This window comes from Hyaena hyaena, unplaced genomic scaffold (genome assembly GCF_003009895.1).
Source record: "Hyaena hyaena isolate Hyena2069 unplaced genomic scaffold, ASM300989v1 scaffold_230, whole genome shotgun sequence".
Taxonomy (NCBI): Eukaryota; Metazoa; Chordata; class Mammalia; order Carnivora; family Hyaenidae; genus Hyaena; species Hyaena hyaena.
Window position 1 is genome coordinate 1,442,811 of NW_024080863.1, and position 69,534 is coordinate 1,512,344.

At 49.7% G+C, this 69,534-nt stretch overlaps 3 protein-coding genes across 10 annotated transcripts in view; all 3 read right to left on the reverse strand.

Moving 5' to 3' along the window:
- Positions 1–897: 897 nt before the first annotated feature.
- PDLIM2 (PDZ and LIM domain 2) lies at positions 898–14,533 on the reverse strand. 4 transcript variants are annotated; one of them, XM_039243775.1, is made up of 10 exons: positions 14,393–14,533; positions 12,860–12,954; positions 11,994–12,145; positions 9,261–9,330; positions 9,006–9,154; positions 8,773–8,851; positions 5,191–5,279; positions 4,790–4,974; positions 3,242–3,359; positions 898–1,474 (listed from the first exon to the last, which is right to left on the reverse strand). In XM_039243775.1, exons 2-10 carry the CDS (start codon positions 12,950–12,952, stop codon positions 1,297–1,299), a joined length of 1,113 nt encoding a protein of 370 aa, XP_039099706.1. In that variant the 5' UTR covers positions 12,953–12,954; positions 14,393–14,533; the 3' UTR covers positions 898–1,296. The 4 variants fall into 4 exon arrangements, with proteins under 4 accessions (XP_039099706.1, XP_039099703.1, XP_039099705.1 ...); XM_039243772.1 differs by having other exon boundaries at positions 14,408–14,491; XM_039243774.1 differs by having other exon boundaries at positions 4,790–4,935; positions 14,393–14,476.
- A 3,323-nt stretch (positions 14,534–17,856) lies between these two features.
- Positions 17,857–43,059, reverse strand: SORBS3 (sorbin and SH3 domain containing 3). Of its 4 annotated transcripts, none has more exons than XM_039243752.1 (21): positions 42,199–43,059; positions 37,210–37,366; positions 36,839–36,911; positions 34,967–35,160; positions 34,021–34,084; positions 31,343–31,381; positions 30,824–30,917; positions 29,065–29,155; positions 28,724–28,810; positions 28,572–28,625; positions 27,707–27,793; positions 27,108–27,154; positions 26,566–26,705; positions 26,301–26,353; positions 26,128–26,174; positions 25,834–25,948; positions 24,306–24,431; positions 22,882–23,187; positions 21,996–22,096; positions 21,327–21,433; positions 17,857–18,702 (listed from the first exon to the last, which is right to left on the reverse strand). In XM_039243752.1, exons 1-21 carry the CDS (start codon positions 42,441–42,443, stop codon positions 18,641–18,643), a joined length of 2,289 nt encoding a protein of 762 aa, XP_039099683.1. In that variant the 5' UTR covers positions 42,444–43,059; the 3' UTR covers positions 17,857–18,640. The 4 variants fall into 4 exon arrangements, with proteins under 4 accessions (XP_039099683.1, XP_039099682.1, XP_039099684.1 ...); XM_039243751.1 differs by having other exon boundaries at positions 36,839–36,956; XM_039243753.1 differs by lacking the exon at positions 42,199–43,059 and adding an exon at positions 40,147–41,193 and having other exon boundaries at positions 36,839–36,956.
- A 7,105-nt stretch (positions 43,060–50,164) lies between these two features.
- The window catches only part of PPP3CC (protein phosphatase 3 catalytic subunit gamma), a 99,378-nt gene continuing 80,008 nt past the window's right edge, over positions 50,165–69,534 (reverse strand). Inside the window, exons 11-14 of one of the 2 annotated variants that reach the window (XM_039243813.1) lie at positions 59,226–59,307; positions 58,514–58,611; positions 52,876–52,905; positions 50,165–51,783 (exon numbers count right to left, since the gene is read on the reverse strand). In XM_039243813.1, coding sequence (XP_039099744.1) covers positions 51,563–51,783; positions 52,876–52,905; positions 58,514–58,611; positions 59,226–59,307 — 431 coding nt within the window. In that variant the 3' untranslated portion in view covers positions 50,165–51,562. The remainder of the gene's footprint in view (positions 51,784–52,875; positions 52,906–58,513; positions 58,612–59,225; positions 59,308–69,534) is intronic. The other variant, XM_039243814.1, reaches the window with a different exon arrangement.

Here is a 69,534-nt window from a genome sequence, read left to right on the forward strand (position 1 = left end):
CAGAGTCTCCCAAGGAAGGGGGCACACAGACCATGCCTGGCTTGGATGTGAGGCCCTTGGTGGGGGGGTCCTTCAAGGTGGGGCTCCTCTGGTTTATGCTTCTAGGCAAGGCTAACCTACAGCCCAATTCAAGGTTATTGCTGGTGATTATCTTTCTCAAGTGGGTGCAGACAGCCTTGGTGGGTGCAGAAGGTACTCTGCATGTTGCCCCCTCTCCTGCCCACCTGACTCATCTGGCCAGGTCAGCTAGCCTGGCAGCATTCACCCCAAGTAGAGCGAGGGGCACGGAGTGCCAGCCCAGCCACTGCGGTTGGACCCTAAGATTGTCACTGAGCCCGGCCTAGACAGCATGGACATCCGGGCCTGCCTCCTCTTTGTTCCTCGCCCTCTTCATTCCTCCTTTTCTCCAGGCTCCCGGTGAGAAACTCATTCCTCTAAAGTACCAGGGATTATCCCAGTAAAACTGGCATCTTTATAAAAGGGTCCAGCAGGGGTGCCTGGCTGGCTCAGCTGCTTAAGCATCTGACTCTTGGTTTCAGCTCAGGTCATGATCTCATGGTTCATGGGATCGAGTCCCGTGTCAGGCTTTGCACTAGCAGTGCAGAGCCTGTTTGGGACTCTCTGACTCTCACTCTCTGTCTCTCTCTCTGTGCCCTTTCTACTCACACAGTCTCTGTCTCTCTCAAAATAAATAAATTTAAAATAAATGAATGAATGAGTGAATGTATGAATGAACAAAGCAAGCCTTTTCAGTAGAGGGCGTCATGTGGTGAAGCACCTGGTAAGGTTTAGGGTGGTGAGGAATAAAAGGGAAAAATTATGTCAATAGACTCTTTACCCAGTGGTAGAGAAGTTCATCCCCAGGGGCGGAGGCAGGGAAGAAGAGGAAAGAGCTACTTTGTTTCGACCATGTATATATATTTATAGAGCTCATTGCTGAAAACTTTACAGAGTGAATACCTTTAACCTCTGACCTATCCCTCTCTTTCTACATATTTATCTCTGTATCCCACCCTGCTTAACCCCTGTTGCACAATGATATGAAATGCAGGGCCCACCTCACACTTTGGTGCACAACCTCTCCTACAAGGGGAAGTGAGTGTCTAGCAGAGGCCTGGGATGGGGAGGCTGTCCTCATCCACAGCCCATCACAGGTCCCAGGCTCCAGCCTCACCCAGCCTGGAGGAAGGGACCCCACTACCCACCGCCACCCTTACATGCCAACTTGCAATTGGCATGGCCCTGGCACAGAGGTGCCCACGCAGTCGAGGGCAGGTTGAGAGCCTAGCCGGGTACTCAGGCATGGGAGCTGAGGGTGGGGGGTGAGGAGTAGCGCTGACGGGCATGCTTCTCGCAGTATAGCTCGTCTCCGACCCAGAAGTGCCCACGCATCTTCAGGTTCAGCCCACAGTCCGCACAGGTGTAGCAGCCTGGGTGGCGGTACCGCCCCTCCTGGATGCGCACAGCCTGGTTCCTGCGGGGGCAATGGAGAGGGGAGAGCCATTAGCCTGGGGGATTGCAGGGCGAGAGCATGATGCTGCCATTCTCATTCCCAGGGAGCCTAGTTCCCCACCAGTTCCTGGCCCAGAGTCAGGACCTGGAAAGATCCCCAAATCTCAGACACTGGACTCCCCAAGCCTTCCTTCAGCAATCTCGCTTCAATAACCCCCAACCACCACCTCCAGGACTTTTTTTTTTTTTTAAGTTTATTTTTGAGAGAGTGAGAGAGAGAGACAGAGCATGAGCATGTGAAGGGCAGAGAGAAAGGGAGACACAGAATCCGAAGCAGGCTCCAGGCTCTGAGCGAGCTGTCAGCACAGAGCCTAACGTGGGGTTTGAACCCACAAACCGTGAAACCATGACTGGAGCCGAAGTCAGAGGCTCAACTGACTGAGCCACCCAAGGGCCCCCAGGACTTCTAATTTAAAAAAAAAATCAGGGTGCCTAGGTGGCTCAGCCAGTTAGGCGTCCGACTTCGGCTCAGGTCATGATCTCACAGTTCATGGGTTTGAGCCCCGCATCAGGCTCTGTGCTGACAGCTCAGAGCTTGGAGCCTCCTTCGGATTCTGTGTCTCCCTTTCTCTCCGCCCCTCCCCCACTTGCTCTCTCTCTCTCTCTCTCTCTCAAAAATAAATAAATGTTAAAAAAATTTTTTTTTAATCTTTGTTTAAAAAAAAGTCATTTCTCCTTTACACAAAGACAAATACACTCCGTCCTGAATTTTCTGGGTCCTCTGTGGTCCTCTAGGTGTGGTCCCAGACACCAGGACCCCAGCATTGCTTCACCTGGGGAAGAGCTGGAAATACAAATTCTGGGGCCAGAGACCTCCTAAAGAGGAAACTCTGGGGTGCAGGCCAGCAGTCCCTCTAACAAGTCGTCAGGGGCTGTGCAGCTGCTCTTTGAGAACCACCATATACAAGGCTTTCCTTGTGTCTGCACAGCAGGCATGGATAGTATCCCATTCTGGAGCTGAAACAGTAAAGCCCACAGAGGCTACAGGATTTACCTAATGTGAGTCATCTGACCGTCAACATTGCATGTAAGAAATTTATGGCGGGGTGAGGGGGGAGTGGACTTTCAGCAGTTTTCCAGAGAATGTGGCTTCATTATAATGCCACCCAGTGAGACAAGTGAACCTACCTCTGGAAAATTCATCCCTTTCCTAAGGGGCTGAGGAAGGGGTAAGAGCAAAATTTTCCAGGAGGAGGCACTGCATCTAGAGGCAGATCTCCAGAGGTTTTGAGATTATTGCAGAGGAATCAGAAGCAGCATTTCTTACTCCTCCCAGGAGGGAAGAAGAAATCAGGGAGAAGGAGACACAGTAGGAAGAAGCTAGCAAGGCATTTTAAGAAGGCTGAAAACAGGGGCACCTGGATGGCTCAGTCAGTTAAGCGTCTGACTTCAGCTCAGGTCATGATCACATGGTTTGTGGGTTCAAGACCTGTATCGGGCTCTGTGCTGACGGCTAGCTCAGAGCCTGGAGCCTGCTTCAGATTCTGTATCTCCCTCTCCCTCTGACCCTCCCCTGCTCAAGCGCTCTCTCTCAGAAATAAATTAAAAACATAAAAAAAAGAAGGCTGAAAATCACCAGTATAACCCATCACAAAACTCCTGGGGAAACACCCCCCTCCAGGGTCCCTGACTGGTGGTTCTTTGCAGACGCCTCCGGAGGGCCCATGCCCTGCCCCACCCCGCGCCACCCTGCCAGGCTGTGCCTGCCTCCCAGGCTGCCAGCACTCACACAATGCTGGTGCTGCACTTCTCACACGTGTGGAGCTTGGGGGGAGTGGCCAGGGCCCTGGAAGTGGGCTGGGAGGCCTGGGGGCTCAGCGAGCTGGGCAGGAAGGCCGGAGTGCCACCTGGGAGGGGTGGAGACAGAGAGACACATCAGAGCTCACCCACGACCGCAGCACCCAGGCTGTATTTATACACGCACACTTACTTCTCCAGCACAGCTCAGCGGAGACTCCTAAAGCGGCTCCTATGCAGACCTCTGAAGTGACACTGAGTGTGAAGGTGGGGGGATCAGGGAGCAAGGGACTGATCGCCGCAGTGCCTTGGCTGAGGCTCAGTTAGCCCAAGCTAGGGCAACCTGAGGAATGTCTATGTGGCATCTACCCCGTCCCACTAAGCAGGCATGATATTAATTAAAAGATAGTAATAATAGATAATGACAGCGCCACAATACCTTTATAAGGTTTTCAAAGGGTTTTTATGGGCACTGTTGCATGTAAGCCTTGGAACACCACTAAGATGAAGCGCAGATGTTACTGGGGGGGTATGGTCCCTGTTTGCAGCAAGGGCTCCAGGACTCCAGCGGGGAAGTCACTGACCGTCTGTACTCCCCTCACCCCTGCAGACTCTCCCAGGGCCTGCCAAGGCCTCAGGGTCATGATGGACAAGGTCTGCTCCAAATCTTTTCACCCTGACCCCAGTGAACACCCCCGGAGCTAAATGTCAGAGTTGGAGCCAGCCACCAGATACTGTACTGGTGAGGCTGCTAATCCCGTAGTCCCGAAAGTCCCACCCTCTGCCTCCCGGAAGCCACTGCCCAGGCCAGGCTTCCTCATCTCTCCTCTGGACTAGGCCAGTGCCCCCCCAACACACACACACAGGACAACGGCAGCACTGACCTCACCTCAGGAGCTGGGTGGGCCTCTCTGTCTGCCCTCAGCCTCCATACTCCGCATACACTGACCCATCAGACAGGCACAGTAAATGTCTGTCAAATGAACAACTGAATGGCTGGCACGAGCCCATATCTTTTACTCGCTTCAGCATCTGATGCACTGCCTGGCATTATTTCACCAGCCCTCTTGGGTTAGGGCACTCCTCAGCCCGGCACATAAGGCCAGGACTTAACCTCTGAGACCAGCCTCCATTTGGCAAGGTCCCGCTGTTCTCTCACTCCCACCCCAAAGCCCTCCAGCTGCCAGCCACGGCATGCCACAGCACTCCCTGCCACCCTCTTAAGGCCACTTGTTAACATCTTGATCTTTCTTCAAGGGTTAAGTCAAATGCATCTTCCTCCACAAAGCCCACCCTGGAGACCCAGCCCCCACAGGCCCCACCACCCACCTTTTTCATTCCCCTCTGATCCCAGCCAGCACCTCTGGGTGCACCCCTACAACCCCCACCAGGTTGAAAGCTCCTTTAGTGCAGGGACTCCCCTTGGTGCCTGTTCCATGATGAGCACTTAGGAAATACGTGTTCAATATCTCTTGTGGTCAGGGTCCAGCGGTATCCTGCAGGAATCCCCTTCCTGCACCCAAGCCCCCCAGGGGCTCACCTCTTTCTTCGGCCTCCAGGGCCTCCTGCAAGAGCCGAAAGGAGCTGGACTGCCGGGGGGCCACCCGCCCCTCACGATTTTCCTGCAGCATCTTGTAGACTTCTGAGTCCTCTTCCAGAAGGCAGCTTCTCCCCTCGGAGTCCACACTGCAGAGACAGGAGCGGCAGGGAGTGAGGATCCTTTCCCTGGTATGAGAACCAGCAAGAAGGCAAGGAAAGAGTGTCCGGGGGAAGGAACTCTGAGGAAATTCAGAGGATTCAGAGGAAAGCCAAATGGGCTTAAAGTGGCCAGGGACCTCCCCCCCAACACATACATCCCTCTCTGGAAAACCAGTCTGTCTCCTGCCCCTCCCAGGCGCTCCAGGATTCCACCCCACCCTCCCGAGCCGAGCCGGCCAGTACCTGAGTCTGGGACTGGAGGAGCGGGGACCCGGGGAAGGGGGCAGCACCAGCACAGCCGAGTCACCAGCCGTGGCGCGGGTGAGGCTGGCCTGTGGGACAGAGAGGCACCAGGGGAGGAGTCAGTGGCTGGAGCCTTTTGGCCAGCACACCCGTCAGGGCTGCCAAGCCCAGCCCGGCTGTTCCCCAGGCCGGACACCAGAGGGCTCCCGGTTCTTGCTGACCAGCAGGCCCTCAGCGAGGGCCCAACACCCCAACCCACCCTCAGGGCTCGAGGGACTGCTTCTGCTCATTCCCAGAAGGAGAGAGGGGCCAGCACCCAACTATGGCGATGTGACGTTTCTGCAAGGATATTAGGCAAGGGGAGAACAAGCAGAGAGGAAGGAAGCAGAAGCTTTTGCAGTAAGAAGGAAACACAAAGGGAAGGAGTGAAGGGCCCAAGCCCCCTCTCGGAGTCAGGGATGGGGTCGCACAAGGGACCTCTCTCCTACACACACTTCCTCTCCTAAGAGGGCCCGGGGTCTGGGCTGACCAGCCTCTCCTGGCTGCCCTGGGAGGTCTGACTCTGCCGCAGGGAGCCTTAGGGGGCCAGGCTCGTTCTGGACCCGCACCCCAGTAGCAGCGCCCCCTGCCCAGGTGTGCGCTATCCATCTTGGGCTCTTTCCACTTGCTGAATACCTGGAAATCTTGCCTTCAACCTCACTGTTGCTCTGCTTTCTGGCCTGCACCTCTGCTCCCTCCCCTTCTACCTTTCCCTCTGTCCCTTGCCATCCCCCACGGAAAGGGGAGCCTCAGAGACAACCAGACAGGCCACCGGGCACTAGCTGAGGGCACATTTCCCTGGAAAGCCAACTTCCTTCCATTTTAAAATTCAAAATCAAGGACAAGTTATGGGGTCAACTGATACAACTGCATGGATTTTAAAGCTAAAAACAGAAACCTCGGAGTTTTGAGAAGAAAGCCCTAGGCCCTCACTCCCCCCACCCCCTTCCACCAGTCTACATTCCTCTTACACGTGGTGGCATGCGGTTACCTGACAGAGGGTAAAATAGTTTCCTCAGGAAGGACAGTCAGCACCAGTTACTTAAGAACGACATCCCATCCCACTGTCCTCAGCCAGCATGTGCTCTGCAGTGGGGGGGGAGGCAGCTCGCTGGGAGAAATCTGCCCAGGCTTCCTCTGTAAGCCAAATTCTCATGCCAGCCAGAGTGACGGGTGCTGTCTTCACATCTGCTCGTCAAGGCGTGTACCCACCCAGAGGTGACAACTTCCAGTTTCCAGAAGGGTACCATGAAGGCTGGTGGTGTCCTGTGCCTTGGGCTCAGTGCAGCCTCAGCCAGCTCGAAAGCCAGCAGCAAGGTCACGGCCACACCATACACATCATCCATAGTCATCTCTAACTCCCTTCCTCCCTTCAGACGGCTCTGCCCTGGTGGAGAGGAGCCCAACTCCCTTACTGGGTGGGAGCAGCTCCATCTCTTTCCTCCCTCCCTCCAGGGACACCTGCCTGCACAAAAGGAACCTTTCATCTCCAAGTCCAGAAAAGCTGCTCATCTGCCCATCCAGAGCTCATCTGTGGCCAACACCTCTCAAAATGTGTTCTGGTGAACACAGGGATGTTAATAAGTGAGTGGCAGGTTGGGAGAGGGGTTGCCAGGAGAAATTCTATAGTTAAACAAGTTGAGACAATTAATAAAATTAAATCTGTTTCTCATGGGACTTCTTAGAGTCTTTAAGGTGCTACAAGTACACAGTGACTCCCAAGAGGGAGGTACGGGACCCTGGGGTTCCCATGCCATCTGGCCACAGCCTCATTGATAGACCAGAATGCAAACTTCACTGGGGTAGGAATATCTTCACTGGGTTATCCACCAATGCATCCCCAGAGCCTGGAAAGGGTGCCTGACACAAATCAACTGCTCAATAAAAATTTGTTGAAGGAATGGCCTCGGAGCCAAACAAGGGAATCTGGCACATGGGGACTGAGGCCCCGAGAAAGAGAGGCTTATCCGAGGTTAGATGGTAGAGGTAGCACTAACCCAAGTCTCCCTGCCACCGGCCCCAGGGCTCCCGTTTATGCCACATGGGTGGTCCTCAAATCTTTGCAGGCATCAGATCCCTGAAGGCTCCTTAAAACACAGACTGGTCCCCTGTCCACACCCTCGGACCCCTGCATCTGAGTCAGTAAGTCCAGGCTGATGCCTGGGAATCTGCATTTCTAACAGGTTCCAAGGTACTGCTGCTGTACCACCAGCATCTCCCCCCTTGCCCAAGTTTGGGACACCACAAGGAGGAAGGCCAAGATGGACGGGCCCTTTCCAGCCATGCCCTGGGCCAAGCACATTCCCAACTGGTCTCAGCCCAAAGATCTCCCAGAGAAGCCCCCCCTCCCCCATCCCCGCCCAGGGCCCAAACACGCCAGGTCTTGCTTACACACTGCTTTCCCGTCTCCCTGGCTTATCATTCTCTAATCTAAACCCTACCCAGTCCTACCTCTGACGTCCAGCAAAATTCCTGACAAAGCCTTCTCAGGCCACCCAGCCCACATTCGTCTCTCCCCTCCCAGAATGCCTCCCGCTTTTATAATTAAGACCACACTGTTTGGTGCTTAATTGTTCCAAAACTGCTTTACATGTTTGTCTTATCTCCCCAACTACATTTTAAATTCTTTAAAGATGGGGATCTTACTGAACGCATTTCTATGCCCACATTGCCTGGCAGGCCACCTGGTGGGTCCATAGCAGGCCATTGGGGTGCCCCTAGTGTGCAGCCCCCTGTGGAGCCCACTCCTTCCTTCTCCAGAGCCCCCAGTTTCTAATGCCCTCCCCCAGCCATCTCCAAAGGCTCTGCTTTCTGGAATGCAGAATCAACCGGAGGTAGGATTCCAGCAGCTGGGCCTCATCTCTTTCACCCCAAAGGCTGGACATGCCCCCCACCAACTCTGCCCCCAGCAGCTGTGGCCCAGGACTGTTGGCCGACTCACTCCCTCACTTCCTCACCACCCCTGCCCTTAGAGAGGAGAAATACCAAGGGGGGGAGGGGGGAGGGAGGCTGTCACTAGTTCACAGTGGGACCTGGGGGGGGACACCCAGGGTAGAAGGGCAGGGAGAGGGGCAGACAGAGAGTAAGCCAAGTACAACTTGAGGCAGAACCACAGTCCCGCTGGTGGTTCTCGGGGCTGAGTCAGACAAGGAGGAAGGGGGATGGGGTGATGGGAGTTGGGGGCAGGCATGGGGCTTGGAATGGGGAGGAATGTGTTCAAGAGATGCAGCCAGAGCCAAAGGGAACCATCCCAACAACAGCAGCAAAACTATTTCAGCCCTGGCCCAAGAGAAACAGTCAGGAAGGGAGGAAGCGAGCAGGAGGGGGAGGCAGCAAGTGGGAGGACAAGAGGTAGAAGGCCACCTGGGACTGGCAGGGCAGGACCCGGGCGCAGGAAGTGTGGCCCACCACCAGACACAGTGGCCTCCTGGCTCAGGAGAGGGGCATGCTTGTTGCTAGGAGATGAGGCGCTGGTTGCCCAGGTGGGACCAGCCATCTGCAGCCGGATGGGTGGATCTCTCCGCCCCCACCGGGCATCCTCACCGGTCGGCTTCCGGGGTGGCCCCCGTAGGAAAAGCGGTCAGCAGCAGCCGGTCCCGGAGAGTGTGCCAGGCTCTGGAAACTGAAATGGGGGAAATGGACCGTGTGTGCACCGGGCGTCCCACCCACCCTGCCTCAGGGAGACGGAGGGTGCCCTCAGCTCCCCTTAACCCAGCTACTCAGGCTGGAAGGCCTCGCCCGCACCGTGTGGCCACATGCCCGCCCCCTGGGCTCACCTGCGGCTGACAACAGCCTCTCCAGTGAGGGCCTGCTGGCTGGTGGGGGACAGGGTGAAGGGGCTGCCCGGCTGGGGGCTGGAGAAGACTGGGCTGGAGCAGGAAGACGGCAGGGAGGACTGGCTGTCAGTGTGTGTCCTCATGGGGCCCTGTGGAGAGAAGGACTGAGAAGCGGGCACCCGACCCCTAGGCCTTGCCCCTCAGGTCCCCCCCACTCCAGGGTGCTGGAGTTCCCAGCAGAAGGCACCACCCTACCTGGAAGCGAGTCGCCAGCCCTTCCACAGAGCTTTCCCCATTGGTCTGCAGGGGGGAAGCAGCCCGAGACCTGAGGAGAGGGCCGGGGGGAGGCAAGTCACAGGGGTCCTGGCCCCCCACTACAGGGCTAAGCACTGTAGACTGCAGTTGTTCCCACAAGATTCTAAAGACTAGTAAAATGTTCAAAACATTTGGACACCAGGCTGTCAACTTTCAACTTTGCCAAATTCAAAACAAACAACCATTGTTAACAACTACCAACATTTCTCAAAGGAATGGACAGTTTAGCATCAGTATGTAGAATTTCAGCAAAAAGTTCAATAAATTCAATTTTATTAAAAACTCCTCCTATTACCCCTTCTCTTTCTCTTTCTTTTCTTTTTTTAAAAATTTATTTATTTATTTTGAGAGGGAGGGTGCAGGCAGGGGAGGGGCAGAGAGAGAGAAAGGAAGAGAGAATCCCAAGCAGGCGCCATAGGCACTGTCAGCGGGGTTCAAACACATGAACTGTGAGACCATGACCTGAGCCATAATCAAGAGTTCAGACATTTACTGACTGAGCCACCCCGGTGCCCCCCCCTTTTTTTAAAGTAATCTCTATGCCCAACGTGGGGCTCAAACTCACACCCCCGAGATGAAGAGTCATATGCTCCACTGACTGAGCCAGTCAGGTGCCCCTCTTTTTACTTCTTTTCCTTTCTTTCTTTTTTTTTTTTTTTTTTTGGCATTTCATCCAGACTTTGTCATTGGTCATCATCAGCTTGTAGATCAATTTTGGGAGAGATTGCTCATTTCAGATGAATAATTCTTTATCTTTCACCCATGGAGAAACTTAAGCCTAGAGAGGGCAAGGGACTTTCCTAAAGCCCAGCAATGGCTGGGCCAGCTGCCCCCTCTCCTCTGCCCAGCCGGAGACTGTCCAACACCAGCTTTGCGGCTGATGGTGGGAATACCTTGGAGAGGATCATTCCTGGTCCCTTCTTCTTCTTCATTTTTTTTAAATTAATTAATTTATTCTTGAGAGAGAGAGAGAGAGAGACAGAGAGAGAGAGAGAGAGGATGTGTGCTGCATGAGAGAGGACAGAGAGAGAGAGAACAAAAGAGAGAGAATCCCAAGCAGACTCCAAATCGTCAGTGCAGAGCCTGATGCAGGGCTTGAACTCATGAACTGTGAGATCATGATCTGAGCCAAAATCAAGAGTCAGATACCTAACTGACTGAGGCACCCAGATGCCCCATGGTCCCTTCTGAACACTTCTCCATCAAATGAAGGGTGGAGCAGCCCCCTTCCTGCACGACCTGGAGAGCCAGGGCAACAAGCAGGCCTAGCCGTTCACCAAGCACCAAGGCCGCCAGCAAGAGAAGAACCCCGGGAGACCCTCTCCAAAGCCCTTCCCACCAGTGCCTTGAACAGGAGGACACTGGAGGGCTGGGATGCGCTGAGGGTGGAGAAAGAGCCTGCCGTGTCCCACCCCCACTATACGGTTCCTGGTTATCTGGCCACTTCTAGAGAGGTCAACAAGAGCCTCAGTCACCACACACCACACCAGCCTCAGCCTCCCCAGGGAGGGGGGTGTGGGATCAAAGTGAAGGGAGCTCGGGCCTTGGCTCCAGTCCAGAGCACCGCTTCCTGCCACAGAGCTCTAGGTGCTCAAGAGGCCTGCTGAGGTGGGGGATACTAGAAGGGCTTAGGAGCAGGCCAGGCAAGGGAAAGAAGATGCACAGAGTCTTGACCCGGCCAACATGGAGCTGGAGGCTCTGAGGGACTCAGCCAGGCCCACTCCCTGATGGGCCTGGGTCCCTCTAAGAGGGACCTGAGAGGAAGTGGTGGTGTCGGCAGTTCCCTGCCCCTCCCCAACCCCTCTCTGCAGTCTCTTGTAGATTTTGGTCCCCTTCCAGTTGCCATGAGGTACTGCTCTCCACCCTCCTTGTCTGGGTCCCAGTCCTGCAAACACTCATGAGTCTGAGTGGCCTGAGGGAGTCACTGAAGGTGCCGGGGCATTGTGGGAGCCAGCTTCTACAGCACTGCGGGACAGTAGAGGTGAGGAGAGGGCATGGAGCCAGGGCCCAGAGAGAGTGGGAGAGGGAGGGCAGCAGAGAGGCAAGAGGTATCTGACTCAACTTCAAGGCCCGCCCTGAGGGTTCTCCTGGCTGGGGGATCTCCCAGCATTCCTGCCCTGTGACTCACTGTGATGCCCCACCCCAGGGAGCCACCTGTTCCCCCCACCCCCCAACCCAGGCCTCTGGGCTGAAAACCCAAGCCTGGGAATCTGCCTTCACCAGCACAGCCTGGAGAAGCAATGGGGAGGGACAGAAGGATTCTGTGGGGAGTGAGCCCCCAAACCCCTCAACCTACACCCCAGGATCTGAGCAAAGACTGCCCCCTCTTGGAGGCAGGGGCCCAGGAGACCCAGCCTAAGGCACACCTTTCCCCTCTTCAACCCACTTCATGCCCACACCCTGTACTCTGCACACTTGGGAACCAGTCAAACCCGGGCATCCAGGTGGCTGATACCAGTCTGCCCTGCCCACGGCTGCATGCCCAGCCAGGTACAGGGACACCCCTCAGCCCACCCTGCCGTAGGTCCAGAGCCCAGACCTTCCACAGATGAGCCGGAAGGGCCCAGGAAGGCCAGGCTGGGGCTGAGAGCAGGGGGTGAGGGCAGCCGCTGTGTAGCAGGCTGGCAGAGGGGAGGCGAATGCTGGCAGGTCCAGCAGAGGTGGAGGGCCTACCGGTCTAGCTGCAGCCGCAGGGGTGAGGGGCTCTGGCGGATCTTGCTCTGGGCCTCAGCATGAAGCATACCCTCGGCACTCTCCCCGTTGATGGCCACGATAATGTCTCCAGGCCGGAGGTCAGCAGCCTCAGCCTTGCTTCTCTCAGTTACCTGAAGGGGATGAGGAGCGAGTGGCCTGAGCCCCCCCCCCCCCACCCCGGGACAGTGATGACTTTCACATAGGGATGGAGGAGAGGGGATGTCTCTCTGTCCTGCCCAAGAAACACAAAAGCAGGTCTGAACCAGGCTGGCCTGTGTCCCCCTTTGTCTCTGCACAGCAGTGCCTGCCCAGCTCAGCAGCTAATCCCCTCCAAAAGCTGTAGTGGAACCCCACCCCCCAGCCCAGCTCTGACACTCTAACAGGGGCCTCCAGAAGAAATGGCGGAGTTTCAGGGACTGTGCTTGGACATACTTTTGGATAGAGAGCCCTGCCCGTGCACATCACGCCATGCAGGTGGCTGCCTGCACACGGGCCTTTGGCATGAATGCTCCCTGGCCTGGGCCTGGGTCAAGAGGAAACTGCTAAGCACTCAGGGCTCCTGTGCCCGTAACCTCCCCAGATGGCTGCCAGCAGGTATGGGGTAGGTGACCAAGGAGAAAAGAGCAGACCCTGGGCTTGGCTCCCTTTCACTCCCTAGAAGTCTGTTCCTAAAGAGGTCACCACATCCCCAGGGCAACAGGGCCCCGGTCCTCCCCAGGCTAACACTCCCAGAAGCAGGACCTATGGCTCCAGAATTAAGAAAGTAAGGTGCCTGTGGGGAACAGGTAGACAGGGTAGAGCCTAACTTTGGGGGTACCTCCTTAGCTCCTCGAATTAGCCCTTACCTTCGTCACCATGATAGGCGTGTGGAAATCCCTGCCCCCAGTGATCCGGAAGCCCCAGGGCCCTGGCCCCACCACATCCACTGTTAGTGCCATATCTGAGGAAGAAGGGATGGAGACACTGTAAGGTGGCAGGGGAGGCAAAAGGGAGGGGATGACAGGTCCAGGGAGCAGCCAGTCAGGGGCTGGGGGGTGGGGAGTGAAGAGGAGGGTAGAGGAAGTGACTAACTCCCTCCCTCATCCCCCAGTTTCACTTCCTCCCACCCTGGGAAGCTGTGACTCTGAGTTCCCCCTTCTCTGCCACCATCTTCAGCAAAGTGACTCCCCAAAGGCAGGCTGCGAGGGTGCCTCCCAGGGGCTTGCTGAAGAAGGGGCGGCAGGAGCGGCAGGGGCTGGCAGGTGGTAGATTGTCATCTTGTCATCGTTTCCTGCCTCTGCCCCTCCCCCACCAGCAAGGTTAAGTCCCACCAGTGCTAGCTTCCTGTCCCCAAAACTAACTGCACAAGGTACTTCCTCCCCACTCTGGGGGAGGGCAGCACTCGGGGAACCAGAGTGACAGCAAACAAGGAGGTGATGCCACCACAGACTGTTCCAGTAGGTGGCTGGATGGGGACTGGCTCAAGGTCTTCAGAGGGGCCTCCTGGCTGCCCGTCTGGCCCCTGGCAATGTGGTCCAGGTAGGCAAGACTGGGCTTCCCACCTCCTCCAGGGGCCTGCTGCCCTCAACAGCCCCGGCCAGAAGGATGGACTCATCTGCCACGTTGGGCACACCCACCCCCTGGCAATGGCCAGCAAGCTGAGCTGACTGATGCCACCTCCTAGCTGGGGCCACAGGCCTCCCATCTACTGCCCACTCCGCTAGGCAAGGGAGTGTCCTTGCAGACCCAGCCCTTGTAGGATTTCCTGAGCCTCTAGTTATGGAGCCAGGAGCCAACCCAGGCAGGAAGCTGCAATGCCAGCCTGGGCCACCACCCTGCCCAACACCCACCCTGGGGCTGCCCCTGGGGAGGCCCAGAGACTGCAAGTGCTGTCAGTCAACATCAAGAACATTAGGGCCCCTTCCAGTGTTTAGGAACCTGGGGAGAGGAGGCCGAAGCAAGAGGGGCTGTCCGCCCTCTCCCCGGCCGTTGGCTTCCCCTTTTGCCCAGGACTAGCCCCTGACCCTGCCTAGGTCCCCAGGTTGGCGCTGGCGGTTCATAGACGCTTTGGATTCTCAGACCTTTGAGCCTGCCTGTGGACTCCGCGCCCGGGGCCCCGCGGAGGTGCCCAGCCGTCAGCTCGGCTCTCCCAGTTCTGGCACCTTCTACGCTCCGAGGCAAAGTACCACGCGCGGGGGGCCGCAGGAGGAGCGCCCGGGACCAGGAAAGCCCAGCACGCGGGGCGCAGCAGTGTCTAGGAGAGGTCCGGGGAGAGAAGCCGTGGGCGGAGGAAAGAGCCGGGCGCAGAAAACTGCGCAGAGGGGACGCGGCCGCGCAGAGCTGCGGAGCTTCCCGAAGCTCGTCGGCCGTGCGGAAGGTGCGCAGGTGGGCGCGCTCACCTGGCTCCCGCTCACCTGGCTCCCTCTCACTCGTCGGGCTGGGCGGCCGGGCCCGGTAGGGAAGGGAAGGAGGGAAGGTGCGGAGACACCGCCGCTCCCGCCGCCGCCGCTGCCGCCGTCTGCCCGACTCTGGGGAGAGCCCGCCCGGGGCTCCAGGACCTGCCTCCGCCCATGTGATCCCGGGGCCGCCCCTGCCGCCGCCCCTGGCCGGGGAGGCCGCCTCCTCCGCGCAGCCCAGCCCCGGCGCTGCCACCTGGCCCGCGCCCTGCTGGGGGTGGGCGCGGTTGGGGGGGAGGGTCTCTCCTTAGAGCCCCCTGCAGACTGCGGTCTTCCTCTCCGCGGTGCCCCCTGAGGGCGCCCGGGAGGCGTTCCGGTGACGGGTCGCGAGTCCCACTTCGCCAACAGCTGAGACTGGCGCCCCCCTGAAGCTTCCCCAGGATGGCCGCGCCCACCCGCCTTCGAAGGGGCCCTCGAGCACCCCCACACCCGGGGCCCGGGCGGGGGAGGGCCGACTGGGTCTGTCTGCGGTCCGCTTGGCTCCTCCGCCCACTCCCGGCTCCGACACTGGCGCAGATGCATCCCCGACACCCACGGATCCCCAGCCGGGGCCGCCGCTCCGACCTCCTGAACTCCGTTCCCCAACGGCCGGCGGGCTCGCCAGTCGGTGACCGCGGACTGCTGGGGTTTTCGGGCTGCCAAGAGTTTCCCTGCTTGAGATGCCCCGCAAGCCCGCTCCGCTCAGGGAGACGTTCCAGGCCAGAGAGATGGAGAGACTCCCGGCTGGCGCGCGCTGGGCACTCTCCTGGGCTGATGCTCTTTCCATTTGTAGCTGCCCTCCCCTCACCCTCTCTGCTGCCCTGCCTGGGGTGGGCCAGCCCCAACAGTCACCACTGGCCTTCGCTAGCCCTCTGCCAACCGCCTGGAACCCAGGCCCTAGGGATCCGGAGAGGACAGCCAAAGAAAGGCCCCAGGAACCAGCTCAGTACCATCTGGCAAATGGTTCCCCAGAGCCATACCTGGCAGACCTCAGGGCCCACCAGAGCTGGCTCTGGCATCTCCCATTGGCCTCCAGTCTGCACTCTCTTTGTCAGGCTGGTCTGTTTGCAGGGAAGCACACCTGTGGGCACAGCTGTAACTTGCCTGCCTCAGGTGTGAGTCATTCCCTCCAAGTTCCCTCTGCAAGGAGTGCCCTCACCACCCTTCTCACCAACCTATGCCCTGTGTCCCATCCTCCCACTACACTCACAGACCCAGAGACTCTAGCCCTCCCTCCCACAGCCTTTGTTCTCAATGCCTGTAAGCGCTCTCCTACCAATCAGTCCAGGGCCTCCTGGAATGATCACTTTGCCTGGCATGTCTGCTCTACCTCCCCAGCTAGACTGGAAGCCCTTCAGGGAGCAGGCAGCTGCAGGACAGGCAAGCACAGCCGTGGGGGCACACAGACCTAGCCTCAAATGCCAGATCTGCCTCTTATTGTGGGGCTTGGGGTAATTTCCTCAGGTTCCCCACAGGTAAAAAGAGCACAATGCATAGCCTCGTGCTGTGTAGACTACCCCCTCATATAAAGCTGCTGGCTTGCAGGTTCCTCTTAGGGCAGGGTGGGGGGACTGGTTCACTGCTCCATTCCCAGAGCCTAGCACAGTGCCTGGCACACAGTAGGCATTCCGTAGATATTAAGTGAATATTGTTTGAAGTGACTGAATGGGTTAATTTCCCTTCCTTCACCCCCAATTTGTGTCAGGGCCTGTTTTGTACCTCTTTGTGCTCCTGACTTTGCCCTAGTCTCTAGAAACATCTACAGGTTAATCTACAGGATTTCTGCTCTGTGGGCCGTGCATTTACAAAACTCATGACAAAGAGTCGTCTGACCCAGGGACAGGATCCTGTGGAACAGAAGGGAGTACTGTCCTGCTCTAAGCAACTCGGTGGCCCTGGGCAAGTCATGCAGCTCACCTCTCTAATGGCATGAGCATCCCCAGTGGCCTACAGCCCTCTCTGACTCTGACTCCGCAGGTCCCCCTCACCCCTCAGGCCTGTGATCCTCCCTTCACCTCCTGCCTCACCCCAGGTCAAGGCACAGAAGTGGTCATTGTACAGGCAGGGCTGTCATGGCAGGCAGCCCAAGGGCGTAGGGTTGGCCTGCTGCGGAGGTTTCAGGGATCCATCAGAGGGTGTGGATTTGGTTTCTGCCCCAGGGAAAGGAAGTCACAACCCTGATGTCTTTGATGAGGGCATCAGGGAATGTGGAGAAGCTGGGGCAGGGGATGAGGACCAGGCCAGTGGGTTCCTGGAGAAGAGTCATTTCCACGAGAGGGTCTGGACCTGCCAACTTAGAAGCAGATCGTGGTGAGGACTGGGGTGGACAGAACAGATGGTGTGTATGTAGGTCTTGTTCTTCCAGCTGCTGTTTAACCAGCATTGGGGCCCAGGCCACTCCCAGGCTATGGCCCTGTCATTCACAGGTGTCCCCCACCCCTGTCCTGACAGAGCCGAGGCACCACCACCTCTTCCCACCCACAGGCCTGGAAGACAGGATTGCCAGGAAGTATATAAAGGAGGCCTGACCTGGGGAGGGCCCCGGGGAAGTCCTTGACTTTGTGCATAACCTTTCTCCTCTGGGACAAGGGCTGCCTGGGCACTGGTACACTTTGTACAGAGAGGTGGCAAGAATCATTGGATCTGACTTCACATTTTATAATGATATGGCCCAGACAACTTAATTTCTCAGCCTCAGTCTCTTGTCCCATAAAATGGAATCATATACTTGTCACCGAGACGCTTATGTCAGAGCATACACGTGTAGCACCGCATGCCCTGCTCAACTCCCAGCAGCTGCCAAGGGCTGTACTTCCCTTTCTTGGCAGAGCAGCCAGGCCCAGACTGTGCCACTGCTGTCGCCCTGCAGGATCCACCGGGCCCCAGGACTCTGAAACCTTGGGCGAGAACAACTGCTCTGGCTAAGCTGTGCCCCACCACTCCCAGCTTCCCACAATCGATTGCTCAAAAGCCCGAGCTCAAAGAAAGTAAACAAACATGTGAGAGCTTCGGTGTGGAAATGAAGCACACAGAAGGAAAACATTAGGAGGAGAACAGCTAGAAATGTCATCTAGCCCAGCAACCCCATGGCCACTCTGGAATCAAAACAGCCTGCACACAAGGCCACATTCAGCTCCCATCTCTGGTTTCTCCCCACACTCAGGCCTCGCCCTGGGCCCTGTGACGTGAGTTCTCTCTCAGCGCTGGTCTGCTCGTCAGACCTCCATCTGATCCTGGGGGCTGCCCCATTCTGCCTGAGGCCTGGGGGCTGAGATCTTTAGAGATAATGATGGTACTTTTCCAGCCTCCCCTTGCACACACACACTCAGCATCCCACCTGGTTCCCAGCACAGCCGACTGCAGAAAGAATTCCCACAACCCCAAGCAGAGGAGCCCTCTCCCGCCCAGAAGGAAAAGGACTGGCAAGGTCCCTGGTATCCAGATTTATTTTACATCCTCTTCCAGGGGGGACTTGGGGGCTGGAGGAGCTGGGGAGGCAGGCGGACAGCACACATCAGTTCTCCAGGAAAACACTTGGAGTAGGCCAGTCGTCGGAGGCCCAGCCCTTCCTGGGCACTGCAGCCGCAGGATGGCACGCACAGCCCAGGCCCAGGGCTTGGCGGCCTTTGGGAAGAGGGTGCCTTCGGGCAAGACCTCTCACCAGGCCTTGGGCACTGAGGAGGTGCTGGGTCCCTCTCCCACCTCACTCCCAAGCCCAGCTGGAAGCAGGAAGGCAAAGGGGGCGGCAGGCAAGCCGGGCTGAAAGAGGAGGACTGTCCTCCAGGCAGAGGCGGCCTTTGGTCTCTGTTAGGTTAGGAAGCTGGTCCTTGTTAGAGGAACCCCATGGGGGTGAAGCCGGGAGCTGGTCCCTGTTAGAGGAAACGCCATAGCAGGGCGGGGTGGGGGGGCTCTGGGGTCTGGTCTCAATAAGGCCTGGAAACAGTCTCCACTTCAAAGCAGACCTCTATATTTGGGGAGTGGGGTAGGGGAGGAAATAAAAAGGCTGTTGGAGGAATGTTTGTGAGTTGTGGGTGGGAAGCAGTCCAGGGGGCTTCGAGGGGGCTCCAAAGAATGGCTGCTGGGGTTGTCTGCGGATGCCAGCAGCTCAGGTCCTGGGGAAGGAGGATGGGGGTGGGGGTCCTCTCTCCCTCCTGTAAGTGCCACTGCTCCCCACCCCATCCTGGCTCGCCTCTGAGTTGCCACGGAGACCACTCACACCGGAGCTACATAATTTCCAGGGAATGTCCCAAATTTCTGGGTCCTCCGGGAGACACCTGAAAGAGAAAAAGAGAAAAGGCATTTCCCCCCAGACTTCTTTATTTGCTAGGAACGTAGGGGTGCGGGACCTCCTCCCTACTGGCAGTGCCGGGAGCTGCAGGTGGAGTCCCTGTCCCAGGGATGAAGGATGTGCTTTCCTCATTTCTGCCCCCTAGTGGGCAGCTGGGCAAAACTACACTTCCTAAATTCAATGACTGAATTTGAGTACTCTGTAGTGTATAACTTTGCACACAGCATTGAATTACCCAAAATTCCTCAGGAAAGTAAGGAAGCAGGAGGATGAATTCAGAGCTTAAATATGAGATTTAGCAGACCTTAAATCTGGAGGAAACTCACTGCTCTCACCTTCAATTTATTTTTAGAGAAAATTTCTTTTTAATTTTCTTAATGTTTATTTTTTGAGAGAGAGTTAGAGTGCAAACATGGGAAGAACAGAGAGAGAGGGAAACATAGAATCCGAAGCAGGCTCCAGGCTCTGAGCTGTCAGCACAGAGCCTGACATGGGGCTCAAACCCACAGACCATGAGATCATGACCTGAGCCAAAGTCAGATACTTAGCTGACTGAGCCACCAAGGTGCCCCTAAAAACAACTTTTTTAATATGTATTTATTTTTGAGAGAGAGAGTGAGAGAGACAGAGAGTGAGCAGGGGAGGGGCAGAGAGAGAGGGAGACACAGAATCCAAAGCAGGCGCCAGGCTCTGAGCTGTCAGCACAGAGCCCGACATGGGACTCAAACTCACAAACCTTGAGATCATGACCTGAGCCGAAGTCGGATGCTTAACTGACTGAGCCACCCATGTGCCCCACCACCTTCAATTTATTTTTTAAAAATGTTTACTTATTTTGGGAGAGACAGAATCCCAACCAGCCTTCACACCCAGTGCAAAGCCTGATGCAGGCCTCCATCTCACCACCATCATGACCTGACTCAACATCAAAAGTTAGACACTTAACCAACTGAGCCACCCAGACATCCTTCACCTTCAACTTAGAGATGTAACAGGCAGGCAAGGCCTAAAGAGGAGGCTGAGTGAATTCCCCAAAAGTACTTAGCCATAGAGATGGGAATAAAATCCAGGACTTGGGTCTGCTACAACCCCAAAGAAACCCACGATCTGGGGTGGAAAAGGAGGAATGCTAGAAGACGTAGGAATATATAATGAAAGTAAAGTCCTGAACCTTCTTCCTGTCAGGCTGGTATCCTGACTGACTCCCTTAAGAGCAGCCTATGCTCACCCTGTCCCCAGGCCTTGCTGAGACTGTTCCCCGACCTGGGATGCCTCCCCCAATTCTTCCCTTGTCCTTCAAGGCCTAGCTCCCCCACTTCCTCCAGGAATCCCTCCCTGTCCAAAATGATAACCACTAGTCACATGTAGCTACTGAGCACTTGAACTGTGGTAGTGTTACTAAGACACTGAACTTTCTAAGTCTTCCCTCTAAAAGTACTTGTGGCTTATACCATAAAAGTCGTGCTTTTTCTTCTTGTCTCTATTTGCAAAACTTTATTAGTAGTAAAAAAAAAAAAAAATTCAAAAGCAGGAGCACCAGGATGGCTCAGTCAGTTGAGCATCTGACTCTTGATTTCAGCTCAGGTCATGATCTCACAGTTTGTGAGTTGGAGCATCGGGCTCTGTGCTGTCAGTGTGAAGCCTGCTTGGGCTTCTCTCTCTCCCACTCTCTCTGCCCCTCTCCTTCACTCTCTGTCTGTCTCAAAATAAACAAATAAACTAACTAAATAAGTAAATCAATCAAAAGTGTACAGAGTAAAATGACAATGTGCCCCCAAGCCCACCCCTCCGAGACAGGCACCATGAACACGTTAGGGCTCTGTAATCGCTCATGTGTCTGAAACTTGGTCAGCAGTGAGGTGCTAGGATTCAGATGAGAAACGGTGGGTTTCCAGGTCAAGAGACTGCCCCTGGGGCCACCCTTGCCCAAGCAGCCTTGCCACCCTTTAGGCTCTGCAGCCTGCTGCGGGAGGGGCTCGGCTGCTCACCACTCACTGGGGACGGCCCCTTCCTCTGAAGCTGAAGCCTACATGGCCCTGCCCACTCTGAGGAAACAGGCTGCGTGAAGCCTGCTGAGTTGGTCACCTTGGACCAGGCCAAGGCCTACTTGAGGCTTCCTGCGTTAGCCCTTTGCCTGAGCTGCCCTAGGACCAGCCCTAAGGACCAGGATCTTTCTCTACTCCCTCTTGTGGGCAGGGGAACCAGCTGCTAACTGAGGGTGCGGGTGCATATACATGGGTGTGAGACTTGGTCCTTTCCATCAGAGACAGGTGTGTGGTGGGAAGGACCAGGGCTGTGAGAGTCAGGAATGCTGCTGCCTTGAGTCCATACTGGCTTCATCAATGACCCTGGGCTCATCAGTTGGACTGCAGATCTTTCCTGAATAGACACTGGCAGGCAGCCACAGCCCACCAAATCTCCCCAGGGACCCCAAGATACCCCCTCTGACCTGTCCCCCAGGTTAACCCCCCAGGACCCTGAGATATTCCCCAGCTATCCTGCCAGGGACTCAAAGATACCCCCCTTCCGGTCTGCCCCTCAGCCCATCCCCCTGGGACCCAGAAACACCCTTCCAGCCTGCCCCCCAGCCCACCCACCAGGCCCACATACCCACAAACCAGCCATCATCACACTGCTGCATGACGTCCACCCGATCCCCCTCCCGCAGCTCCAGCTCATCTTCATTCTGGGGCCGGTACTGGTACATCGCCCGATACCTGTGGGCGACAGACAGCACCATGGCAACTGCTAGAGCCTGGCCCCTGCCTCAGATCAGGCTCGGAGAGTCTAACCCAAGTGTTGCCGTGTCCTCTGAATTTTCCAGATGATCCCACTGGCCCTTGGCCCAGCTCCTAGAATGGCAACTCTGTCTGGCTTCAGTGCATCCTTCCCCAGGCCTGCTCCCTGCGTTCCAAGCCCTCCCCACCCCAGCCCCTCCTCCTCTGAGCTCTGAGCACCTTCAGGTCTGTTCTAACAGTTCCCACACTTTACACATACATGCAGACCTCAGGGCTGGAAACACAGTGAGGAGATGGAGGCCAAAGGGCAGAGTATGGGAGGCTTCCTTTAAGGCCATACAGCTGACAGGGACAAGTCCGGACCAGCACAGACAAGTGGCCCCCCAGCAAATCATCCATCAGTGCCCAAGGCAGGAGTTTACCAAATCCATCTTAGTGAAGAAAGGGCAAGCTATGGGGTGGGGGGGAGGGGCATCACTGTGCTTAGCACTGCCTGCCAAGCAACACTCCACCTGACCAAGCACCCCTAGATTGTACTCACGGGGTCCAGTGTATCTGAGTGGTGTTGGGGGAGGTCCCCAGGTCCAGGGAACGACTGGAGCCTCCAGGATGGGACAGAGCTGGCCCAGGGGTGCCGAGACCCTGGAAAGGCAGGCACACACAAGCATGAGGAAGGGGAAGTGCAGGGGCCCTACCACTTTACTGCTGCCCCCGGCTCCTCCTCCATACCCCCATGGCAGAGAAGCCTGTCTGAGCATCGCACTTCACAGGGGCCAGGAAGCTGACGCCAGCTAGGGTAGGTGGCCGATTCTAAATGTCAGCACAAAGCACGGGAGGCGCCCAGGGCTCACATCAGTTCGCTGAGTGAATGCGTGAGCGCCGGAGTGAGTGCACTTGTTTGTGGGCTTGTCAGCATGACGACCAATGGTATCTTTTACCCATCAGCTACTATAAACTTTTAGTTCAAACCCACCCGAGGACCCTCTCCAGGGGGAATTATTATCCCCATTCCACAGTGGAGAGAACCTAATTCCAGAGAGGGTATGTCATCTGCCTCAGGTCACACAACAAGTGAATAGCAGACCTCTGACCCCCCCATGACCCTGTCCCAGACACTGATATAGGCAAATCACAAGAGTGGAGTCTATTGGGTCAGGAGGTCTGGGCTGGCTTTGGGGGTCACACCTAAGGCTGGCTGGCTGGCTGCCCCAGGGCCCCCTGGGCTGCAGCTCAAAAGTCAGAACCAACTTGAGAGATCTGAGGCCCATGAGGCCAGGGCGGCTCTGCAGTGCAAGGTTCTGCCCAGCTATCCCACTGACCTGTCCTGGGGCAGAGTAGGAAGGAATCCAAAGGATTCCATCAAAGGAATGGAGGAAATTGTGTGGGGAGCAGGGACTGGCTCTCTAAGCTGAGGCAGGACACCTCACCTGGTTCTGGGCTCTGGGCTCCTGGGTGGGGACGGAGAAGCCAGTGCGGCGCGGGGATGTCCGGCTCCCGCAGTCAGGATCAACTGGGCTGTGTGGCGTTAGTGGGGAGCTGGAGTGCCGGGCCAGACGGGCGGTGGTCAGGCGTGGAGATGCAGGGAGCTGGGGGCCATCGTCGCAGATCCGGACCCGGGGATCACGGCACACCTGCACATAGCTGGCAGGGAAGATGCCCTGGCGTCCTGTGCCGGAGATGCGCCCCTCATACCAGTTCTCGTTCACCTTGCGGATCAGGCAGATGCGCTCCCCCTGGGGGTGCAGGAAGGCATCAGCGTCTGTAAGGCCCTCCTGGGTACCTGCCCCTGGCGGTGCCCATGAGGGCTGTCTCATTTAAACCTAATGCCCTGCACGGAGGGATCAAGTTCAGAGCAGGTCAGCAGGTTATGCAATCACATAACTAAAAGATGGTGAAGTCAGGAGTCAAGCCCAGGCTGCCCGGGCTCTTCCCACAGCAAGCCACACTGGGCGTGGATTGAGTCCTGCCTCTTTGGGGAGCCTACGTGAAATGTACCCCTCTGCCTCCATGGCGCCCTCTCCCCAGAGTTCCAGTCACCAGGGAGCCCAGTGGCTCTGCCAATTTCAAGTTGTGTGGCCTTGGACAAGTTACTTTGCCTCTCGGAGCCTGGTTTCCTCACTGGTTAAGTGGAGATAACAATCATGTTGCTGTGAGGAGCATGGGAGGTCAGTGGCAGGCTCATAAGAAGCAACAAACTCAATAACAAACTCCCGGGGACAGCCAGTGCATCCTCAAGCCCACATGCTGACTGACGTTAGGTAGGGCCACCCTGGGGAGGATGGTCCCCAGCCGTCTCCTGCCCCCCACCTCTCTTCACCCAGCCACCTCCTCCCCCCTCTCTCCCAGGAGCCAGCACTTCTGGAGGACTTCACTAGGGGCATTCATGGTCTCTGCCCCTAAAATCAACCAAAGTGAGGCCAGCTCCCTGCTTTCTAGGACTTTCTCAAACTTCCTCGATTATGATCTACAGTAAAAAATAACTTTCTAATAACAACCCAGTACGCACACACGCACATGGGTACGTAGGTAAGTGCCTAAAAGTTTGATAAAATACCCTTTCTACATGCAAGGCACTACAACATTTCTATTCCGTTCTTCTAAAAATGCTGATGATGATCCGCACAGCCTACCAACCTACAACAGAAAAAAGCACAACTACTCTAGAAGTTTCAAAGTTTTGAAAAACTGGGCTAAATTAAAGGAAACATATGCAAAGAGATTAGAAAAAAATTTAAATACCGGGTGAAGATGTGTACACTCAACTCCTTAAAAACATGTTTTTTACTGCACATATTTACCCATGTCTTCACCAGCCCCTGTCACCCTCCCCCCCCTTCCTGCCTGGCCGCACCTTGCGGAAGGACAGCTCCACCTCCAGATCCCCCTTGAAAGTGTACTGGGCCACTGCTTCTCCATACTCCAGCACCTGGTAGGTGGGGGGCTTGATGGGCTTAGGGATCTCATCTGCAGGCAGAACCTACCGGAAGAAAGGTCATGAGACTCAGCCTAGACATCAACTAGGCACAGACCTGAAATTCCCAGGAGGGTGAGGGAACAAAGAGAAGATGGTATGGGTGATGTGCCCCAGAAGCCAGCGACGATACAGACACCAGACTCAAGTCTGAGGGTAGCCAGAGTGGGCACAGCCAAAGGGTGGTTAATCCCAGAAGGCTACTGGAGGAAGAATTTCCCCTAATGGTATGTGGAGTAGGCAGTGGCAGAACAAAGATGGAAGCCAGTCCTAAGTGACAGTTTAAATTGGAGCACAGAAGTAAATGAAGAGTTCCAAAAGGCAGTGAATGTCTTGTAACCTGGTCTAAATGTGAGGATCTAACACCACTGCTGAGAACCAAGTATTCCTCTTCTTCTCCCTTCTACCCTCCCAGGTGCCCAGAATCCCCATGTTCCCTTTGATTCACCCTACTCATAAAAATACCAAGAAGCCAATAAACTATTTCATACTAAGATGTAAATGACTAATAACATGGAATACTGTGTATACTTTATGGAGTTTCAGAATCAGAGAGACTGTTCTGAAAGTAAGGGAGGCCTACTGATACTTATCAAATCAAGAGCCTGAATTAAACAATAACCCAATCCATGGGTCAAAGAGGAAGTCACAAAGGAAATGAGAAAATAGTTTGAGTTGAATGAAAAGAAAAACAACAACAAAATATCAAAACCTGTGGGGCATAGTTAAAGCAGTGCTTACAGGGAAATTTATATCATTAAATGCTTAAGGAAAATAAGGTTTTATATATTTTGTTAGGGAAACTCTACCCCGCAATGTGAGACTCGAACTCACAACCTCAAGATAACGTGTCACATGCTCTACGCACTGAGCCAGCCAGGCACCTCTGGATCCTGTACTTAGCCACTTGTCTCTGAACCTTACAAGGACGTCTGTCAAATGGAGATGACTGATCTATTCTCAGGTTAATGAGAGGAACCAGGAAGGTAAGATAGATGAAGAAAGTGATGCAAGTCTATGTGATGTGATTAGGAAACTGTCACACGCTGCGTGCTTGAGAGAGATGGATGCTGAATGGTGAAAGTCTGGGCTGGTGGCCTCTCGTGCAGGAATGGGGCCATTTGGTTCTCCTCCACGGGCTGGGTTCTACCTTTAGTCCTCATTTAAGAAACACGTCCTGAGTACAGGCAAAGCACTGGGTGCAGCCTTGTGGGGGCCAAGGGCACGAATGAGACTGACCTGGCCCCTGCCCCTGGAGTTCACAGTTTTACCTACTAGGAAGCCTGTACGACGTGCGGAAAGCAGTCAGCTCCATAGAAGGGCTGTGGAGGGACCCGTGGGTCTGCAGGCTAAGTCTCTGCAACCCTCCCACCCTCCCAGCCGCGCTCCTGCTTGCTCTCCTGCTTACCTCCACATAATTAGCAGGGAAGATGCCCAGCCTGCCATGGTGCTCCCCCTCCAGCCAGTTCTTGTCTACCTCCTTGTGGATGTAGACAATGTCACCCTTCTTCAGAGTCAGCTCCCTGCAGGCCAGAGTAAGGACATCCAGCAAGGCGAGGCCCTCCCAATCCTTCCCTTTGGACCTTGTCTAGTGCACGGAGAGTCTCCTCCACCCTCTGGGGAGGCCACGCAGCCCTGTCCTCCCCTCCTCCCATAGGGTGCAGAGATGTCCTGGGCGGGGGAGGAGACAGAGGGCACTTACTTGGGGGACTGTGCCTGGAAGTCAAACTTGAGTCTGGCAGCCTTCCTCTGGGCAGGGGGAGAGGACAGAGGGAGTCACCTCAGTCAAGCGGGCGGCCGGTCTGAAACAGCTATCACCGGGTCGCACCCCAGACCCCCCCTGCACCCCGACCCTGTGCTCCCACCCTTCCTTACCTTCTTCTCTTCCTTCCTGGCCGGGCTGCCCGCTCGTTCAGAAGCACTAGGGTCTGTGGAGAAGCGCTCCCTCAGCTTGGGAACGCCACGTCTGGGGGGCGGGGTTGGGATGGCGTTCCGCTCCCGCAACCCCAGGACAGGGACCCCGGGAAGCAGGGGGCTCTAAGAACTTCCTGCCTCCCCGCCCCCACCCCGCCCCCTGGGGCGCCAGCATAACTGGCGCGTGGTGCGGGCGTCTTGGGTGAGAAGAAGAGCTGGTCCTTACCTCGGGCCGAGGTAGGGTAGACAAAGTCCCTGCGACCTAGGAAGGGGCTTGTTCCATCCGCCATTCTGTGGGGGCTCAGGGGCCGGGAGGAACCCTGGTAAAGTGCATTCGGGGGACTGGAGCTCCAGGCGGAGGCCGGGCTGCGCGGGACACAGCGAGTGAGCCACCTGTCCGGGGCCTCACACCCTACGCCACTCACCCCTGCCCGCCCAAATGTCTCCCCGCATCTCCCGCCGCCTTCTCCCAAGGCGTCTCCCACGTCCCGGGCTCTGAACAGGATGTCCTACTTCCCCAGCGGTCGCGGCCGGGAAAGGGTGCGGCCTGGGGCCGCGGGAGGGCGCGTGGGAAGCGCGAGGCTCCCCCGGCCTCTCTCCGCCGCCGGCCGCGGCCACCCGGTCCTCGGGCGGGGACAGCGTTCCCTCTGCGGCCACTGGCCGGCCTCCAGGCTCCTCCTCCCGGGCCCTCCGCGGGGCTCGCCCCCCTTCGCGGCGCGGCCGCCCTCTCCCCGCGCCACGTCCGCGGCGCCCCGCCGGGCCACTCACCGCGCTGGAGGCCGCGGGTCCCGGGACCGTCGGGGCACCTGGGAGCTCTGTGCAGGGAGACGGGGCGCAGTCAGGGCCCGGGACGCCGGGGCCCCACGGCAGCCGAGGCCGCCGCCTCCGGAAAAGTTTGCGGCTCGGAAGGGCGGGAGGGGTGGGAAGGGGCAGGAGGGACGCGGGGTCCTAGAGTCGCCCGCGCAGGCGGGAGGGCCGGGAACCCGGGAGGAGCCGACGGGTCGGGGGAGGAACCGTGCGGGTGGCGGAAGAGGGGAGGCCGGCCCAGGAAACCGGGGCCGGGTAGGGGTTGGGGTCCCTGCGGGCTGAGGTCCGGGGGAGGGGGGCGGGGCGGGGCGAGGCCGGGGCGGGGAGCCCCCGGCACCCGGACGTCAGGCTGACGTGGAGTCGGCCTGGAAGGGTTCTTAGGGGTCATTTGGAAAAGTCAACGCCCTGCATTTTATAAAGGACAGAGCAGACCGGGACGAAGTCCGTCCAAGGTCGCGCTGGAGGCAACACCTCTGGTCTGCCTGCCCCTCCCACCCGCGCTCAGCTGCTGCGGGCTCCGGGTCCCAGAGTCACTCAGAAGGGGCCTGGGAGGCCGGTACCTTGGGGGATGGCTGCCTGGTCTCAATTGACCGAAGGTCCTTGTCCAGCTCGGCACTCAACTTGGCCAGCTCTCTCTCCAGCAGGACCTGGGGGCGGGTTGTGCAGAGAGACTGGGGCAGTGACTGGGGGCGGGGAGCGCGGAGCGGTGGAGGGCACAGTGCGGGAGCACTGATGGAAGGTCAGCTGTGAGAAACCAATGGGCAGCAGGACAAAGCATGCAGTGCTTGGGTAAAGGGCAGGCTGCCTGTCTGTGGGCCTGCCCGGAGCTGTCTCAGGGTATCAGGATGGCCCTTCCACAGCTTCTCACTGGTCGCTCCCATCTGACTGGGCTGCCTGGTCCCTACTCGCAAGATAGTCCCTTAGTACTTCCTGATTGTGTCTTTTGTTACTTCCCTGCTCCAGAGCCTGTAAGGCTCCCTGTGTCCTCTCTAATCAACTCTTCTGTGGCTTTCCACAGCCTGTACTCCCCCTGCTTTCCCTCCCGCTGCCCTGCTAGCCTTTGCCTCTGTGTCTCCCCAACACCGGGTGCCCTCTCTCAGCCTAGCCAAGCTCTCCCAACTCTTGAAAGTCCAGCTCACCTCCAAGAACACTTCCTGACAAGTCCACACTGACCACTCACTTCTCCGGTCCTGCTTTGGTCAATAGACATTTATGCAACACATATTTGAGTGTATACTGTATGCCAGGCACTGTCCCAGGTGCTGGGGGTACAGAGGTCAGCTCTGTGGGACTGGAGAAGGTCAGAGCTTTGGGTCCCTGGCCTTTGCCCACGGTCAGGGAAGCCAATCCCACCCAGAAGTCTCCCTCATTTGTCCCCCACCATAGCTGTCTCCCTCCTCCACCAGCCTGTACTGCAGTACTCACCTCAATGGGCTGGGAGGGCTTCTCAACAGGGTCATCCACTAGCGGTTTCTTGGGCTGAGGGTGGGAAGGGTAAGTCGGAGAGGTGAACGCATTTTCCAAAATGCACTAGCTAAGGAGTACGTCCACTCTCAGAGGGCCAGGAGGACACTCACCCTTTGCCCAGTCTCCAGTTCTTGCAGAAACTGGTTCCAAGAATCTTCCGTCCAGACATTTTCGGCTTTCTCTTGGCATCTGGACACCTGTATGCAAGTAGGTGGGCATCAGCTTGAGTGGGAGGGGGAGAACCAGGACACTGTCCAGGCTCAAAAAACAGGCTGGTGGGCTGCTGTCTCACCCCTGTGCCTGCCAGTGCTCTCCTAAGGATTCTGGGCTGCTTTGGCTGCACAGGACAGGCCCCAAACTGAGAGGGCATTATCCATGCTCTGTCAGCAGAGGGGACTGGCCAAAGGGCACAGCACCAGTGGCAGTGTGGGGAGGATGCTGGGCAGGCTACCTGATGTGGGGTCTGGTGTAGGGAGGAGGATGCTCCAGGATTACAGTTGAAGGTGCTTCTAGAAAACTCTTCAGAGACGTCCCAGCTTCTTCTAAAGACAGGGAAGACATTTCTTCAGTTTCCTTTTAGGGAGACTGAGGCATACATGAGAAAACAGCCCTGCACATACACACAGCGCTCCTCACTACTGGCTCCAGCCTGTGAAAGCAGTGTTACCTAGTGGAAAGTTATGAGCTCTGAGTTCAAATGCCAGCTCTGCCACTTAGCTGTGACCTTTTGGCAAGTGAGTGAGCTCTCTGAGCCTCAGATTCGATACCTATAATATGGGAAAGGCTTCCCACCTTCATGAGGGTGTGGTGAAGCTGTAGCTAGCTCTTTCCTATTGGCCTTGGTGAAACACCCTGCATTCATGTTCAGTCTGGCCCCGTGGCTGGGGCTATGCATGTCTGTGCAGCTTCGATGAAGATGGCCTTTCCGGCTGTCACAGCTGAGCAGTCTTATACACGTGCCCGAGTGTGGGACCACATCCTAGTCCAAGGAGAACCCAGGGGAGGGGGAAGAGCCTCTGGCCCTGACTCAGGAGCCCCGGGTAAGCTCTTTCTGTTCCCTCGGCCTCAGTTCCCTAAGCGTTCTGGATTCAGTGATGTCATCTGTGAAACCACTGCAGCCACCAAGGCTCCACATGGTCACATTGGCTCTAGTTCCCCTCCAGGGCTCCTTTCTTGGCTGGCTTAAATGTTCCAGCCTCTGTTGAGTTTGAATGTTTCCACCAAGTGGAATCACTGTACCAAGCTTATCAAATGATGGAATGTCTGACTGGAGGGTCAGGATTTATTGGCTGTATCATTCTATTCCCTATTTTAGAAATAATACTATTAGTAATAACAGTGGTAATGAGAACACACCATTCCTAATTTAAGGAAGCTCTAGTCATATTTAAGCCTGTATATTAGTAATGTTTGTGGGGACTGGCTATGTGCCTTGATCCTCGCAACCACCCTGTGGTCCCCACTCAACAGATGGCTGAGATTGGTTAAGGTGCCCAAGGTCACATGGCTAGCGGCAGCACAGCAGCTTGAATCCAGATTCTGGGTTCAAATCTTAAGCTCTTAGCCTCTATCTTATTGATGATGCCAAGAGCCACAGGCCAGTAATGGCCATGGTAGTGAGGGTAATCCCTTCCTGTAAAGGAATAAGAAACGCATTGATTTCGCTCTGAGGCAGAGCTCCTGATTCTCAAAGTCTGGTTGAGCCCCTCCAGGCCCCTGGCAGCCTGGGCTGGGTTTGTGCAGAGCAGAGGAACTACACTCTTCACTTATGTGGAAGGGCACCTCTCTCATCCTCATCTCCCCCGACCTGGGAGGACACTTGGGCTCTTCTGCACCCCTTGTTTTCTCTCAGGCTGTGGAGTGAATGGCCACAGGTCCACGCCTCGCTGTGGGCCACTCCACTCCACCCCATATGACCCATGGATCTTTGGTGTGACGAGTTCCCACAGCCAACCACAAAAGAATCATAGGCATTCCTGACCAGAAATGGAAGCAAAGTGCACCCCTGCCCACCATTCCCCTTTGGCCCCGGCTGGGAGGAGGGTATCTGGAGTGGTGGGGACCCCAAGAAGGGGCAGAGCTGTGGGATAGGGTGGAGGGAGGGGGGCATGGAGAGGCTGCACCGGCCATGGCCACCAGGGGGTGCCAGTCCCCACAAGGAAGCCCACACCCCTCTGCAGCACTTGGGCCCCTTTCCTAGGATGGCTCACCCACTCAGAGAAGAGGCCTGGCCTGGCCTGGCAGCCGGTCTTTGCTGGGGCCCTGGATGTCTTGAGTCTGCAGAGGCGGCACGGGAGGAAGCCACTGAGGGTGGGAGAAGACAGGCCAGGGGAAGTGAGAGCTGAGCTGGAGGATACCTGGATGACCACTGGCAGTTCTGGCGCCCACACTCACACATGCTCTTGGGTGGCTTGTGGGAACAGGGTTGGGATGTGCACCAAGGGCTTCACACTCTTTATTAAATCTCCACAGCTCTGGGATAGGTTGTGTCCCCATTTTACAGATGAGGAGAGAGAAGCCCAGAGAAATCAGAGCCAGGGCTAAGACATCTCCTGGATGGTGAAGCTAGGGCTCTTCGTCGCCACCTACCAGGGGACTTGGAGCTCACTGGAAATGGGCTCCAGGCACTCCTCAAGTTGAACGAAGCCAACTGGGGAGCCTCAAAGCCAGGCTTACAAGATGGGCAAACGCAGGCACTGAGTTGGGGTGGGCCACCCGCACCCCCTCACCTTTGGGTGATTCCTCAAAGGTCCAGTCCAGCTGCAGGTCTGCAGGAGCAGAAAGAACCAGATCAGGGATGGGGCAGCAAGTGAGGACAGCGAGCCCTGTGAGGCCGCATCAGCTGCTCCCAGCCGTCCTGCGAGAGCAGAGGACGAGGGGCTGAGTCAGGGCCTGAAGAATGTCCCGAGGGAGGGAAGGAATTAAGAGGGCAATTCTCTGGAGGGCTTGAAATGCCTCTGGCAGACTTTGGGCCTGAGTGAGCCAACCCAGGCGGTGGACTTGCCCAAACCTCCCCGTGTTCCCACACACACCCTTTCCCTGACCTTTGTAAACCGGCCCTCACTGTGTCAGGTTGGGGCAATTCCACCTCCCCTTCTCCCTCTTTCCCTTTCTGCACTCCCTTTCTGAGTGCCTGTCCTTCCCCCTTTTGCCCAGACCCTCTCCTCGTGGTGCTCATGACTTTCCGGGGCCTCCTGGGAAATCTACTGACCAGCCAACCCACTTGACCCCCTTGGCATGCAGACGTGCCACAACAGCACTTGTCTTAAATGCAAACCAAAATGCCTCCCTCCAGCTCCCATACGTCCCCCAGCTCCTGGACTGTTTTGCTTTCCTTTGCAAGAAACAATTGTCCATCATTAGCTCACTGTTCCCAATTCCCCTTTTGGTAAGCAGGATTTCAGCCCCAGCATGATTGCCCCCAACTGCTCTTTTATAAAAAAAAAATATTTTTTTACCATTTATTCATTATTGACAAACAGAGAGAGAGACAGAGCGTGAGCATGGGAGGGGCAGAGAGACGGAGACACACAATCCAAAGCAGGCTCCAGGCTCTGAACTGTCAGCAAAGAGCCTGACGCAGGGCTTGAACCCATGAACCGTGAGATCATGACCAGAGCCAAAGTAGGACGCTCAACCGACTGAGCCACCCAGATGCCCCTATCCCCAACTGCTCATATAAGAGAAAGACCCCAGTGACCTCCATGTTACCAAATCAAAATGGTCAGTGTAAGGGGTGCCTGGGTGGCTCAGTCGGTTGAGCGTCCGACTTTGGCTCAGATCATGATCTCACAGTTTGTAAATTTCAGCCCCGCAGTGGAGCCTGCTTGGGATTCTTTCTCTCCCTCTCTCTCTGCCTCTCCCCTGCTTGCTCATTGTCTCTCTCTCTCTCTCAAAAATAAGTTAATTAATTAATTAACTTTAAAAATAAAAAAAAAAACTGCCAGTATACTTGACCCATCAGCAAGATCTGTCACAGTGGATCGTTCCTCTTGGAAAGGCCTTTTTCACTTGGCTTCAGGAAGACAACTGTTTTTCCTCCCTGCGGTGCCTTCTTTGCTTGACTGACTCCTGCTCAACTCTCAAACCTCTGAACATCCAAGTGCCTGGGGACTCAGTCCTTGGGTCTCTGTCTATTTCCCCAGGTGATCCTGTCTAGTCTTCTGGCTTTAAAAAAATATCATCTAATGCGGGGATTCACATTAGAATTCGTTGGGGAGCTTTAAATCAAAATATCTCTGAATGAATCCCAGGTGTTTCCATCTGTAGCTTAGGCCTCACCCCTGAACTACATACTTGCATATTAACTGCCTGCTTGACATCTCCAACCAGATGGACCTCATCTAAAACTGAACTCCTCTTAGACTGTACCTGTCTCAGTCTTCCCTGCATTTATAAAAGGCACTCTTGGACTTGCTCAGGTTTCAAATCATCCGCGACTTCTTTCCTTCATGCCACATCCCTTCCAGGCAGCACATTCCCACGACTCTGTCTCCAGAACCCCACAAGGCCCACTGCTACTGCCCTGGGCTGAGACACTGCTGGTCTCTAGCCTGGCTTAGAGCCAGGCCCCCTAAGTGGCCCGCTGCATCCTGCACCCTCATCTCCTCCCCACCTGGCAGCCTGCGCGAGCCTTCAGATCACGTCACTCCTGTGCCCAGAACCTCCCAGTGGCTCCTCAACTCTTGCAGAGTAAAAGCCAAAGTCCTGATAATGGCCCTAAAGGCCCTCCGTGACCAGATCCCGTCACTCTGCCTCTGTCTCCCACCAGTGCCCCTCTCACTCCAGTCCAGCCTCTCCTTGCTGCTCCAGGATGGCCTGCTTCTGCCCCTCGGTCTCTGCTGCTCCCCACCCCGGCTGCCAGGCTCCTCTCCTGGCTCTGCAGGGCTGACCCCTTCCCTCCCTCAGCTCTCTGGTCAGATGCCACCACCTCTCAGGGCCTTCCCTGACCAGCCCACACTGGTCTTTGCTCCCTTGCCCTTACCACAATCTGCCATATTAAATATTTATCTGTTTATTCTGTGTCTCCCTCTGTCTTCAGCTTCACTGGGGCAGCGACATTCTTTTTTTATTCCCCGTTTTATCTTCAGCACCTAGAATAGTGCTCGACACATAGTAAGTGCTCAATAGGTGATCAGGGGCTGATGTGACAAACAGGTGACTGCATGGCTTCCCAGAACTTTCAGAGAATACCACGGACAGTGTCTGGTCATCGTCTCCACCCCCACCCCCCAACCTCCTCCCCCAAGGACAGAGAGGACTTTGGAGGCTCCAACCCTTTGGCCTGTTTAGGACCCCTCACCACAGGGCTTGGGGTGGTAGAGAAGACCTCCCTGAGCAGTTAACTTCCCTTTTCTGCCTGTCCCCCCTACTCAGGCAGGGAGAGGGCCCTAATAGGGTGTCTCACCCGGCATTTTCCGGTGAATCTGCTGGAACATTCTTCGGTACCAGTCCCTGGGGCTGTCAACACTCTAGGATCAGAAAAGACAAAGTGGGGCCACCCTCTTGACCTGAAGCCACAGGAGTTTTTCCATACTGGTCGTTTCTCTGGCCACTTGTGAAGTCCCAGTGGGTGGACTGTGGTGATATGTCTAATAACGATAACTTCATGTAGCACATTACATATGAACAAGGAACAGGGAAGGCTTGCCCTCTGCGATGGCCCCGCGGCTGTGAGTTTTGGGGTGGTCTCTGTTTTTCCCCTTTGCTTTTCTGTATTTCTGATGTTTCTACAACAAACATGTATTTCCACATAACGAAAAACAAATGCAGTAACACAGGGGTGGAATGGCATTTCACAGCCCCTGCCTCACCAGGGGCTGAAAACAGCTGTGGGAGGTATGTTACCAAGTTCAGTTTCAGGTGGAGAACTGAAGGCAGGTGGCTGGCTCAAGACAGGCATGGAGTGGAAGAAGGGCAGGCGCCTCAAGCCCGGGCCCTGGATCCTTCCATGCCTGCCACCGTGTGAAGCCTTCTCACTCAGAGGACTCTCGCTGGCTCATTCAGCCCCATCATTCATTCAGTGCTTGTGCCAGGCCCTGGGGCTATGAACAGAGGGGATCCCTGCCTGGCTCAGCCCTTACAGCAGGGCTCGGCTCCTCTAAGAACCGGGGGGGGGGGCATTCTAGATCCACTTTCCCCCCTACAGACCACTGTGCAACTCAGACACACAAAAGCACCTGTAATTTTATGTGGCTTATGACCCCCCAAAACCCAGCATGGCTGAGCCCCTGCATGAGTCTGAAATGGTTTGGGTGCATTCTTTGTTGCTCCCACTTTGATTCACAGAAGTGGATGGAGCTCAGCGTGGGTCCCTGAGTCCCATCCCTCTGGGGCCCCAGCCCTGGACTCACAGATCGGGGGGCAATAGGCATGCCGCTCTCATCCACGGGCCCAATTCCCTCATACTTGATCCAGCGCTTGTCCAGACGCTTGTTGTCCTTGGTCCACGTGGCTGACCAGTTGTGTGGGTGCTGCGAGGCGGGGGTCTTCTGGCTTGCAGGAGGCCGGCTCCCAGGACCTGGCCAGGTCTGATACCAGGCAGGGTCTGTGGGGAGTGTGCGGCAGAGCATTAGCAAAGGGCAGCGGTCCCACCTGAACTTATTTGTCCCTCTGCTTTTCAGAACACTGACCCTGTGGGTGCAAAAATTTAAACATCTCCTTGTTTGTTTGAACTGATGACTTGGACTCTACAAACTTCCCCATCCCCGGAAGGACCACAGGCCTTTGTTTATTTTTTAGTTCAAGTGAATGAGAATGGATTTTGTCTTGAGAAATCTGGGCCCATGTCCACCCTATCCTTTCCTCGGGCTGTCCTAAAAGTCTTCAGAATGAGGGCTGGGAATCATTGCTGACAGAGAATGCCGGGGACAGTCCCAGCTGGGAAGGCAGCAGGGTGTGGCAGAGAAGGGTGCAGGGGACAAAGAATTCAGGTGCCAGCTTGCCACCTACTGGCTGTGTGACCTGGGGCACAGCAAGCAACCTCTCGTACTTCAGTTTCCACTTCTGTAAAATGAGGGTAATCGTGGCAGAAATCCAGGGAGATCTAGTGGGTGTGACCGTGCCCGGCACAGTGCCTGACACACATGCACAGGGCTCTTTTTTTTTTTAATGTTTATTTTTATTTTTGAGAGAGACACAGAGCGCAAAGGGGGCAGGGGCAGAGAGAAAGGGAGACACAGAAGCAGAAGCAGGCTCCAGGCTCTGAGCTGTCACCACAGAGCCCAACGCAGGGCTCGAACGCATGAACTGCGAGATCATGACCTGAGCCGAAATCGGACGCTTAACCGACTGAGCCACCCAGGTGCTCCTCAAGGCTCTTGATAAGGGACAAAAACTCATTCACCAGGCATGGCTACTGTGTCCTCAACTTCCGGAGAACCTTCAGCTGCCAAGTCACCAGTGTAGCGGCAGAAGGGCTTCAGGCCTGGAAGGACCAGTGTTTGAATCTCAGCTCAGCCTCTGCAACTGAACATCTCTGAGACTCAGGTTCCTCACCGGAATGATGTTGACAATTATACCTTACCTTTCCAGGACATCAAGGGGTTAAGTGAAATAAAGCTTACAAATGTGTCTTTTCAGTGTCCTACACGCTCTAAGTGTTCAACAATTATTTGCCAAATGAATAAACTACTTGACACAGACATGCCTCAAGGGGATGCTCAAGGAAGGATGTCTCCCTCCTCAGGAGAGGGGCCCTCAGGGTAGACCTGCACCCAGAAGGTCCCACGATCTTCTGGACCCCACGGCCCAGGCTCTGGTGACTGGCAGGAGCCCAGGAACTGACGAGCTCTCAGAGCTGCCTCCCCAAACTTCTGTTTGGCTGGTGAGCTCAGACTGGAGCAGCCCCTAGGCCCTGCTGTGGGGTTTGGCTCCCACTCTTTACTGCACACTTCCATCCCAAATCCAAGCTATGACATCGTCCACTAGAGGTCCCCCAGCCTCCCAAGGCCGTGTCCCCTGCATACTTCCTTCCCCTGGCACTGGGGTACAGAGGGAGGGGAAGGGATGCGTCAGCCTGCTCTCCCACATCACATTTTACACTCACAGGCCACCAGCACTCGCACAGCGAAGGGTGGCTAGCTGAGCTTGGAGGCCCAGGACCTTGAGAGCCTTCCCATTGCCCTCCGGGCCCTCCTGCCCATCACAGGATGGTACCAGGTGGCAGGGCCCCCGAAGCTCTGATTCTCCCCAATCCCAATATGGGGCTCCTGGAGCAGACCCACCTGGCTGCCGGGAAGCATCTCTCCTCGAGGGCAAGTACCCATTGCACACGGTCCTGGGCGCAGGGTCATGAAACTGGAAATTAAGGGTGTTGGAGCCACCATTCCGGATCACAGGCACCTGTGGGGAGGGGCCAGGAGCAGCAGCTCAGGCCCGAAGTTTCACAGAACGGCGGGAACCATGGACGCAGTTTACCCCATGGTGAGCGCAGGAGGGCCAGCGTGACCCCTTTGCAGGTAGCCAACAAAGCTCTCTAGAGCTATCTTCTGCTCCTTCCTTCCATTCCTTTAATCCTCCGTGCTCCCCCACCTGTCCTTTGTGGTCCCCATCAACTCTGGGCCCACAGTAACCCTCTGCTCACTGTCTCACTCACCCGTGCCCCTCGGGAGGATGATCCCACATGGGCCCGGAGGTTGCCAGGGATGAAGTCGTCCAGGCTGAGCCCAGCGGGGAGGCTGCAGGGTGGGGCCTGCATGCTTGGATCAAGGTTGGAGGGCTCCGGCTGTGCCAGCTGCTCTTCTGTGTGTCCTCTGTGGGGAAGGAAGGAGGAAGGGAAAGCCCTGCTGGGCTCTGTCCGGCTGCCTGTGCCCTCTGGGCTCAACCTTGGGGTGGGGGGTTGGAGGGGACAGCTGTGGGAGGGGGTCAGGCCAGCTGGGTGGGAGCTCAAGGACCCAGGAAACAGGCCTCTGCGGGCACTCGCCTGCAGGCTGCCCGTGCCGGCTCCCAGAGGCACAATGGGCTGCTTGTTAGGCCCTGGGCAGGAGCTCCGGGTGGGAGTGGGGGAGGGGGAAGCCAGGCGAGGGGGAGGGGAGGTTGGCCAGGAGCAGGCCTGCTGGACAAAGCCTTGGGCACACGGGCCTGCTGGCCAGCCCCTGTGGGGCTCTCACTGCTCGGTGCAGCCCTCTCCCCCAGAGGGAAGGCTAAGGGAACTGGGGCAGCAGAGGGCCTGGGCACTCAGGACTTTGTTTCAGTTCCCCCTGCCTCCTCCAGTCCCTCTGTGAGCATCTGCTTGCCAGCAGGCACAACAGGTTACTTGGGCTGCGGGAGAGGCCCTCAACGACAGCAAGGCCACCCGCCCACTGCTCATCGGTGCCAAGGTTATGGGAGGGGGAGAGTGTGGGGGCCTTTCCAGGCAGCAGAAACCACTCCTTCTGAGCTCAGAGGACTATCAGCTCCCTTCTTTGGCCTTCTTCCCTGGGAGTGAAGCCTCCGAGGGCTCAGGGTGCTGGGGAGGGGTGGGATGGAAAGCAAAGCAGTGGATAAGAGCAAAGTAGGGGTTGCTTATGATGGAGAGGTGGTGCTGAGTGCCCCCCGCCCCCACACACCACTTTCTTTTACACCGCCAGGCTGTTTGGTTTTTTCCCTTAAGATTTTATTTTATTTTTTAAAAGTAATCTCTACATCCAACATGAGGCTTGAAATCACAACCCCTAGATCAAGAGTTTAGCCTGACTAAACCAGCCAGGCGCCCGTATCCTACAGGCTGTTTTTTTTTTTTTTTTAATTTTATTTTTTAACGTGTATTCATTTTGAGAGACAGAGCATGAGTCGGGGAGGGGCAGAGAGAGAGGGAGACACAACATCTGAAGCAGGCTCCAGCTGTCAGCACAGAGCCCAACACGGGACTTGAACTCATGAACTGTGAGATCATGACCTGAGCCAAAGTTGGAGGCTTAACCAGCTGAGCTACCCAGGCGTCCCTGTACTATTTTTTGAACAGAGGGTCTTCCCAAGCCTGACTGGCCAGCCTAGTTCTTCTGCCCCACGCAAAGGTTCGGTCAGGGGAAGGAGACTCCAGGCACCCAGGAGATGAAGGTGGTCAGGCTGCCCAACAGGGCTGTCCCTCCTCACCTGTGCTGTTGGACTGGACCAGAGCTGGGCCAACCTCCACTGCCAGGGCTGGAGCCATTCTGGCATTTGCGTTCAAGTTAGGTTTGTGTGTGCCTGTGGAGCTGGGGGGCTCATGAGAAGGGCCGGGGCTTGTGAGGTGCTGTGTTTGTGTGTGGTGGAATGTTAGCGCAGGGCTGCGATTTTGACATGTGGGAGGTACTGTGGGAGCGGGAGGTATGTGAGCATGGGGGTTGTGGGTACAGAGGGATGCCAGCTGAAGGGTAGTTGTGGGGGGGTGCAGCGGGGGTTCATATGAGCAGCACGAGGCCTACGGAAACTAGAGGGGATGGAGATACAATAGGGGGCTGTGATTACTCCTGTGCCCTATTTCAGCTCAGGCCGTGGGGGCTGGAGGGTACAGACAAGGCTGGTGGCAGGCCCCTGTCTGTGTTCTGAGTGGAGATTTCTTCTGCCGTTTGCAAGACCTACTGGGGACAATGCTCTTGCATGCCCAACCCTGGCTGTGGCGGGGGGGGGGGGGGGGGGGGGGGGGGGGGGGGGGGGGGGGGGGGGGGAGGGCTGAGGCTGGAGGAGGGGCAGCTCCCCAGCTGGATCCAATTAGGACTCCTACCAAAAGCAAAACATGCAGACACACCCCAGTTCCCGCTGTTCTCCCTCCACTTGAGGGGGAAATTGAGGCAGGGGTGGGGGGGAGCAGGGGATCCAGAGGCCTGGGCAGCCTCTAGCAGCAGCCCCTCCCTTCCCAGCCGACTGCTTGAAGCCAAGATGCGAGCTCAGCATCTGCAGTCCCAGCCATCAGCTGACCCAGGCCTCCTTCCCCCTCCCGTGGGCTCACCCTGCTGTGCTCAATGAAAACTGCCCTCTGGAAGGGAGGTCCCCCCACAGCATCCAGGTTTTCAGGGATGCCACTCCCCAACACTGTTGCCTGTGGCAGGTGCCCTCTAGGGACAGGCAGGGGTGGGTAGGGAAGAGTGGGCTGAATTTTTCTCTCAGAGGCTGTGCCAGGAGACACTAAGAGCGACATCTCATAGGGAGATGGGGGCATGGAGGCACTGGCTCTGCGTCTGGCAGAGGACAGAGCGGGTGCCAGGAAATCTCTGGGGTCCTCCCGGAATTCTGGCGGTCCTTCACCTCAAGGGCTGGAAGAGGTGAAGTGGCTCCGCTGTTTGTAGTTGGCAGGCTCCTTTGCACCTCCAAGTACGGCCCTGACCTTGGGGGCTTGGCCCTAGGCGCTTTTCCAGGTATTTTCCAGCCTCAAGTCCAGGTGGACAAGGGCAGGTTTTCTCGAATTTCGCCTCTTCTAGATTGAGGAGAGACTTCTTCACGTCTTTCCACCCCAGAGTTGGGGACCAGACTTCAAGGGGAGGGGCACTCTGCCTTGCATTCGGGTTGGGCACGGGTCCCTCCCCGCCTGCGAGCCCCCGCCTCCTCTGCACCCCCTCCCCTTCGCGGCACCTACCTTCCCCAGCGAGCAGGTGGCGCGGACCGAGGACGCCCGGGAGGGTAGGGGCATCTCTGCCCAGTTCCTGCCTGGTGCGGCCGCGGCGGGCCCTCGAGGAGGGAGGGCAGGGAGAAGTCCGGGCTGTGCCGCCCGCCCTCGTGACCGGGTCAGCACGGGCTCCGCGAGGCAGGGCGCGCGAGGAGGAAGAAGGGGATCGACGGGGCCGAGGGCACGCGCAGGGAGGGAGGACCGCGACCAGCGCGCGGGCGGGCGGCGCAGTCGGCGTCCCTCCAATCTGGGCCTCTCCAGTCTGCGGGGCGGGGGCTCGGGCCGGCCGGCCGGGGCGTGCGAGTGCCCTCCGTCGGGGCGCGCCACTGGGACGCGGTGGCCCCCTGCCGAGGGGGCCGGGCGGCCGCGGGCGGCGCCGGGAGGGGCCGCCGAGGGTCCCCGGGGAGCCCGCTCTGGTTTCCCAGCTGCCTTCCCCAGCCCCCACCGCAGGGCTGGCGTCGGGGCGGAGGGGGTGGGGTGGCGAGGGCCACTCAGAGTTTCCAGCGACATTTCCAGCGTTGTGGGAAGGCAGCCCTGCACGGCGGAGCCAGGACAGAGGGCAGGAATGATTAAAGATCCCGGGTCAAGCCAGGAACTGATACCGAGCCAGCAGCCTCAGAGACAGGACCGAGATGCAGACAGGCTGGGGCCGAGATAAGGGCGCCCCAACAAGTGGAGTGGCTCAGCGAACCGAGTTAAGGTCCCGCCGCCTCCCTCCCTCCTTGGGGAGAGAGACTTTGTGCTTTCGTAAGCGCGCGTCCAGGCGTGTGCAAACAAACCCACTCACACAGGCGCGCGTGCACCAGCAAATGGGCGGATGCTCACACACGTGCAAGCACCGCCCGAGGGCAGCAGCGGGAGGAAATCCGCCGTAGGGAGCTGCCCCGGGGGCGCGCCGCGCCCCTGAAGAGGATGAGGGCGGGGTCCCTTTGGCAGGGATGGGGTTACCAGGGTCTTGGTGTTCCCATACACCGTATTTGTTTTGATTTTGCTGCTTTTCCGCTGTTCCCGAGGCTCTGACACCAGTCCCAAGAGCCCGCGCCCATTGGCTCCCTACCCCTCTGGCCATCCCTTCATTCCCCTCTTCCCCAGGCCTCTGTGTCCCCACAGAGCGTGTGGATTTTACTGCTAATGGAAAGACCGGAGTAATTCTTAGTTAGCCCTTAGCTTGTCTCTGGGACCCCAGGCCCCAAACCTACCCAACAGCAAGCAGTCACTGGGCCATTTCGGATCCATTTTGGGAGTGATCAATGATCAATTGTAAAAATGAGAAAACATTTATGTGTGCCTACTGGGTGTAAGATTGCTGCCCTGAGGCCACCATGCACTTTAGAGTGTTTTCCAAGCACATCATTCAACTCAAAAGCTGAGAAGGGAGGGAATGGAGAAAAGATGAAAAAAAAATTTTTTTAATCCCACCATTACTGATGCTATTAGCTTTATCTTTCCTCAGTTCGGTTAAAAGCTCTATCCCAGCATGGTGAACCAGCCTGAAACAATATCGCATGTGAAAGAGGAAGGAGGGATGGTTTAGGTTGTGGAGAAGCTTGAGAGAGACAGGCATGCTGGCTAGTTTCCAGTGTCTGCGGGGCTGCCACGTGGAAACTGACTGCACTGGCCGAAGTGGGGGGGCCCTTGGGTGCATACCTGGAAGCAGATCCAGGGTTTCCCAGGAAGGACTTTTAGAATAATTACAGGGGTTCCAAGTCTATCGATGATTACAGGGCATCTTTATAAAAGCAATTACTGCCCTGACAGGCACCTAAACGGGGTCACTTTTAAGGCCCCTTCCGACAATCTAGGGTTCTCCAGGAAAGCTGAGGGGAGGGACGGGATGGGTAGCCCCTGCCCACAGAAGACAGCTGCAGAAAGCATTCTGGGACTTCTTGAGGACAGGCAGCAGTGCATTTTCCTGCCCCTAAAGCTTGGATACTTGCTTACCCACCCTGGGCCCCATCCTCTTCTCTCCCTCAGGAATAAAATCTATGCCCATTTCCCTTGTCACCAGTTATTTTTTCCCACCTGTCAGGATCCTTGCGACTAAGAAGGCCCACATCTCTTTCATGTTCTTCCTTGTTCCCCAAAGATGGTGAAGCTGAAGATCTTCCAATTCCAGAAATCCTGGCCATACCCTCTCTCACCAGCAGCGAGCGTCTCTTATTCTCTAGGGCTCTGACCTGGACTCCAAGATAAATATTTAATGTAGACGGTGCAGCTGAGCTGACAAAGGTCCTTACTTCCTGTTTCTCACAAAGGGAGGTAGCCATCAGGAGCTAGCAGTTTCATCTCTATGGGAATAGGGAGTCCAGTAAACAGCTTTGTAGGAGGAGGCCAGGTAGGTCCCACTGGAGACCTGAGCCTTTCTCCCGAGCTGCTCTGACTTCTCTACCTGTCTACTTAGGCCCATGCTCTTGCTGGGCTTATCGCCTCTCTCAGGTCAGAACCGGCTCTGCCCTAGAGCCAGTGGACATCACTCTCCTGAGCCTTAGGCCCTGTGCTTGGACCAAGGAGGAGCTATAATAGGATCCCTGCAGGTTTGTTCCCTGGTGGCCATCCAGCCTCACAGCAAAGAGGAGGAGAGACTGGGGGGAGCACAGAGCATAAGGACCCTTGACTGATTGCTCCTTTTCTGCCCACATCTGGGGATAAGAATCCCTCATAGGAAAAGAGGAAGATTAAGGGTCAGCGGTGGTTTCGGAGGGAGTAGCAAAGTCCAAAGATTTAGCCAAGAACCAGGTGTCTGATTTCTCAGCTCCTCCCTCCAACCTCAGTTCTACTTGCTGCTGGCCCAATCCTGCAGACGGCTGGCATGGTTTAGGGAGAGGCTGAGGATAGAGAAGGTTGTCCCAGGTGGCCGGCTGTTGTCAACAACAAAGAAATTCTTTTCATCCCAATACACTGTCTCCTCTGGTGACTCCCTTAGCTAATAGGGACCTCCTTCCCTGTGACTCTTCCCAGTCTCTGGCACTGCCTTCTGTCAGGGGGCTGCCTCTGCCTTCTCAGAGTCACCTGAGCCATAGTAAACACAGTTACATAACTACTATGTTTTTCCTAGCTATCTGATCCTGGTCAGGAGTATGCCCCACCCCCCACCCTGATCCTCGAGCCTGCCACCTTTTGTTCTGTGAATTATCCCCTGTGGCACCCATGTCAAAAGGGATCTGTCCATGCCCACGACCCTGAGTAGCCAAGAGACTCCCAACAGATGTGGCTTTTCACATGGAGCCTCGGAAGAAGAAGGTGGCTCTCCATACAGGAATATGGGTCACTCTGAAAACCAGCCTGTGTCACCAAGAGGAAGCATGTGGAAAGAGCCCTTCAGTAGCTTCTTATTGTAAGTAAGTGAGCAGAGTGTTGTTTTAGTTCTCAAGTGGGGAAAAAAGAAATCAGGGATCCCAGAAGACACACACTTGAGGTCCCATTTCTTGAGGAGGATCCTTATCCAGTACTGGGAGCCTGGCATTTGAATGTCACACTCAGATCCACCCTTGAGCAGCTAAGTGGCTTCCTGGCCATGTGCCTCAGACCTCCCACATTAGGCAAAGGAAGGGTATCTGCTATTCCTTCTCTTCTCCTTCAGAGGCATAAACTCTAGTATATTCTTTGGTTAGGCTTTGAGCAACTTTTTTTTATTTGTGCTCTCAGAAGAGTGTTCTCTTCCTGCCAGGGGAATGGAGCCAGCAGACCAGAGTGAAAAAATACCCACCACAGGTCAAATATGGTCAGTGCTGGGGCCGGGCGACTGGCGTGAGTGAGTGGACCCTCATGGGAATGAGAGGAGGCTTCCAGGCCTGCCTTGCACAGACCTCCCCCCCCCAGCACACACAATGGAACAGGCGGCATCTATTCAGGGTCCTCCGAGTCAGTGCCATCCCAGCCCCAAAGGCTGTGGGAGAACTCACCCCTTTGTCCAACTGTCTAGTCTATATTCACATCAGCGACTGTTCTCTCTCCCTCCTTTTAGAGATGAGTGAACAAGTGTCATGCACAGATGTGGTGCCTTTGAGAAGAACTGAGCTGGATGGACCTCTTTTAGTTCTCAGCAAAGAGAGAGCAAGCAAGTGGCTGTCAGCTCTTTAGAAAGCAGATTTTATAAGGGACAGATAAATAAATGATGACCTCAGAGGGAAAATCCAGCCAAGTTAACTCAGCCACAAAGAAGGGCACACAGACCAGGAGCTGGAAAACTAGGTCTACATCAACCTTCTCTCCTAGTGCAGGTAAACTGAGATGAGGAAGATAAGACGGTCGATACGCTGATCAGAGCACAATTTTATGGTGTCCACTGGCCTTCAAACAAAGTAGAACTTTGTCTTCCCACCCCTTGAATTGAATTCTGTGATGAACCCTCCACTGAACTGCACCAACATTAAAAAGATGGTCTAATTTCCCACTGTTATTAATCTATTAGACCAACATTAATTAGTTTCTCCCTAAAACCTGCAAATCAGGATAGAAAAACCAGAAAGACCATATAATTATGTAAAGCAGGCGGCAAAGCAGGGATTGAGTCTACATGTAGTGGGAGGTAAACATGAGTCTGCATTTTAGTTAATTTCCAGGATTTTAAATAATTTTTTTCCACAACTCCGAAAATAAGGGCAAACACTGCCTCATTTTACTAAAGGTTTAGCTGCGGTATAAGGACATTGCTAAGTCAGGATGCTACTGGGAATAACAAAGATCCCAAAATGCATACCCAGCTTATTCGAAATTAGAAATCTGGGCTTGTTTTTCGGCCTGTGAAGTGCACTGTGGCCCTCGACGTGGCCGCACTTAGGGTAAAACTGCGCTGCTTAGGCCTGGCAGGGCCTGGATTTAGACTTTCTGCCTCAACGGCCCGAACTGATGAAACTCCTTCAGATGCATTTTCCTCTCCAAGGGCCCTGGGTGCTTTCCCTACCCTCAATCCTCCGTTTATTTTTCCTTCTGAGTCCACAGCACCTCGGGGTATTTCTGCTTTTCAGAGGAATCAGAAGGCTGGTCTTACACTTCCTTTTCTTGTTAGTCCAGCTCCACGTTCAATACCTCTCTGGCTCCTTTGACTTTTCCCAAGATGAAACTCAGGTCTATTATTAGGATCATATGCAGAGTTATTAAATTACTCCAATGAAAATTATTTTTAATATCTTTTGTAAAGACTGTACATTTTCTGGGATGTCCTACAAGTAGCGGCCTCAGCCAGAGAAGCCACAGAAGGAGCTGGGACTTGAGTCAGTGATGGGCAGGGTGCTGGGAAGGAAGCTGGGGCAAGGCAGTGGACTCTGAGTCGGAGAGTACACTGCAGCCACCAAAGCCTACATAAAACTAAAGGAAGGGCTGAAGAGGTGAAAGAAAGAGGTCTTTTTTATTGTGAGGAGATTCCTTCATCAGAAACCAGACCAGACATCAAACACCAGGCCTTCCCTTGACTTCTGGAATTATTAAATGGATAAGAGCCAAATATAAGTGCCTCTACCAGGAAATAAAGGAAATAAAGACACAGGAAGCCAATAAAGTTATCATTTAATTTTAACAGTGCTTTTTGTTTTTAAAGATGACTTCCAATTTACAATAAGAAAGTTTTAACAAATTAATTTCTTGGTCACAAAAAAGACTCGTTCACTTCGGCCAATAAATAACATTTCCACCATTTTCTTTAACATAACCGAAAGCAAGGAAAAGCCAGTAATCTCTCAACACAAGCACATAATCTATCATTCAGAAGAGCCTTTTAAAAAATGACATCACCAGCTACTCTCCTATGTCTGACCACCTCAAGAAGCAAAACCAGGATCCTTTCTTGGAAAATGCCTGCTGACATTTCTATAAGGAAGAAATACTATTGGTCACAGTGCATTGAGAAAGGAAAAGTAAGGCGCTCATGATGGCATCTTCAAAGAGGTTCTCTGACAGACCAAAAAAATGTGTCTTTAACTGCCTCAAATCAAAACCTGCGGTAGTCCTTGTTACATGCACTTCCACTTTAACATGCAAAACAGAACACAACAAGTTATTTGGAGATAGCTATGTCAGGAAGTGAGAGGAATCTGGGCAAGAACTTACAGGAAGGCAGTGTGCATGGCCCTACTTTAGAGCTGCTCGGAGGGATGGTCCACACCCATGTCCTTGCTTCTTGATCTTAAGCCACCTTGACTTGTCATTGGGTGTAGAAGGGGAGAAGACGCATAACCCTGTCTCAGACAAAGGTGTTATTTAGCAAGCCTTGCCAAGGTTGCTGGGGCGTGAGGCCAAGGCCTCCCGGGAGGGAATATCCTCTCCAGTATCATCTTTACCTTTGTGACTGCATAGATGAAGGCAGCTAACCCTGTCCCCATTCACTCTGGCTGGCTAGACATGGGCAGGGCAGGTCACAAGTCTCAGAGTAACACAGGTTACCTCTTTCACACTGTCAATGGCACAAAGCTCTACTGTTAACACAGTACACAACTGCACAACTCAAGGATAACAACCCTGTTTTTCAACTATACACCTTTCTTCCTCTATACACATCTGCTCTCTCTTCTAGCTTTCCTATGAGCGTTTGATCACAGCAGTGCTTAAGAGGGACTGTGGCAACACAGTGCTTTGGAACTACCCTCCAGGTCATCCAGACCCTCCTCTGGCTCTTGTTGGGGCCCCCAGGCTGTCCTTTACTCCCTCTTACAGCAGACTTCGGGAAAGCTGTGGACCAGGTGCCAGCAAGGTGGTATCTATCCATTGTTATAACTACAAATGATTTACAAAATTGGAGTCTCCCCCAAAACTGGGGCTTTGGGTTCACCTTCCCTCTGAAATCATTTCTGCCTTGGTGTGAAAAACTGAATAATGCTCTGAAAAAAGACTTGGGTTCCACTGTTACTATAACAACAATAATAAATACTGGGGATTCTAGAATGATATCGTAACAAGTCTTTATGGGTTGAGGAATACATTTCAATAGAAAAACTGGAGGGGAAAAAACTGGTAATACAAAGAAAAACTATAAATTAATCAACCTGGGACAAGATCTTCATAAATGATTTTAACTTAAATGGTTAATTCTCAAGCACTTGAATTTTATCTTTATAAAGTATAGTCAAAAATTCTGGAGATCAGCTACAATATTTACATTAAACAAAGGAGGGTGGAGGGAAGTGATTTTAGCCTTACTCCTTCAGAGAGGCTGGACAAGACTCTGGAATAATGACCATGAGCAGTAAGCCCAGCTGTGTCATGTAAGCATGGTTTATAATGTTCTTCTTATAAAGGGCAGCTACTTCAAACTTTCTGTTTTAAATGACTTAGAAGAGAATCTGTGGGACAATGACAAGGCTGAAGGGCTCCAAAGCTATCTAATTTTAACCCCCCTCACCCTTGCTCCTTAATGATATTAAATAATAATATTCTGTTGACAAAACAAATGGAAGGATTTTTTTCTTTTCCTATTTTGAACAGTATCAGGAAGTCATACCTAAGTTATTAGGATAAGAAATCAGATCTTTGCTACTGACAGGACCTTGTTTCACTGAACCGCAACTGTTGTGTAGAAACAGAAAAGGCAATGTAAATATAGATAAAATTTACCAATGTTCCTGGAGAGTCTCATTTTCTATCCCTAGGCAAGGAGCCAGATCAAGCCCTTCAGAGCATGACAGTATCTTGTCACAAAAGGCCAGTGGATCAGCAATGTCTGGACCCATAACCACCAAGTGTTTGCCCTGAGGTTTTAAAAGAAACTGAGGCTGCTTTTGTTTTAGTATTCCATTAAACACACACACCCCTTGGCTTACTGGGTTGTTTTTGCTCTTAAATATTCAGAACACAGAGATTTAAAAAGGATGTATGTTCTAAACTTGTGTTAGGTGAGTTTTTAAATTTTAAAAAATGGTCACCTGATGGATTTGAATTCATATGATGTAGACATAAACACAATTGGAAAAACTGGTCCTTGGGAACTGCCATTTTAAAATGATATTTCAGTAAAGTATACAAAAGAGTCCTCCAACATGCCCAGGGAATGTTTTTTCTCTTTTTCCCCAGATGAGAGAAGTTGAAGAAAATAAGTCCCTATGGACCTTAAAGTAAAGGAGAACAAGAGAAAAGTATTTTTAGTATCTTTAGAACACGCAGGGGGACGATTTCATATAACAGAAGATGCTTTGAAAATGGGAATACTGCAGAGCTCTGACAGCAGTTAAAATGTTTGTTTGAAATGATGGCCTTAGGCAAACCCAGAACAGGCAGCCAGCCATCTTGGGAGCTACTGTTTAGATGAAAACATTCGAAAGCATGTTAAAACCCTCCAATGAAGTCTCAAGTGAAGAACAAGTCCTGGTATCACAATATATCTATATCCATATATACCCATGGTATACATACAGATATGGATATGGATATAGATATACTTCTCCAAGGCTCATGCCTTCTAAACCGCCTTGATGGGCACCTGGGTGGCTCAGTCGGTTAAGTGTCCCACTTCAGCTCAGGTCATGATCACAGTTCATGGGTTTGAGCTCTGCATCGGGCTCTGTGCTGACAGCTAGCTCAGAGCCTGAAGCCTGCTTCGGATTCTGTGTCTCCCTCTCTCTCTGAACCTCCCCTATTCATGCTGCCTCTCTCTCTATCTCTCTCAGAAATAAATAAAACATTAAAAAATTTTAAAAACCCACCTTGAGTCATAGGTGCAAATACATATGAAGTATAGACTGACAGTCTCACTTTCAGAAGCTATCTGTATCACAGAGATGTACATTTACCACACAACTTTCTCAACTGCTGAAACACACACCCCAGCTTTCTACAGAACATAAGAAACACCTTTATCTTTAGAATTCAGTAAAATTTGAATTTTCAAACCTAACTTCCTTGTTGCTTTATTTTCAGCTCTGATTTTTCTTGAATCATGACTTCTTACCCCTCTGGCTGATCCCTCAACAGCTCCCAGGGTACCCGTAAAATACATCCCCCCCACCTTTTTTTTTTTTTTTAGTATAGTCGATACACATGATACATCTCAGGTGTGCAACTCAATGATCTGACAGTAGATACATTATGCTATGTTTACCACAAGTGTAGCTACATCTGTCCTGTTACATGCTATTACAATATCACTGAGGATATTCTTTAGGTTGTGCCTTCTACTCCCATGACTTACTCATTCCATAACTGGAAGGCTATATCTCCCCTTCACCCATTTTGCCCACCTCTCACCCCCCTTGCCCTCTAGTAACCCTCAGTTGTTCTATGTATAGGTCTTTTGCCATCCCTCCGCCAAGGAAACTTGCTTTACTCTACAACTTGTTTTTGAGAAGATAATGAAGACACTTCTACATAATCATCCTTTTTACTAGTACAGTATTTTTTTGCTTATAAGGATTTGTAATAACTATTTCACCACTTGCTTGCTGACTGAAGCCCTTAAGAGTGGTTTCTTCGGGCTCTGTGCTGACTGCCAGCTCAGAGCCTGGAGCCTGTTTCAGATTCTGTGACTCCCTCTCTCTCTGACCCTCTCCTGCTCACGCTGTCTCTCTCTCTCTCCTAGAAATAAATAAAATTTTTTTTTTTTTAAAAAAAGAGTGGTTTCTTCCTGTGGATTATGTATGTGTAATAACAGCCTCAGCTAGAAGAAAAGGAGAAAGGGGTAAGGAACTCCCATCCATCAAATCTGTCATGTGGCACGACCTTCATATTAGATGAGATTTCCAAAACCGGGGTCCCTTCTATAGTCGGACTGGGGAAGGGGGAGTATGAGGCTATGCAGGTGATGAATTCCCTCTCTGAATATAAAGAAATGACAGTTGGTAAAGGGAACTACTCAAGACTTTGTCTCCCTCCTTTCACAGGTTTTACTCATAATCCAGTAAGAGGTCTTTTATCCTTCCTATCCTTTTTATTAACAGCAATCCATGCCATCAGATTCCAAGCCCAAAATAGTTTGATCTGTCATAAACTGGGAACTGTTAGCAAAAGGTACAGGGAAACAGAGATAGATGGGCTAAATCCTCATTCTTCTAGTCAAATTATGGGTTTTTGTTTTGTTTTTTTAGAAAGGTTTCTGGTGTCCTTTAAGCTTACAACATTAAGTACTACTCTCTCAGGTGCTTGCTTCAATGCTGGACTTCTACATCCCAAATGATATTAAGAATTGTGTAAATGTGCACTTTGGTGTAGTATTGCCCAGGCATGGACACTCACTGCAAAGCTGAAGGATGAGTATTATGCCATGGCACCTGTCACCAGGCTAAACCAAAAATGGGAGCCCAAGGATCACTGAAATTTCTTTCACTCACTGGTGTTACTTGAAAAACTAAGAGAAGACTATTCAAACGCTCTATGTGAACACTTGTTTTTGTCTTCCAAGATATGTTGATGGAGACTGACATACAGTTCAACCTAATGAGTGTTTAAGGTGGAGAAACATCTCAGTAATTCATACAGAAAATAGGAAATCCTTACTCATCCAAAGCCCTTTAGCAAGACTTCAGTTCATAAGGGGATCATTCTACCCTAGTCAGTTTCGTTTACCCCAGTTGGTTTTTAAATTGCTGCCACAGGAAAACAAGGACAATGGGGAGAACAGACACAATAGCTGATACAATGGCATAGAAGGACACAAATATCTCTTACTGTCGAAAGTTCTACAGAGGACATTTATAAAATATTTAGAAATGTAGCTTCCTTTGCACTTGGGTAAATCACCTGGGCTTCAAAACTGAAAGAAAAAGGATCTGCAAACAGTTAAGAAACCTCCAAAATTCTAAGGGGAATTTAAACCAACCATGCCCATGGTTGGAAGAACAGATTTTGAGTAATTCTCAGAAAATCTCTCATTGGTTTCTATTTTGTCTTACTAGAACATATTAGAACATATTCAAAGGAATTGAGAGTCCAGAAGAAAGTAGGTTATATGGAAAACATTCCTTGGCCCTCAAAATCACTGGGTTTGGGTTATTTACTTAGATGTTTGACTATAATCAAGTTTTCCATAAGAAGAGAAGTTTTAGCCAGTGAAATCCAAGCAATCTTCTTCAATAGTACCCTGTAGAAAGGGAAAAGAAAAAAACCCTCTTGTGTTTGAAAAACTATTATTAGTCTGAAATGAAAGATATCACCTTTCAAAAGAATAGGAGAAAAAGCTGGCTAGTTCAAGTCAGAAGCCCAGGGTGGAGGTTTCCAAGGCCCTTTTATTAGGGGAAGGTCCCCTTTGTAGTACTTCACATATGTATCAGACAATCAGATCAGTTCCTAAAAATTAGGAAGGGAAAAACAAAACAAATGCACTTTTTATATATATTAAACATAAATTAAAAACAATTTATAAAATGGTCACCTTTCTTACAGCATAAATGCAAAGTGTATATGAATGCACCTCCAGGTTTAAGTTGTTTAAGTTGTTTTGTTTTCCAATAATAAATAAAATTTGTTCTTAAGTTTTGGATCCACCTGTGCCACAGCAGGGCTCTGTGTCATTGTTGGCTCTTCTCGCCCTGTCGCTCCTGTGTGCAGTGTTGGACTGTGCCAGCAATCTCATTGGCCCATCAGGGTACTGGCTGTCTTTTCGGGGTGGCATCCGTTCGTTAATTCGGTCCAGTCCTCGGGCTTCTTCAAAACTCCGGATCCTATGCTGAAGCGAAAACCCTCTGATGGCTACAGGAAAACAGGAAAGGGAGGAGCTCAGTTAGGCAGCAAAGCAACAATCTTAAAGCATTTTAGCACACAGCAGCCTCCTAGAGAGCGCCACACAGGGTTGGAGCACACATCTGGTGAGGGTAATAGGCAATCTGTGATCTGAATCAGACTGGTCTGAAGCTACTGCTTCCTTCGGGCCCAGAGGGCAGCTGAAACTGTGAAAGTACCTTTCACAGAAGCCCTGTGTAATTAATTGGCAGAAGCACACCTGACAAATGGCTAACAGGTTCGTTCTTAACCACAATACATTAGAGAAAGGGTTTCTTATGGGTCTAAAACATGCTTAATGTCAGAAAAAAAGGCAACACTAGAATAGTAGAGCAAGTTAAACAGAGTAGTTAACTTTAGCACAAACACTGTACTGGCCACAAAAAAAGTAATAATAAGAGCTCATCTTTTTGTTTGGAAGGACAGCTTTTTGTCTTGCACAACCAGGAGCTGAACATAAGTTAAAAGCCATCTAAAAAGAGCTTCTGGAGATCTTCCTTCTAATCAAACTTTTGTATCACCAAGAAAAGGCATTCCCATTTTGAATTCTCTTACTTAACAGAACAATTAAATTTATAAAACGTTTATCAGTTCCTAAGATTTCCATTGTCAGATTCATAGATGATTTGTTACTTGCACCTGGGCACCTGGGTGGCTCAGTCGATTGATTTCAGCTCAGGTCATGATCTCAAGGTTCATTAGATCGAGCCCTGCATCAGGCTCTGTGCTGTCACTGCAGAGCCTACTTGGAATTCTCTCTCTCCTCTTTCTCTGCTTCTACCCCACCTCTCTCAAAAATAAAGAAATAAACATTTTACAAAAATAGAAAAACAAAAACTGATAGAGCCCAGAGAGGTTTTTAGCTGTGGAGAGGGTCATTTAAATTAACACAAGTAGAGGACACAAAGGAAACACTCTGTGAGCATGCGTAGAAATGCTTATTCCTTTCCTCACTGTTACAGTCCTGGTGATGCAATAATAGAAGATTTCAAATGTTGACACAGCTCTTTAAAACTAGTAGACAGACATATGATCACATCTAACACAGGAATATGGCCATACCTTCCCGGGCCTCTACCGCTTCTACTGTGGCTGTAAGAGGCAGGAGCAGTGGCATGCAAAAATGAAGACAGAAAAAGAGTGAGTAAACCAACAGCATTGCTGCCAGGATAGACATCCCAGGCTCCCACCTCAGCCTATTCCCACCGGTAACAACAGTCAACTAGAGAAGCGAGGGATTGCTGTGAGAAACTGAATTGCGGGGAAATGTGAGGTGGGGAGAGGGCCTATTATTTCTGACATTTCAGGTGGCTCGGGAACCTTTTTAACTGATGGCATCTACAGCTAAGATAATGGGTCAGTCTAGCTGACTATAAGAAACCAAGAATTTTGTTGCTTTCCTTATTTCAAATAGCCAGCTGCTAATTTACGTCTTGACATTCACATATCAAAATAGCTTGAGTCAAATAATTTAACATTACAATTGTTCTTTAGTTGCTAACAGCTCAGATGGTATTAAATGAGCTGTTGCTGGAACAGTTATTTAAAACTACTCCCTACTGCTCTTAAGCAATTTCTGTGGGGTCCAACTGTCCTTTTTAATTACTTAATAAAAAAATGAATGGCCTCTGAATACAGACGAGCATTTGGAAGGAATGTGGGTTATAAGTGAGTGGTTATTTCTTGTCCTAGGGGTGGAGTACTAAGCTGGCAAAGGCATAAAACTGCTCAATCCCGGATACAAATTCACCTGCCATCTGGGATTAGAGATACAGCAGAAGCTGACATTTCCAACCCATACGGCTTCCATTCACTGTGTACAAGAGCAGGCCAATTACTAAGGCCCTCTTCCCCTTCGGTGATGGAAAAGGAAGCAATTTAAAAATTAGTGCCAACAGGTAAGTTTCCTAGCACCATCCTTTTAAAACAGTTAAAAACTCTACTATATGAAAAGGTTACAGGTTGTAGCAAGAAAGATCCTACTAGAAGAACCCTCTCAGTTCCTCCAGTACCAATTTTAAAAAGAAGTCAGGAAAGAATAATGAACAGTAACAGTCTGCTGTTCCTGAGGTTTTATGTATCAACAAGAGAGGAGAAACTGGAAGAACTGACAGTTAGCTTCCTATCATAATGTGAAAAATGGAAACTTGGAATCAATTCATCAAGTGCTTAAATATGTCAACCATTTGTAGGCCTGTGGTAAAGCAATGTCACACCGTCCCTAATCTCCTCAAATAGAAGAAATAAACTTTCACAAGAAAATGACAGTGCCTTCAAACAGTACATCACTGAACTGATGAACCAAGTGCAGCCTGAAACTGTATACAGATTGTTGGTCTAATTACAGTGAAAAGGTATGTGGTAAAATGTGTACTAGTATTACACTGTTCTGGGTCCTCCTAGAGCTGCTTTTTGCAGCTTTTTGGGTATTAAGATGCTAGCCTGCATTATAAGAAATAGTCCCATAAAACTGAGAAACTGATTTACTTATTTATTTATATTTAATTTATATATTTTATTATATTTATTGAAATTTTATTTGTTGAAATATATTTCCTTACTGAAATATAATTCATACACCATAAAATACACTTGTTTAAAGTGTACAATTTGATGATTTGATATAGAGTTGTACAACCAACATGACAGTCCATGGTTAGAACATTTTCATCACCCCAAAAAGAAACGTATTTACGTCCCGCCTCCCTTCCCCTGATCCTAGAGCCAACCAATAATCTACTTTCTGCCTCTACAGATTTGCCTATTCTGGACATTTCATATAAAAGGAATAACACAACATGTGACTTTAGTGACTGGCTCCTTTCATTTGGTCTAATATTTTCAAGGTTTATTCATGTTGAAGCATGCATCAGTATTTCATTCCTTTTTATGCCTGAATAGTATTCTGTGACTGTCCACCTCATCAGGTGATAGGCAACTGGGCTGTTTCCACTTATTGGCTCTAATGAAAAATGCTGCTTTGGGGCACCTGGGTGGCTCAGTCAGTGGAGCATCTGACTTTCACTCAGGTCATGATCTCACGGTTCATGAGTTCAAACCCCACATCGGGCTCACTGCTGACCGCACAAAGCCTGCTTTGGATCTTCTGTCCCCCTCTCTCTCTCTGCCCTTCCCGCACTTGCACTTTCTCTCTCTCTCAAAAATAAATAAAACATTAAAAAAATTAAAAGAAACAAAAAAGCTGCTGTGAACATTTGTGTACAAGTCTTTGCGTGAGTATGTTTTCACTTCTCTGAGGTATTTAACTACAAGTAACGGCTGGTCATAAGGTCAAGCATATGTTTGATCATCCAAAGAACTCCCAGATTGGTTTCCAAAGTGCCACATCATTTCATATTTCCACTAGTGGCGTATGAAGGTCCAAATTTCTTCACATCCTCACCAAAACTTGTTATTATCCTACTGGGTGTAAAGTGGCATTAACTGTGGTTTTGATTTGTATTTCCTTAATGTCTCATGATGTTGAACAACTTTTCACATGCCTGTTGGCCATTTGTATGTCTTTGGGAAAATGTCTATTCAACTTTTTTGCTCATTTTTAAATTGAGTTATTTGTCTTTTTATTATTCAATTATAAGAGTTCTTTATATTCTTTAGATAGCAGTCCCTTATCAAATGCATGATTTGTAAATATTTTCACTCATTCTATGGCTGGTCTTTTCACTTTCTTGATGATGGCTCAGTTTGTAGCACAAACATTAATTCTGACACAGTCCAATTTATAACTGATCTGGCTTTTATTTTATGGTCTTTGTGAATCTTGTTCAATTCTTGGCACTCCTCTTTATTTTGTAAGCTTGTAGTAAAAGTTGTGGCTCTCTATTGAGTTGTTTTGTTTTGTTTTCCTTTGGGTTCCAAATTCTCAGCTTCTTTCCTTTCCTTTACTTCCCTGTATTATATGTGTACTGTAACTTACTCCAATCCCTTGTGGAACAAGGTAAGACATAAATGAATGTGTGCTATTAAGGCCATATGGGATAGTTTGGTTGAAAGGTCTCCAAGTAAAGTTATGGCAACAGTAGGGTGAGGGAGAGGGGAAAATGAGTGATGGGCATTGCGGAGGGCACTTGTTGGGATGAGCACTGGGTGTTATATGTAAGCGATGAATCATGGGAACGTATCCCCAAAACCAGGAGCACACAGTACACACTGTATGTTAGCCAACTTGACAATAAATTATATTAAAACATAAAATAAAATAATATCAGGTTAATAATTTTTAAAAAGTTACAAGAACAATAAAAGGTCTTTTTTAGCTAATGCTCCCGTTTGCCAATGAACCTACAGATCTGAGATTCTGACGAGAAAATGACAAAATAAATTCCGTTCCTGTCAGTCAGTAAGAGAGATAAGGAACTCTAAAAAGTTGGCTCCACCTTTAGTTCTGTTCTTATACATTCCTGAAGATGTCCATCAATTTCAAAAGTATCAACAAAAAACCCTATTTGATTAAAACACTAATATTCCAATTAGGAATGAAGAGAAACAATATACTTGGGACTGAGAACAGAAAGCAGATCAAAGATTATAAACAAATCTCCAAATGACATGTCTACAAAATTCTCTTCATTATTCATCTCTGATTTGCTCTTTCAAGGTCTAGATTAAAACAACAACTTTGTGGATCAGCAAGTTTCCAAAACTTTTCAAGTAAGGATGTAGAAGACACTCCCTTTTTCTTCACCCCTGGTGTTTCCGACTAATTCCAACCTACCTGTCAGAACTGCTCTGGGAGCAGCTCACCTGACTAATTACCAAAGTAACGGTGGGTAGTATTTTCCCTTACAAGAAACTGCACATTTATTTGAGAGAAAAAATTCAACCTGAAATAGTTTACTGATCCTTTCTATGAAACTAGTGAAATTAAGAAAATTAGTTATATACTTCCAAGGAGAAAATGTTCATTCCTCCTAAATAGCTAAACTCTAACATTTCAGTATTTAATCTGAAAGAGGAGAAAATCAATCCTATAAAAAGAAAGGGGAAATGGGGGCTTGTTCCTAGTAATCAATATAAGTGGACTTTCCACAAAATGTAAAGGATTCTTTTAAGTAATGGGACAAGAAAAACTTAAATAGAAACAATTCAGTAAAACAAGAGGGCAAAAAGCAGTGAAACTCTAGTTTAAGTTGCTAATGCTTCAACTCCAGTTTTTGTGCCTGGAATTAATGGTCTTGCTTGAGCAGATCTGTGTCTGTTCTGACAAACATCGATAACTCTTCATTCCAAGGTTCCATACAGCTCTCTCCTTAGAATCCAGCATCCACACACTTTTTAGAACAGACACTCTGATGGATAGGTGACTGTGGCAGTGGAGTAGAATATAGCTTACAGGCAGAGGCAAACATCCTCTCTGAGACATTCTAACACCCAAAACTTAAGGTATGAAACATACATTAGATGAGGCATATCATGTGCACAAATCTGAAGTGTATGGCTCTATAAGTTTTTATGTACAAATACACTTGTGTAACTACTACCCAGAGAGTGATACAGGCACCACCCCCACTTCTCCAGAAGTCCCCTCTGCTCCTAAGGGTCAATTAGTCTCCCACCAGAGGAAGTGCCATTCTGACCTCTATTAACATTTGGCTAGTTTGCCTATTCTTGAATATACTATAAATTAGACAGTCTGTGCCATTTTGTGCCTAGCTTTTTGAGTTTACCATGTCTGTGACGTTCAACCGTGTCTTTGCATGTATTTGTAATGTGATTTTTAATTGCTGTGTAGTATTCCACTGGATAAACAGACCACATTTATCTATTCTACTATCGCTGAACATTTGGGTTGCTTCTTGTTTGGGGCTATTATGACTAAAGCCACAGTGAACATCTGTATGCATATCCTTTGGAGGACATATGCGTGCACTCTCTTCAATATATACCATGTCTTATTGCTGGGTTACAGGGTAGGACATGTTTTTGCCCAACACTTTTCCAAAGTGGCTGAATCGATTTACAAATACACCAACAACGTATCTAGTTCTATTATCCACAAAATTCACCAACACTTGGTGTTATTAGACTTTTAATTTTAGCCATTCTGGTGAATGTGTAGCAGCATCTCACTGCGGTTTTCATATCTATTTCCCAGATGAGTAACCTTATTAAGGATCTTTTCATATGCTCATTGGACATTTTGATATCCTCTTCTGTGAAGTGCCTGTTAAAATCTTTTGACATTAAAAACATTAGTTGTGTTTTTCTTATGGAGTTTGTAGTTCTTCATATATTCTGAATTCAAGCCCGTTGTCAGACATACATATTGCAAAAAAAATCTTCTCTCAGTTAATGGCCTGCCTTTTCCCTTTCTTAATCATATATATTTGTAAATAGAAATTCTTAGTTTTTTTTAATTCTTAGCTTTATGAAATTTAATTGATTTTTTTTCTTTTAAGGTTAGTATTTTTTGTGTCCTATTTAAGGACTTTTTATCTACTCCAATACTCTCCATACTTTCTTCCAGGAGTTTTATTGTTTTTTATGTTTCATATTTAAGTTCATTCATTTTGAATTAATTTTCATGTAAGGAGAGAAGAGTCAAGATTCGCTTTTCTCTCAGATGGATGCCGGATTGCTCCATTATCATTTCTTGAAAGAAGCCCTAATTTTAAATTGTATGTTGACTGCTGGGTAATGGGACCACATCTTCCATGAAGCCCGTATTGCTCAGACTCACCTGTCTCAATAGTCTGCTTTCCTCCTGAGAGGACACCTAGAGGGAGTGTCCCTGTGGGTGTCAGGCCCTTGAGAGTCAGCACACTCTCACTCTCTTCCCTGCAAAGGAAGGTGAAAGTCCTGCATTAATGCCCGGTGTCTACCACTCAGCAGTTCAAAGATATTAGAAGGAAGTTAAGAAAAGATGCACAGAGATGGAGGACAGTTTTCCTTCTTCCTACCCCTTCCCTGACCTAAAAAACAGATGTTTTATGTAAATATTCTAATTTTAAACAACCAGCCAGTTCTTGCTTTTCAGTTACAGGTACTTAATAGCCAGACACTGTTTTCATGTTTCCCATATACCATCCCATTGAATCCTCCTAATAACTGTGTAAGGCAGGTCTTATTATCACTTTATTATAGACAAGGAAATTGAGGCTCCAAACTATACAGCTAAAAAAGAGGTAGAGCCAGGATGTGAACACAGGCAATCTGGATCCAGGAATTCGCACTAAATCACTCCATTCACTATATGTAAGCTTATACCAAAGGAATGTTTGCCAAAACATTTCTAGTCACTTTAACATACAGGTCAGATTCAATCTCCACTCAGCTCTGAAGTCCTATCCAATCATACTAAACTTTAATTCTAAAAAACTTTTCTGAAATCAACTTCTGATTTTCTCTCAAAATACTTTTATCTCACACTGTAATGACAGATTCATCCTCACCGCAGAATTGAAAAGACCCGTGCCATCTTCCCAATGGCTCTGATTTTATTCTTGATGATCTCCTTTCGAACTGTAGTGCCTCCTTAAAGAATACAAAGAATAAGCGAGTTAAAAGAATGTGTTAACAAGGTTAGTTGTTAACCATGCAGGATGAAGTACCTTTCTAAGTTAAAGAAATTATTGTTTTTAAAAAAGAAATCAAGGCCTAAGTTTGTTTAAACAAACAAAAATCCCAGGAAGTTCTAAGGAGCAAGAGAGAAAACAACCCAAAAGAAGGGGGAAAAAAAGATGGAAGTAACAATGGAGGGGTCACAACACAGACAGAGTGAATGGATCTATGAAAGGTAGGAACTTATTTGTGGTTCCGAAATGTAGAACACAGCAAAGAATGAAATATACACATATAAACTAAGACAGTTGCTACAGCAAAGATCTCTTTTGAGAATGCTGTGGGCCACCTTAGGATGCAGGCTTTGGCCTGCCAAATGGCAAGTGATGATTCAAGCACTTGTCTCCTGCATATATACAGCTAGCTCTCCTGAACTTAGTGAGGGCTACTTTCATTCTATAATCCTCACTTACTCACAGACTGGTGAGTTATTTCCTACCATAGACAACTGTGTGGTACAAATTATGATGATGGGTAAGGTCTTTATAAAGCAACACCAAAAAAGTCACAACATTTTACAGCCTTTTCCCATCTAAGATTCAGGAAACAGCTCACGTATGAGAAGCCAAGGTCCAGGCATGCACCAGGTGACCACATTCAAAAGTCAGAAAGAGAAACATGGTCTCTCCTTCCTCACCCCTCCAGCTCTCAATATCCTGCCGAATTATACAGCAGGTCCAGAGAAAACACTTACATTAAAACAGAAAGGGAGGATGGAGAGCCTGTCTGAAATTACTCAACTACAACTAATAAAAAGGTCTAATGAAATTAATAAACTGTGTGTGACAGACAGCAAGTATTAAGCTCTTAGCACATTTTAGTCGGATACCTTTCCGATAGCTTGAAATGTAGTGATCTTCAGGGAGAAGAGACACCAAGAAACAAGGAGATGAAGATAGAAATATGAGAAGAGAAATTTTTTACATGGAAGAGAGAAAAAAAAAATCAAAGTGAAATGCAATGAGAGAAGCAAGCTACTTTATCAGCTCAGAAGAGACATCCTTGGTATCATGATAGAATATTAAATTATAAATTTCTTGTCAGCAGTTTTCCATTTCTTAAAGTTTTTACGTTTACTTTAACTCACATCTATTATTACCTGACATATCCTATCCCCACAATCATGAAAATAAATTTGACAAAGAAAAATATATTATTTGGGAAACAAACAATGCTGAAAACAAGGGACAAAAAACAAAGGACAGAATGAATAGCCTACAAATCTCTTAATAAGAGCAATATGTTTTTGTTTAATGGATTCACTATCTTCCTATATCTTTTTGGAGATATTATAGTTTTTCCTTTTTTAAGAAGTTTTATATGTTCTTAAGAATCTTAAGTTCATTCACATTGCTTTTTGCTGTTTGTGTTGTTTGACTCTTCAAGATGTTCCTGAGGTGGATGGTAATCCTTGGTGTCTGCTCATGATTAAAATGAGGGCCTAAAAGACTCTGAGAGTTGCCGGACAGACTGCAGACTTGGAGCTTCACCAGCTGTGATCAGGGTAGGCCTCTGTTAGGCAATTCTCTTTATCAGTATTGAGGATGCACACGGCCGCTTAATTCACTGGTTTCGGGCAAGGTAATGATGTCCACAGTTGTATTCCTAGTCCAGAATTCTTGGGTTTACACTTTTTAAAAAATTTTTAATTAAAAAAAATTTGTTAATGTTTATTTATTCTTGAGGGAGAGAGAGACAGAGTGTGAGTGGGGGAGGGTCAAAGAGAGAGGGAGACACAATCTGAAGCAGGCTCCGGGCTCTGAGCTGTCAGCACAGAGTTCAACGCAGGGCTCGAACTCACAAGCCACAAGATCATGACCCGAGCCAAAGTCAGACAGTCAACCAACTGAGCCACCCAGCTGCCCCTACACTTTTTTTTAGAGACTAGGCTTCAGACCTAGAGGAGAAGCAATTGCCCAGTGGCAACTAGGGTGGTAACTGCCTTTTAAATAGCTTCCAGCTAGTCTTATTTTGGCTTAGTGCCCATCCCCTTACTCCCTTAACCCACAGTCCCCAATTCTAGAAACTGGTACTACCAATTTCTTTGCTCTTTGAGGCTTCTGTGCTGAAATTCAGTATTCCACATAACTTTAGCTTTCTTGAATTAGCTAAGTGAGGAACACTAATTCATTTGTTTCCTAGCTTCTAAAAATTCCTACAAAAATCTCTGCATTTTTGTAGCTTTATCACTTTTTGTTAACCTTTTTTATTGTGAGGTATGATAAACATACAGAAAAGTACACAAAACAAATGTAAAATGTCTCTCTCTCCCCAAAGAAAATCATTCTCTTGACCTTTATTGAAATCACTTTCTTGCTGTTCTTTATAGTTTTAGCATGTAAGCGTGTGGGTATCCACAAGCACTATGGCTTTCATTGTTTTTGAACTTTCTGTAATTGGAACAATCAAAGTATGTATTTTTGTGTATGGCTTCTTTTGCTCAACATTATGTTTGTAAGATTGATCCATGCTTTGCCCATTGTAGTTCACCGTCATTACTGTGTACAGTTCCACCATATGAATGTGCCACAATTTTCCTTTTTATCATCAGTGGTTATTTGGTCTAATTCCAATTTTTGGCTATTGTGAATTCAACTGCTATGAATATTCCTAAGCATTTCTGTTTGCTATTTCTGTTAGGTCTATTCCTAGAATTAGAACGCTCAGTTACAGGGTACGTATATGTTCAACTTTGGACAAGTTAGACATTATCTACTACAGTGGACGTACAAAGTTATATTTCAGTGTATGAGCATTCCTGCAGCTATACGTCCAGGCCAGCACTTGGTGTCATCTTTAATTCATCTTTAATTTTAGCCAATCTGATGGGTATGTAGAATCATCCAGTGTGGTTTTATTTTGCATTTTCACAATTACTAATGTGGATGGATATCTTTTCATATCTTTACAGGCCATTGTGATATTCTCTTTTGTGAAGTGCTTGTTCAAGTCTTGTCCAACTGATCTGGATGGAGTTCTTCATATATTCTGCAAGCGAGCCCTTTGTTGACTATGTTGCAAATACTCTCCCACTCTGCACCTTGACTTTTCACACTCCTAATAGGGTCTTTTGATAAATACAAGTTCTTACTTTTAATGTAGTCCAACTTAACAATAGTTTCTGTATGGTAAGTGCTTTTTGTGTCCTGTATTTAAGAAATTGCCCTCTACCCCAAGGTCATGAAGATATTTTTGTATTATAAATACTAGAGGCTTTATTGTTTTGCCTTTCATATATGAAGGTATTAATCCATCTGGAATTTATTTTGTGTTTGAAATAGGATAAGGGTCAGGTTTAGTTTTTTCCCAGATATCCCCAAAACACTTATTGAAAAACACCATCATTTCCCCTTTACTCTGCAGGACCACCTCCGGTGTAAATCAAGTGTCCACAAATGGTGCAATTTTTCTGGATTCTCTATTCTGTTTCAGTGATCATCTGTCCTTGCACTAATAATTCTAATTACTCTAGCTTTATAGTAAACCTTGATATGTAGATCAAGCCCTCCCACCTTGTTCCTCTTCAAGACTTAAACTATTTCCACACTAATTTTAGAACCTATCCTTAGCATTTTCATACAAATTTTAGAATCTATCCTCAGTATTTACATATGAATTTTAGAATCAAATGGTCTATTAATAGTTGACTTCATACTGAATCCACAGGTATATTATTTGGGAATAACACAGCTTTACAATATTGAGTTTTCCAAAAATCAACATACATTTTATTTCTTTCCATTTATTTAGATCTCCTTTAATTTCTCTAATTATGTTTTATAGTTTGTTGCTTAGAGGTATCACACACCACCTGGTAGATTGTTAGGGATGATATTGTAAATGGCATCTTTTATTAAAATTTCATTTTGTTTGTTGGTGGTAATAGAAACACACAAATGACTTTTGCTTATTAACTTTGTATCCAGCAGCTACATGCACTTGTTGATTTTAATAATCTATAAATTCTTTTGAATTTTCTCTGCATACAATCATATCACCAATAAATAACGATGGCTTTGTTTCTCTCTTTCCAATCTTTATATCCTATGTTGCTTTTTCTTGCCTTCTTATATTGGGTATAACTTCTAATGTGATATTGTATGGAGGTATTAATAACTGGCATCCTTATCTGTTCCCAATCACTAAGGAGAGCTTTCAACATCTTGACATATGAGGTTTGCAATAGGCTTTTATAAATGTTTGTTAAAGAATTCCTCTCTAAGCCTAGATTAATAGATCTATTACAAAAGAAGGATGAATCTTACTTAAAGCTGTCTCTACATCTACTATGATTTTTCTTTTCTTAATGCAGTGAATTATACTGATTTTTTTAAATAAAAATTAAAAAAACTTTTCTTAATGTTTTATTTATTTCTGAGAGAGACAGAGAGACAGACACAGCATGAGCAGGGGAGGGTCAGAGAGAGAGGGAGACACAGAATCTGAAACAGGCTCCAGGCTCTGAGCTAGCTGTCAGCACAGAGCCCGACGCAGGGCTCGAACCCACGAACCGTGAGATCATGACCTGAGCCGAAGTCAGACGCTTAACTGACTAAGTCACCCAGGCACCCAAAATTTTTTATTTTAGAATAGTTTTAGATGTTAGCAAAGTTGTGAAGATTACAGAGTTCTCATACACCCCTCTCGCAACTTCCACTATTATTAAGATCTTACATTAGTGTATACTGATTAAATTTTGAATGTCAAATCTTCCAACATTTCTGGAGTAAATCAACTTGGCTGGGGGGCAGAATACTTTTACGTATATTGCTAGTTTCAATTTGATGATGCTTTGTTTAGGATTAATGTCCTTTCACATTTTAGTATCATAGTTATACTAGCTTCACTAAATTACTTGGGAGCATTTCTTCTTTTTCTCAGGAAGAATTTGTGTAAGATTGGTGTTTCTTTCTTAAATTTTTCGTAAATCTGTTGGTAAAGTTATCTTCACCTGGAATTTTCTTCATAAAAAATTTTTAATTACAGATTCTGTTTCTTGGTAGGATTGTAATTATTAAGGTTTTTCTTTTTTTTTATTAAGGATTTTCTATATGGTGTCAGTTTGGGTAAATTAAGTTTTTCAGGAAATCTGTCCATTTCATCTAAGTTTTTACTGGTATAAATTTCTTCTCATTATTTTTTTAATGTATATTTATTTTTGAGAGAGAAAGAGAGAGAGCGTGCGAGCATGAGCTGGGGAGGGGCAGAGAGAGAGGGAGACACAGAATCTGAAACAGGGTCCAGGCTCTGAGCTAGCTGTCAGCACAGCGCCTGATGCAGGGCTTGACCCCATGAACTAGGAGATCATGACCTGAGCTGAAGTCAAATGCTTAACCAACTGAGCCACCCAGGAGCCCCTATTCTCATTATTTTCCTAATGTCTATAGTGTCTGATATCTCCATTTTGTTTACTTAGTAAGTCTTACCAGGGATATATCAATTTTATTAAAGTCCCTTTTAAGCGCACATTTCGGTTATTACTGCTTCTCTGTATTTTTTCCTATTTTGTAACTAATATTCTTTTTAATTTTTTTTAATGTTTTATTTATTTCTGAGAGAGGAGAGAGAGAGACAGCGTGAGCAGGGGACGGTCAGAGAGAGAGAGGGAGACACAGAATCCGAAACAGGCTCCAGGCTCTGAACTAGCTGTCAGCACAGAGCCCGACGTGGGGCTTGAACCCACAAGTCATGAGATCATGACCTGAGCCGAAGTCAGACACTCAACCGACTGAGCCACCCAGGTGATCCTGTAACTAATATTCTTAACTTTTTATTTCAATATATCTATTTTCCTTAGGTATAAAGTACTATCTACCCTTTTGTCAACTTTTTGAGATAGATGCTGATTTTCTGCCTTTCTTCTTGTCCAAATATTTAAAGCTATAAATTTTCCTCTAAGCATGCCTTTAGATACATCCAACTTTTGTTTTCCTTCCCAAGTTTAAATCAATTTGAGTTTAAGCACTGATTTTATACTACAAAATGTAGTATAAGGTGAACTAAATTTACAACTTAATTGGTTCATAGAAATTGCCTTCAAAAAACACTGCAACTAAGATGTATGTAAGATCTTATAGGCATTTTGGAAGAAGTCACCCAGAAGCAGCTGCTTTGTCATTAGGCTTGACCACTTTCACATCTCTTTTGGTCAGTTCACCACAGTCACGAGAGGTGAGAGTCACCCGGACCTTGCTGTACACACTGAACCATTCTGGGTGATTCATCTCTCTGCTTTAAGGGCGACTCAGGACATGAAGCCAAATGCCTGATTAAAATTTTTGAAGGAAGGGCATCTGGGTGGCTTAGTCAGTTAAGCGTCCAACTCTTGATTTTGGTTCAGGTCATGATCCCACGGTTCTTGAATTTGAGCCCCAAGTGGGGCTCTGCTAGTGGCACAGAGCCTGCTTGGGATTCTCTCCCTTCCTCTCTCTGCCCCTCCTCTTCACACATACTTTCTCTCTAAACAAACAACAAACAAACTTAAAATTTTTGAAGAATTCTTTGTAGATGGCATCTCTTTCACTTAATTCTGACCATCTTGTTACTTTAAGGTCAAGTATAACTTAATTCCTTTCTTCTGCTGTCAACCAGTGAGCATCTGCTGATATGGCCACAAGGTTTAGGCTCCAGTCCCAAGCCCAGGCCTGCCTGATGTGCTGGCTGTCCTCAAGTTTAATATGTACTACTTTTCATTGTCATTCAGCTCAAAATACTTTCAAATTTTCAATGTGATTTGCTATTTGACTCACTGGTTATCAAGTATGTATGTGTGTGTGTGTATATATATATATGTATACATATACTTAAAATTTTTTTTCAATGTTTATTTATTTTTGAGAGACAGAGAAAGACAGAGCACGAGCAGAAGAGGGGTAGAGACAAAGGGAGACACAGAATATGAAGCTGGCTCCAGGCTCTGAGCTGTCAGCACAGAGCCCGATGCAGGGCTTGAATCCTGAACCGTGAGATCATGACCTGAGCCAAAGTCGACGCTTAACTGACTGAGCCACCCACCCAGGCTCTCCATATACTTTTTTTTTTTTTAAAGTAAGCTCTAGGTTCAACATGGGGCTTGAACTCATGATGCTAAGATCAAGAGTTGCATGTTCTATCAACTTGAACCAGCCAGGTGACCCTAAAAGTATATTTTTAAATTAAAGTATATTTTAAAAAGTGTATTTTTAAATCTCCTAAAATTATGAGGGTGTTCTGGATTATCTTTTTGTTACTAATTTATATATTACCTGAATGTGGTCAAAGAACATAGTCATTATGATTTTAATCCTTTGACATCTGAAACTTGTTTTTATCTCAGTACATGGTCAATTTTTGTAAATGTTATATGTATTTGAAAAGAAGGTATTCAGCACCCATTGGATGCAGTGTTCTTTACATGTCTATTAGGTCAAGTTCATTAATTACACTGTTCTAATTTTCTATAATCTTCCTGATTTCCTCTGTCTGCTTATTCCATCGATTACTGAGACATATGTGTTAAGTTCTCCTCCTACTTATTGTGAATATTTCTATTTCTCATTATACTTCTGTTATTTTTCACTTTATATATTATGAAGCCATATTATTTAATTGCATATACACTTTTAATTGTTACGTCTTATTTTTCAGATTCTACTTCATGTAATATTAATCTATCTATGACAACTTTTCTTTGGTTAGTACTTGCATGATATATTTATTCTTCTCCTTTTACTTACAAACTTTCTGTATCCTTATGCTGTGATCTGTCTCTTATAAAACATAAAGACTGGGGTGCCTATGTGGCTCCATCAGTTAAGTGTCCAACTCTTGATTTTAGCTCAGGTCATGATTTCATGGTGGTGGGATCGAGCCCCGCATTGCAATTCTCTAGCAATTCTCTCTCTCCCTCTCTCTCTGTCCTTCCCCTGCTCGAGCACATGCTCTCTCTCTCAAAATTAATAAGCTTAAAAAAACAAACAAACATGGGGCACCTGTGTGGCTCAGTTGTTTAAGCGTACGAGTTCAGCTCAGGTCACAGTCTCACGGTTCAAGGGTTAGAGCCCCGCGTCTATCTCTGGGCTCACAGCTCAGAGCTTGGAGCCTGCTTTGGATTCTGTGTCTCCCTCTATCTCTCTGCCCTTCCCCTGCTCGTACTCTCTCTCAAAACTGAATAAACATTAAAAAACAAGCAAACATAAAATTTTAAAAATCCTACTTGATAATTTGTCTTTTATCCATTTATATTTCATAAAATTTCTGGAACATTTATCATGATAATTTATTCTATTTGTCTTACTGTTTTATGTACCTCCCTTCCTTTCTTGCCTTCTGGATTATTTTTTATCATTCCACTTTTTCTAAAACTTAAAAGTTATATACTTAAAAAAACCTCTCTTTTGAAAGTTACTCTAGATTATAACATCCATCTCTTATTTACCAAAGTATAATATAGTTTTGTCTTAACTTTTTAAAAGCTTATGTATTTATTTACTTGGTAATCTCTACACCCAACTTGGGGCTTAAATTTACAACCCCAAGACCAAGTCGCATCTTTTCTGAATGAGCCAGCGAGACACCGTCCAAGTATAATTTTTTTTTTTTTAATATTTTTATTTATTTCTAGGAGAGAGAGAGAGACAGCGTGAGCAGCGGAGGGTCAGAGAGAGACGGAGTCACAGACCGAAACAGGCTCCAGGCTCTGAGCTGGCAGTCAGCACAGAGCCCAACGCGGGGCTCGAACCCACGAACCGCGAGATCATGACCTAAGCGAAAGTCGGACGCTTAACCGACTAAGCCACCCAGGCGCCCCGTCCAAGTATAATTTTAACAGGTACTTTCCTCTTCTCTCCAGGTGATACTTTCAAATTTTCAATGTGATTTGCTATTTGACTCATGGATATCAAGTATGTATGTACCTCACACACTTTACCTCTATTTATCCCACTGCCAATTATTACTCATTGTCATATGTTTTAACTGTCTTTTAAATCTAATACATTATTATTGTTTAATATAATTTACACTCATTTGATTTACCCACACGGTTTCTACTATTTTTACCCTTTGTTTCTTCTTGAATCTCCAAGCTTCCACCTGGTATTTTCCTTCTGCTTGAACAATATTCTTTAAAATTTCATTTAGGGGCATCTGGGTGGCTTACCCAGTTAAGCATCCGACTGCAGCTCAGGTCATTATCTCATGGTTCATGAGTTTGAGCCCATGTTAGGCTCTGTGCTGATAGCTCAGAGCCTGAAGCTTGCTTCAGATTCTGTGTCTCTCTCTTTCTCTGGCCCTACCCCACTCCCAGTCTGTTTGTCTCTCTCTCAGGAAATGAATAAAATTTTAATGAATAAAATTTTTAAAAATTTTATTTAGTGTGAGTCTCTTGGTAATTCTCTTAGTAAACTTTTAAAGAGAGGGATATCTGAAAAATGGTTATTTTCCCTTCCTTCTTGAAAGGTATTTCTGCTAGGCATAGAACTCTAGGTTACCAATTATTATCTTTCAGTGCTTTGAATATGTTATTCCATTGTTTCTTGCTTCCACTGTCAGTTTAATTGGTCTCTTTTGAAAATAATCTCTTTTTCTGGCTGTTTTAAGATTTTTTTTCTTTGTCATCTAAAGTACTTTTACTATGATGTGTTTAAGGTGTTATTTTTTTGTATTCATTCTGCTTTGGTTTACAGAGCTTCTTTGGCTTAATGTCTTGACAATTTTAGAAAATTTTTATCCATTCTCTCTTCAAATAGTGATTCTATCCCTGACTATCTCTCCACTGGGACTCTATAAACACACAGATGATAAGCCTATTCACTCTGTCTCTTAGGCTTTTTCGGGGGGGGGGGGCGATATTTTATTTTTTCTTTTCAAGATTCATCCATTCTTGATTGTTTTTTCTGACCTCTTAACTAGTTCATTTATTCTCTGTTTAAGCTTTATTATATCTGTTAATTCATCTGTTCACAGTTTTAAAATTTATTTTACTTTTCCTTCCTACCATTTTCTTTTGGTGCTTCATCAACTCTGCTACATCTCCTTTTGTAATTCACAATTATTTGCCAAATTTTTCAACCTAGGAATTTTTTAGTTTATTTACTTATTTTGAGAGAGAAAGAAAGCACAGGTTGAGGAGGGGCAGAGACAGAAGGAGAGGGAAAGAGA

Coding starts and splice junctions, on each gene's coding strand:
- PDLIM2 (XM_039243775.1), bottom strand. CDS start 12,952: ATGGCACTAACAGTGGATGTGGTGGGGCCAGGGCCCTGGGGCTTCCGG. Junction 5,280..8,772: donor GCCACCCCGGAAGCCGACCG/GTGAGGATGCCC, acceptor TCTGTCCCACAG/GCCAGCCTCACCCGCGCCAC. Junction 3,360..4,789: donor CCTGGAGGCCGAAGAAAGAG/GTGAGCCCCTGG, acceptor CACCCCTCCCAG/GTGGCACTCCGGCCTTCCTG.
- SORBS3 (XM_039243751.1), bottom strand. CDS start 42,443: ATGGCTACCTCCCTTTGTGAGAAACAGGAAGTAAGGACCTTTGTCAGC. Junction 36,957..37,209: donor CATCCTCCCGAGGGGCACGG/GTGAGTGAGACA, acceptor CCCTCCCCACAG/GTGCCTGTGATCCGGAATGG. Junction 26,706..27,107: donor GACCCGCGGCCTCCAGCGCG/GTGAGTGGCCCG, acceptor TGTCCCGCGCAG/CCCGGCCTCCGCCTGGAGCT.